Source organism: Pyrus communis, chromosome 11 (genome assembly GCF_041283825.1).
Source record: "Pyrus communis isolate YQ-2024b chromosome 11, ASM4128382v1, whole genome shotgun sequence".
Taxonomy (NCBI): domain Eukaryota; kingdom Viridiplantae; phylum Streptophyta; class Magnoliopsida; order Rosales; family Rosaceae; genus Pyrus; species Pyrus communis.
In genome coordinates this window covers 14,164,125-14,236,213 of record NC_142575.1, presented here as the reverse complement: position 1 = coordinate 14,236,213, position 72,089 = coordinate 14,164,125, and the positions used below count along the sequence as shown (strand labels likewise).

At 37.2% G+C, this 72,089-nt stretch overlaps 3 protein-coding genes, 1 non-coding gene and 1 pseudogene across 5 annotated transcripts; 2 read left to right on the top strand and 3 right to left on the bottom strand.

The window, feature by feature from the left end:
• The first annotated feature begins 17,971 nt into the window (after window positions 1-17,971).
• LOC137742495 (bifunctional nitrilase/nitrile hydratase NIT4B-like) lies at window positions 17,972-23,260 on the top strand (annotated as a pseudogene). The gene is made up of 5 exons (XR_015953418.1): window positions 17,972-18,300; window positions 19,447-19,626; window positions 20,625-20,920; window positions 21,998-22,277; window positions 22,872-23,260. The product of XR_015953418.1 is annotated as a bifunctional nitrilase/nitrile hydratase NIT4B-like (transcript).
• Window positions 23,261-23,262: 2 nt separating this feature from the next.
• Window positions 23,263-27,942, bottom strand: LOC137742493 (uncharacterized). The gene is made up of 3 exons (XM_068482375.2): window positions 26,903-27,942; window positions 26,096-26,221; window positions 23,263-25,016 (listed from the first exon to the last, which is right to left on the bottom strand). Exons 1-3 carry the CDS (start codon window positions 27,398-27,400, stop codon window positions 23,673-23,675), a joined length of 1,968 nt encoding a protein of 655 aa, XP_068338476.2. The 5' UTR covers window positions 27,401-27,942; the 3' UTR covers window positions 23,263-23,672.
• A 6,322-nt stretch (window positions 27,943-34,264) lies between these two features.
• Window positions 34,265-37,722, bottom strand: LOC137741522 (photosystem I subunit O). Its single transcript, XM_068481224.2, has 4 exons — window positions 37,553-37,722; window positions 37,345-37,414; window positions 36,893-37,075; window positions 34,265-34,530 (listed from the first exon to the last, which is right to left on the bottom strand). The coding sequence occupies exons 1-4, from the start codon at window positions 37,635-37,637 to the stop codon at window positions 34,434-34,436; spliced, it is 435 nt and encodes a 144-aa protein (XP_068337325.2). The 5' UTR covers window positions 37,638-37,722; the 3' UTR covers window positions 34,265-34,433.
• TRNAQ-CUG (transfer RNA glutamine (anticodon CUG)) lies at window positions 35,086-35,157 on the top strand. The gene has a single exon. It is a non-coding gene; the product is annotated as a tRNA-Gln (tRNA).
• A 2,981-nt stretch (window positions 37,723-40,703) lies between the features above and the next one.
• LOC137743829 (F-box protein At2g27310) lies at window positions 40,704-41,978 on the bottom strand. Its single transcript, XM_068483763.2, has one exon. It carries the CDS (start codon window positions 41,928-41,930, stop codon window positions 40,917-40,919), a length of 1,014 nt encoding a protein of 337 aa, XP_068339864.1. The 5' UTR covers window positions 41,931-41,978; the 3' UTR covers window positions 40,704-40,916.
• Window positions 41,979-72,089: the final 30,111 nt, after the last annotated feature.

Here is a 72,089-nt window from a genome sequence, read left to right as displayed (position 1 = left end):
CAGATTCTGAGTTAGAACTAGGTAGATTAGGTTCTGGCTCCTTCTTCTTCCTTTTCAAAGTTCGTTCAAAATCGTCGTCAAAGTCCAAGATATTTGCATGAATAGGTTGAGAACTTTGAGTCATAAACTAGTACCTAAAAACAAGAAAACAAAGCAAAGTCAGAAACTAAGATTAAAAGACACGAAAAAGAAACAAAAAGAAACAACGGGGGATTAACAAAGTTGCTAATCCTCGGCAACGGCGCCAAAAATTTGATGTGTTATAAACTATAGCACTCAAATTAAACCATCTTGTTGACAATGTAGTATATGAATAAGTAGGGATCGTTCTAGGCCGGGGATTAGGAGGGATTGCTAATCTACTTAAAACTGACTTTAAAACATAAAACTAGATTTATATGACTCAAAACAAACTAAAAAGACTCAAAACAACACAAAACAATCAAATAGACTCAAAAAAGACTCTAGGACTTACTTTGGACGAAAATTGAATTGGTTTTGACTCAAAACACTTAAAAACACAAATTAGGACAGATTCTAAGTAGTTTGACACAATAAAGTAAAGGGCATTGGGTTTTTGACGAATTTGAAGTAAAAACAAGTAAACTGCATAAACAAAGTAAAGGAATACAAATTTGGGTGAATTGATGGGTGATTAGCTAGCTAGAGGGTCCTTCTCCACACATTACACACTTGCATACAAATTGATTTCCAATTGCTTTTCCAATAAACCATGAACCTCAATGCCCAAGATTAACGGTGACATCACTGATTAACCCTCAGATTTTCCTTAAGTCATTGAATTGGATAGAATACGCATCGGCAACCAAATTATTCTTCAAAAGTTCCTTACATGAACAACATAATAGAGATACAATCAAAGATCATTAAGTTTTGTGAAAATTATAAGCATTGACAAGGCATTCGTAACTATGACATCATGATACTTATGCCAGGAATTTAACTTAACATGATTGTGACAAGCAACCTTTACTACTTGTGAATATAAGTTTGTAATGATTATGTGAAATTTCCTTATATTCTAGCATCAAATTCAAGCATGCAAACTAAGTGTGCACCCTTAATCAACATACAAGAATAAGTTCTTAATCTAACAGTTAAGCAAATTGCATTCACGATTTATGAAATCACAACTGGAGTTAATCAATTCATATCGCAAATATAATCATGGTTTCAAAATCTCCTCTAGGTAAAGCGAGTTTAGCCTCTCATGGTCATAGCAAAACAAAGAAAATATAAATTAAACATTGAAAACAAATATTGAATACACCTAGAAACGCTCCAACAATCCAACAATCTTGAATGGCAAGCACGGCTCCAAGGGGCCTTCTCTCCTTCTTCTTTGCTGAGGCACAAGGGTGAATGGGTGTGAAATTGGGTATGGTGAATGGATGTTATGGTGCGGCTGTGTGTGGAGAGAGTGGAAGGGAAGAATGATGAATGATTTGGTGAATGATATATGGATGTGTAAATGGGTGCGGCACAAGGTTAATATTTTGGGGAAATGATCATGACTTTAATTAAATGTTCTTGGGAAAGAATTGGACCCCAAATCCACAAGGAAAAAGAAGAATTAAAATCAGAATCAAAGGGGAAAAGGGAATGTGTTTTGCAGCAAGGAAAATAGGAAAGGGAATGTGTTCCCTTGCACGGCAAGGAAGGATCCCTTGTAGATTTGGTGCGGCACCTTCTTTGACTGGGATTAAGGCTTCTAGAACTTATATTTAGGTATCCTAAATTGATTAGGAACCCCCCTTTGCAGCTGGAACATAAGTAGGAAAAGATTAGGATTGAGAAAGTCAAAACAAGGAAGTTTGACTCATGTTTCCTTCTTTGTAGTTGATTCCTTTTCTTTCAAATCTTGAATTGATTTCTTCCATCTCTTTAGCAGATTTCTAGCCTCCTTTGGTCTTCAATTTCATCCATCCACCTTGCTCCAAGCATGTGTTATCCATTCCAAGTGCAAAACTACTCCAAAATGCTCCAAATTGCACTTTCTTGCCACTTTAACCATTTGGACCTACAAACACACGAAAATAGGTTAAAATACTAAAATAACTATGAACTAACAACATAAATGTAAGAAAACAAGCTAACTAAGTCGCATAAATATGCTCTTATCAGCCGGATGAAAAAACCCAAGTGGGTTTGGGCGGTTCTGGACACGGCAAGAGAAAGAAGTGGGGAAGGAGACTACAGTGGAGAGGAAAAGGTGGTGGAGGACGAGTAGGAAGGGGTTCAGAGGGGGTCGGGTGGAAAGGGGTTTTGGGTCTTCTGGGATGCAAAGAAGAGAGAGAGGCAAGAAAGGGTAGAAGAGAGATGAGAGAGAGAGAGAGAGATTTAATATATATATATATATATTTTTTTTAATTTATGAATATTTAATTATTTTTTAATCTAGTTGGATTAGTGAGTGGGACACTTGTCGGGCCACGTCAGCATTTAACAGAGAAATTAACAGAAAAACTAACGGAGGTCTAACATTGGCACAAATTCGTAAGATGAGGTATCACATTGTCAATTTTAAAAGATGAGGTATGAAAATGTTGTGACATCAATAGTTGAGGTAATTTTTTGTACTTTACCCCTTAAATAATTTCTACCACGTAGGACTTAAAGATTGGTCCCCAATCTTCTAGAACTCTCCCCCTCAGCTTTCATCTCTCTCTTCTCCTTCTCCACCGTGCCACACCCATAACACATATCCTAAAATCATCATCAAATCACAATTGTGACATCACCATCGTCTTTATCTCGTCACTACGAACACAACCACAGTCTTGGCATCTTGGAAGTCGAACTATGAAGCCCCGTACACAAACTCGGACGTAGGCCGCGACTTTCCATACCATTCTCTTTGGCTCATCGAGAAGTATGATTTTTGTTTTGGAATCACCTAATTTCGTTGAGTATTGAAGAAGTTATATCCATTTGAACCTTACCTAGTTTTCGGTGACTTTCGAGGCTTTCGAGGCCTTTTCTGGCCAAACCATGGTGAGTTAGCCATCATGCAGGTACCATTCTCTTCATCTCGTCAAGAACTATGATTTTTGTTTTTGAATCACTCGATTTGGTGGAGTATTTAAGAAGTTATGAACGTTTAAATTTTGCCTAGAAATTCCAACGAGTAATCCAATTTTCGCGGACCAGTCACCCTTTAGGCCACCTTCAACCACCATTGGACTTCCAAGTAGGTATAATCTTGTTCTACACTTTCCTAGCTTCGTTTTGATATATTATGGGTTGAATTTGGTGAAGAAATGAAGAAATTACGAAGCTTTAAAAATTGCTCATATTTTCAGCGAAAATTCCCAAGTTCTAGTGTTCTCTTCCATTTGGTCCGGCGACCCGCCAACCCAATCAGGTCGGCCTAACTCGTGACCTATTAACCAAAGCCAAACCCAAATCTGAAATAAGGCCCAACCCATTATCCAAGCCCAGAATCCTTTAACCCAAAACCATTTGGCCCAAAGCACTAACCGGATCCAACCTAAACCCAAACCCAATAATCGGCCCAGATCCTACCCGTCACTGTTGACCAGACCCGTTGACCTGACTGTTGACTTTGACCATTGATAGTTGACCCGTAAATGTTGACTTTTGGTTTGACTTTTTTCGGGCTTCAGCCGAAACCCCTCCTAGGCTAGTTTTAATATCCTGATTCCAAATCCGCCGTCCATTTTTCCAAATTCGATTATATTGATAGAATTTTACTAAATGACCTCTATTTGTGCTTAGGTGCGTCGGTAGGAAGTGGCACATTCCTCACTAGTTTGGTCAGCTCTCGGGCAATAAAATATTAGCGAGTGGACCCTTTCTTAACTTATATATTTTTATAAAATATTAGCCTAGCATGCATTCATATTTCATGCTTTAAATATGTTTTATAATATGCTTTACGGATTTCTATAATTATGAATTATGAAATATTCATGATTTATCAAGATACATTTTTACTAAAGGTTATGAATTATGGGATTTTAGTATATGATTTTATATGGCTTTCAAGTATGATTTATATTATGGTTTATGAATGTGACATATCTTGGACTTATGAGATGAGACTTTGAGCTAGTGAGCTCCGGATTTGATACGAGTTTTGAGATATGTTTTTGGTACTTATATAGTAGGTTATCATACGACATAAGGAGGAGTGAGATATGATATATGATATAGCCCCAGCTTCACTACTAAAAGCAGTGTCGAACAGCTTCACTAGCCACGGCTAGTGTCGGAGTGGATATTATGCTATTTTATACAGCTTCACCTCAGGTGATGGACAGGTTATACAACTTCACCTTCGGGTGATTGACAGGTTATTCAGCTTCACCTTCGGGTGATGGATAATACTGCCTTCAGGTGACTGTGATACCCCTAGTTGAGTACATCACGGATACGATTTACAAATGTGTTACGAATGTTTTACATGGCATGCTAAGGTTTTCATAAAAGTTATATGTAGTATTATATATGTGTTTTCAAAAGAGGGGGTTATTATGTTAAAAAATATAAAATGTTTTCCTATTATTAGTTCTAATATCATAAACTATGGTCCACTCACCTTTTAGCTTTTGCACCCCCTCAGTAGTTAGGATCGAGGCACATGATCCTGGCGTCAAGACTCTACAGCATAGGTATCCTCGAGTCTTCTTAGTATAAGTATCATTCCCTTGTTCGTATATTTTCCTAGTAATTCTTCCATATTATTTTTAGTAGGTGTATGCTCTGAACACGTTCATGCTTTGGCACAATCGTTCTAATTATTTATTCTTTATTGCATGCATGTTTAAAATGGTTTCGTCACCCTCGGGTGTTGGCCAGCACGTGCCTACCGTAGTATGTGGGGATATCGGGGTTGGGGCGTGTCAATTTGGTATTAGAGCATGGTTTGTTTAGAGCATACTTAGAATATTCTCCTACTCTGGTAAGGTGTTGGCCTTGATGTCATTTGGATGTCATGGTTTCTGTTATTGTTGTAACTCAGCATGGTTGTGCAATTTTCATTATGCCTGAATAGTCACATCTTTTTGGAAAAAAATAAGAAATTTTTGTCAGGTTCGTGCCTCAAGTTTGACGTAACTGAGTGAATGAACAAGTTTCAGCACCAGACCGACACTCTACGACATGTGTTCCCTAGGAATGGCGGGAGAGTCAGTTCCACATAGAGGTGATATGAATAGGAGAAGTCTTATAGTTTTTTAGAGATAAGTTTTCATTTCATCCTGAGCGATCTAATAATTGTCCTTAACTCCTGCAAAACCACCAAAGCCATCAGAAACCCTAGATTACCTAATTCAATACCTACAGCCAAGAACAACCTCTCTCTCATGCCAAACTAGTGGGTTTTTAGCTTCCACACCATGCATCATTCATGCAAGTCATAATTTATTGTGATTACTTAATTGTTCATAGTATTTATTAGTTTAACAAATACTCCTCAAAGCAGCCAGGACCAGCGCACAAAGCACTTGTTAGCGTCCAGGGAAACACTTCGTCAGCGCCCAGGGAAACACCTCATCAGCACCTAAGGAAACACTCCATCAGCAGTGAGAGAAACATTCCATCAACAACGAGGGAAACATCTCTTCAACACTAGAAGCACTCAACATAACACCATAATAAGCATCCAAGAGCTGCTAGCATTCCCTAGGACTTGCTTTTCCTTTGGGATACTTTGGGCCTAGTCCTTGCTAACTTAGAAACGGGGGACATGAAGGTTCTGACTCATCTATTTACAGCAAAATCTCGTCAAAGCCCTTCAACACGAAAACCCCCAACAATGGTAGACTTGGTGGTGGACTTGGGATAAGGCTTGGAGTGTATTTGCTGAAGTCTTCCCTTATCGTATCAAAATCGAACCTTTCTTGCTCCATTTCTGCTTGCTTCTCAAAGGCCAAGTGCATTCGGACTGCTTACTTCTCTCAAGAGCTATGGTTTTCGGTCAATTTTGACAATTCGAAAGAAATAGTTACACTAATCGAATCTTGCATCTTCCCTTTTCTCTTTGCTTCCTTTTGCTTATTTCTTCCTAAGGGCCTTGCAAAAGAAGAAGTTGGGGTCACCAAATCGACAAATTCTTTGCCATCGATCATTTCTGCTTACGGCTTCACTGCCAAATAATTTTCCTCATTGTTGGTCAGCATCGGTTCCCTGCCTCGAACAATCCTTGAGGATGTCCTAAGTGTCACATCCCAGTCCACATAGTGAGATATTGTCTGCTTTGGGGCCACGCTCTCACAGATTTGTTCTTAGGCTTCCACCCAAAACGCGTCTCACTATAAAGAGGTGGGCATGTACATATAAGGCACATCACCTCACCTACCCCGGGCAATGTGGGATCATACAATCCACCCCCCTTAGGGGTCCAACGCCCTCATCGGCACACTTCCGCCCGGGGAGTCTCTCTAGTACCAAATTGTCACATCCCAGTCCGCATCATAAGATATTGTCCACTTTGGGCCACAACCTCATGGATTTGTTCTTATGCTTCCACCCAAAACGCGTCTCACTATAAGGAGGTGGGCATGTACATGTAAGGCACATCACCTCCCCTCTCCCGGGCGATGTGGGATCTTACACCAAGCATGATGCAACTTAAAATCTTCATTTTTTAGCATGGTTATTGTCTTGTAAATTTCCATTGCTTTGTCACCCTATGCATGGAATACATAAATACAATTAGTTGCAAAATAAGATTACGTACATGACAAATAAAGTATCAACAAAGAAATTCACCACTTCTATGACACTCCTTCCATTAGCCATATTAACAACGACTTTCTCCTAACTTCCCTTCCATAAGGTGCACGCTTTTTTGATAACCTTCCGCCGATCGTAAACACTACCAACTTCCCTTTGATTGATGTTGGAGTTTTCATTGAACTTATCAGCAATTTTAGCCCACAAAACTTTTCTATTTTGATTTGTGCTAACGGCACCATCTTCACCAATACAAACTCATACCAAGCACAAAGCAACATCTTCCTTATATGACCAATTACGACATCTAATATGATATTTTGTCATCTTGAAAAATTTGGAAATGAGAAGAAATGATTTTGGGAGATGGTAAAACAAAATTTGGAAGAATTGTAGGTGAAAGTGAGTTTTGTGTGGATGTTTGAACAAATACATTGGTAGAGTTTTTGGGTGAATTTTGAGTCAAATAATTTTGTTTAATTATTTTTGCCGTTGGATTTAAATTTGGATCGTTAGATATTTTTTACCGTTAGATTTGATCATATTTGATCTCATCCGTTAGATTCAATAAATTTATAAATATAAAACTAAAAGAAAATGAAATTTGAACCTAGACCATTGGATGATCCAACGGTTGAATTAATCATGGTCGTCGGACGACAAAAATAACCGTTGAGCTCACCTCGGTGGCCAACAAACACACGTGCGTGGGATTCGTCGGTTGTCTCTCTTCAGCGATTCCACCGCATGTGTGGCGTGTGTGGCGCTACGCTTGGGAAAAATCGGGGCGCGTCCACCCGCATTTGCGGGGGGCATCCAGTAACCCAGTCTGATGTTCTGGCCGGAATTTGGCCCAATTTCCAGTTCTAAGTGGCTAATCAAATGTTTTAGATATGAAGATCTTCTAGTCATCTTGTGCTTGTATGATAGTTGGGTTCTTCTAACTCTCGAATAAACTAAATATATGTCTGAGGATCTTTTTGCCCTCAATTAATTTTGACAATTTAAAAAAATGCTTCAGATTTCTAAGTCCTTATACTATGTGAAGGAAGTTGAGGTTTTATCATAAAATTAATTGGGGATATGGAGAGTAGTTAAATTTACTTGTAAGTCCATGCAAAGTCTCTCCTCCCATCAAAGTAAGATTTATTCTTAAGATGCCCCTCACGTGTGATAAATCTTCAAACTTACAGCAATAGATAGAAATGAGAAGTAGAAAGTAAAAAAATGAGAAATAGAAAGTAAAGAAAGACAATGAAAAATGTTCTCCAAAACTTTTATGTATTCATCTTGACTAGAAAACCTATTTAGAAGTTTACAATCATAGGCATGTAGCCCATAAATTGTAGGTTAAAAACCACTAGTTACAAACCATAAAGACATAGGTGACAAATGTTGTAACACAAGCAAGATAACTAAACCAAAACAATCACACAAAGATATGAACAATGAAAGCTCACTTTATTAATTAATAAAGGATTACAAAAGAACTCACATTAATCTTCACAATAGTTCTCTTGCCTCTTAAGTCTCTCAAATTCACACACCCTAACGTTAAGGTTTGCACATATTTATACTAGACAACCTAGCCACAAACCTAATCCTAAACTAAGTTAGAATCCAAACACCACCTGGAAACTTGCGTCCAAGTTTCCTATACTCATTACAACTAGGATTCCTACTTTAGTTAGGAATACAATTCCAATTTTATACCAAATCCAACAATGTCCACCTTGGTATGAAATTCCATCAGAGACTTCATCTGCTTCCGTCGCTCCACCATTGTCAAGTTTCAAACTTGTCTAACATGCACCAAATCCAAGCAATGCTTGAACTTTGATACACCAACTACCTTTGTTAACATATCAACAGGATTATCAGCCGTAGCAATCTTCTTGACACGAATCTCACCTTCAGCTATAATCTCTCGAACAAAATGATATCGCACATCTATATGTTTGGTCCTCGCATAATGTACTTGATACTTTGCCAAGTAAATGGAACTTTGACTATCACAATACACATCCAACTTGTGTTGATTTACACCCAAGTCTTCTATCAAACCAAGTGTCCAAATGGCCTCCTTAATAGCCTCAGCCATTGCCATATATTCAGCTTCTGTGGTTAATAAAGCAACGGTTGGTTGTAGTATTGATCTCCAACATATAGGACCTTTCGCCATAGTGAATATATACCCTGTGGTAGACCTTCTTTTGTCTAAATCACTAGCAAAATCAGAGTCCACATAACCAATGGAGAACTTATCAATTTCTCCGTCATTCTGTTCAAAACAAATTCCTGTATTCCTTGTTCCATGAAAATATCTCAGTATCTATTTAGCAGCATCCCAATGCATTTTTCCAGGATTATGCATAAACCTACTTACAATTCCCACTGCATGAGCAATATCGGGCCGAGTACATACCATAGCGTACATCAACCCTCCAACCAAACTGGAATAAGGAACATCTTTCATCCTAGCTTTTTCTTCATCACGCTTAGGGCATAGTTGAGTGCTCAACTTAAAATGAGGAGCAAGAGGTGTACTCACAGATTTGGTTTCCTCACTAATGCCAAACTTGTGTAGCAGTTTTTCCAAGTACTGTTTCTGAGATAAATACACCAATCCCTCCTGCCTGTTTCGAGTGATCTCCATCCCCAAAATCTTCCTTGCTTCACCAAGATCTTTCATCTCAAACTCTTTCTGCATCTGACCTTTGAGCTTTGTAATTTCGGTTATATCACTAGAGACAATAAGCATATCATCCACATAAATTAATAAGTAGACATATGTATCTTCACTTAATTTCTTGTGATACACGCAATGGTCGTAATGACTTCTAGTGTAGTCCTGATCCTTCATAAACTTATCAAACCTCAAATACCATTGCCTCGGTGATTGCTTTAAACCATATAATAACTTCTTGAGCTTGTAGACTAGACCCTTTTTTCCTTGTTCTTCATAACCTTCAGGTTGCCTTATGTAAATCTCTTCAGACAGATTTCCATGTAAAAGAGCAGTTTTTACATCTAACTGGACTAACTCAAGATCAAATTGTGCCACTAATGCAAGTAGAATTCGGATGGATGAGTGTTTCACTACAGGAGAAAAGATTTCGTTATAATCTACTTCTTCCTTCTGAGCATAACCTTTAGCCACTAGTCTGGCTTTGAACCTTACTGGACTTGCATGATCTATTCCATCTTTCTTTGCATATACCTACTTGCACCTAATGGCCTTCCTTCCTTTAGGCAACTCCACCAATTCCCAGGTTTTATTCTTCTTGAGTGACAACATCTCGTCATCCATAGCTTCATACCAATGCTTTGCTTCTCCACTACTCGCTGCTTCAGTAAAACTTGTAGGGATATCAACTTCGATTACTGGTAACGCGTATGCCATACATGCAACACAATCTTTGAATCTGGCAGGAAGCACAACATCTCTTTTTCCTCTCCTCTTGGCAATGCACTCTTCTTGAATATCGTCAACCACAACTTCTTCGTCTTGTCTTTCTTCTTGGCCATCCCTATTTTGTTCGTCATTCTCAATGTTTGATTTTTGAGAATTATCTGTTGATAGCTCCACCTCATGGACAACATTCCTGTCCTCTCTAAGTTTCATATGGGATTCATTAAATGTCACATCTCTACTCACTACTACCTTCTTGAGTTCTGTGCTCCATAACCTGAATCCCTGATGCCACTATTGAACCCTAAAAAGATAGCTTTCCTTGCTCTCGGATCCAGTTTGTTTTCTTTCACGTGGTAGTAAGCATCACACCCAAAAACCCTTAGTCTTTCATAGTCTTGAGCTATTTTTCCTGACCATAACTCCATTGGAGTCTTACCATTTAAAGTTGCAGAAGGTAGACGATTCAAAATATGGCATGCATAATTTAATGCTTCTGCCCAAAATCTCTTATGCAATTTTGCTTGTGAAAGCATACATCTCACCTTTTCCAGCAATGTTCGATTCAACCTCTCTGCAATGCCATTTTGTTGGGGAGTTTCTCTAACACTAAAGTGACGAGTAATACCTTCCTTTTTGCATATCTTGAAGAAGGGATCAGAAGTATATTCTCCACCATTATCACTTCTTAAGACTTTCAACTTCTTGCCAGTCTTCTTTTCAACCATGTTTTTCCATTCCAAAAATAATATTCAACACCTCATGTTTGTGCTTCATCGTATAAATCCATGATCTCCGTGAGTAATCATCGATAAAGGACACAAACCATCTCTTCCCTCCTAAAGATTCATTCTTTGCAGGTCCCCAGACATCTGAGTGTACATACTCCAAAATACCCTCAATTTGATGTATTGCAGTGCCAAATTTTACCCTTGTTTGTTTGCCAAGAATGCAGTGTTCACAAAAATCTATTTTTCCACTTTTGGCTCCCTTTAAAATCCTTTGTTTAATCAACCCTTGCAGTGCTTTGTTTCCCACATGCCCCAACCTCATATGCCATAGAGAAGATGTATCCTCTTGATCACTTTCTGCCACCATAGCCACCTGTTTTTCCATGGTTTTGCCCTCCAACAAGTAAAGCAAACCTCTTCTTGGAGCCTTCATTATCACTAACGCCCCTCTAGCTACCTTAAGTATATTATTCTCAGAATAAAATTTGCAACCTTGGGATTCAAGGGTGCCTAAGGAAATTAAATTCTTCTTGAGGTCTGGAACATATCTTACTCCTTGTAACTCTCGAACTACACCATCATGATGCTTAATCATAACACTGCCAATCCCTTGCGTTGAACATGGATTATCGTCACCCATATACACAGTTCCACTGATACTTTTGAAAGATGAGAACCAATGACGTTGGGAAGTCATATGATGAGTGCATCCAGTGTCAAGCACCCATTGATTTACATAGTCTATGCTTTCCGCTGCTGTTAGGGCACAAACAAAATCCTCATCATTAGCTTCAATAATGTTTGCCTCTGAATCCTCATATTTCCTTTCCTTGTTTTTAGCCTTGATTTTAGGACAATCCTTCTTCCAATGTCCCTTCTCATGGCAAAAAGCGCACTCATCTTTATCCAAGAATTTTCTGTTGCTTGAGTTACCTCTTGTGCGAGACTTGCTTTTCTTCCTATTTGCAGACTTTCTTTCTTCTGATATTCCTTTCACCATTAGTGCTTCAGAGTTGTTCCTCTCTTGTCTATCAAGATTTCGAACTTCATGATTCATCATAGCACTTGAGATCTCATCAAATTTAATAGTTTCTCTACCATAAATCCATGTCGTAACAAATGATTCATAGGATTCAAGCAAAGAATTCATCAAGATCAACGCTTTGTCTTCATCCTTGATCATCTCTTCTAAATTCAACAATTCAGCAATCATTTTGTTAAACTCTTCGAGATGATCAATCATCTTCGTTCCTTCCTTATATTGGAAACAATAAAGCTTACTCTTAAGATATGTCTATTTTCTGCACTCTTTTTCAAATATTTGGACTCCAGTGTATCCCATAGTTCTTTGGCCGATGAAATATTCATCACACCATACTTTTGTGCCTTGCCAAGACATAACCGAATTGTGGAACATGCATGTGCATTCAGCCGCTGCCATTCCTCCTTTTTCATCGACATAGGCATATCTTCAAGTACTACAAGTAGTCCTTATTGTATCAACACATCCTTAACTTTGCACTGCCACATAGCGAAGTTATTAGTCCTGACAAACTTCTCGATCTCGAACCTAGCACTTTGCACCGATGTTTTGGTAACCTCAGTGCCCCCATCATCTCTACTCTTGCTAGAGTCTTCAGGTTTTGTCATTGTTTTGGTTTAATCACTGAACCAAGCTCTTGATACCACTTGTTGTAACACAAGCAAGATGACTAAACCAAAACAATCACACAAAGATATGAACAACATAAGCTCACTTTATTAATTAATAAAAGGATTACAAAAGAACTCACATTAATCTTCACAATAGTTCTCTTGCCTCTTAAGTCTCTCAAATTTACACACCCTAACGTTAAGGTTTACACATATTTATACTAGACAATCTAGCCACAAACCTAATCCTAAACTAAGTTAGAATCCAAACACCACCTGGAAACTTGCGTCCAAGTTTCCTATACTCATTACAACTAGGATTCCTACTTTAGTTAGGAATACAATTCCAATTTTATACCAAATCCAACAACAAATACTTAAATGGTGGAGGTTATGGGTGTTATGGTGGTCATTCACTTCCATGAATTTATAACACAATCCATATTGTCTTTTTACTTCTTACTATTTCATTCACCATCTATTGTTATGTGGGCTATCCACAATATTACAACACTCCTCTTAGATGCCCACACATAAGTGATCAGTTGCCATACTACGGTGCTTATGATTGATTGATGCTTGTTTCTCAGGATACAACGACCTCCTTCTTGCGATAGTAGCACACCATATCGTAAGGCTTCATTGAACCATGATTATGTTGAACTCTCTCAAAGACTCACTTAATTAATCTCTCAGTATGATATGACTCACATGAACTTGTATATATGACTTAGGGATGGCAACGGTTCGGTTTGGGGACAAAAATGCTATATCCATCCCCATAACCACTAAAATTAACCATACCCATAACCGCAAAATAACCATCGGGGATTATCCATAACCATATCCACCGGGTAACGGATTTTCAATCGGTTATCAGTTATATCCATCTTCGTAAAAAAAATATATATATATATATTCATCCAATTGACGCACTATAAATTTTAGTAGATACTAATTTTGCCATTAAATAGTCACATCCAATTACAAAAAATATAACAATATATATTTGAAGTTGTTCATGATAAGCCAATATGATAAATTGGTCCAACGAAAAAGAAAAAGATGACCAAAACACATACGAATGGAAGACAAAACATGTAAACTAAATATATAACAACAAACAAAGACAATTATTGATTTAATTTTGTATAATTCTATGGGCTCATAACATATGCAATAAACTCAAAAACTGACGCTAATTTGCATGAATCAAATAACATGAAAAAGAATGAAAGATAACCTATTGAGCTGACAACATGCACCAATTTCTTGACAATGAGACTTTTGAAGAGAGATGAATTTGATAAACTTGGAATATTTGATAACTGATATATAAAATGATTAAATGAATTAATTTGGTTGAGTATAACAATAAGAATATTGAATTGATGAGGTTGTTGGTATGCCCCATGTATGATGTTTGGTGCATAATAAAAATAGTATAGGGTTTGATGCATGCACAATGAATTAGTACTATAGGGATAGGAATAATTGAATACGTTGTGAGCATAATTCCAAGACTTCCAAAGACCTAATTGAATAAAATATAATATATATATATATAATATTTGGATCGGATTCGGGTACGGATATGAATTGGGTACCCCTATAACCATATCCAAAACCATAACCAAATAAAGTTCACGGTTTTTCCCCATAACCAAACCATACCTGAATTTTCATATCCAAATCTAATCCATTCAGACGGTTATCCACGGTTATCGGGTTTAACGGTTAGAATTGTCATCCCTAATATGACTCTACTAAGTAATTGATTTATGATTCAATATGATAAGGTCTTTATATAGATGTAGAAGTGACTCTTCAAAATAGTTGTGTCTTTTCGTAAATAGTCAACAATTGCATTTATTCAATCAAAACGCATAGACTGCACCTTTTTTTTTTATTGAATAATCACAACTCGTCAAATATAATTTGTATTCAAATTAAATAGTTTAATTTATTTTGAATTAAATTTTCCAACATTCTATCACTACTACAAAATTACCTATAATTGGCGGTCTTAAAACTGACAAGAAAACATAATTTATGTTAGATATTAGGTACAAATCTGACATAAACTCATGCCATGTCGAATAACAGAACCGACACCATTGCTAGCATCACGAAAAGGCTTTTGATGTCGGTTAGTCTCCTTAATCCACCATGAAGAAGGAAAGCAATATCAATAAAAAAATGGATAGTAGTGTCAGATAAAAGTGACATTGAAACTCACGTCGGATACAGGCAATATTAAAAAAGGATAGTAGTGTCGGCCCTAACCGACACCACCTAACTATTTAATAAATAAAATAAACATCCATACGGTCAGCTCTAACTAACGCCACCTAACTATTTAATAAATAAAATAAACAACTATACTGTCTCCCATAACCAACACCACAAACCATTAATAAAAAATATATAAATGTCTGTCTCAGTTGTTGATTAATAATAATTAAAAAAAAATTACAAGAAAATAATTAACACCATATTTAATGTATAGGCCTAAACAAACATTAATAATAACTATTAAAATAATACCAAACACTAAGAATTATCCACCGTAACAAATATTTTATATCAACCATTACACATATCATATACAAAAAATCATCCGCCATAACAAACATTTTAATCTATTTCTATATTCTTTGTGCGCATGCTCTGTAATCTGAAGCGTCATGTAGCGGATCAGATGCATTTTCACTAAATCTTCTTCTTGAAAAATAACACTTCCCTAAATTCATAAAAAAATCCAAGCTAATTAATTATTATTGTGGTCATTGACTTATTCTACTCTTTTCAAGTAAACAAAAAATATATATATATATATATATATATATACCTTTAGTATATTCCACAACACTTTCTTGTCTTGTTCCTTAACCAAGCGCCAATCCCTTGTTAACGGAAGATTTCTAGGATCTTTAACCTCTGACGCTACATGTTTTGAGAAAGCACTAGAATTTGAACTAATGCATTTGGCGGACAAATCAAATGAACAAGGTTGTTGTCCTATCCATTTGGGAATTGCAGGTCCGTGAGTTCTCCGTTGAGATGTTCCTTATTAATACAAAACAAACAATTAAAAACCAAGAAACAAAAATCAATTTTCAAATTAAGCATAATATTAGTCAAAATACAAAACACAAACTAAAGATGATGATGATAATAATAATAATAATTTAAAAATGAACCAATTTCGAACTCTTCCTCTTCGAATTGGTGTTTCTCAGAATTTTGATCTTTGATATGTTCATCATGGCAAAAGCTACTGGAAGGAGAAGAGAAAGAGAGAACTGAAGAAAAATAAGCAGGGGAAGAAGGAATCAAACATGGAGGAAAAGGGGGGCATGAATGAAATGGGGGAAGAAAGGAGTTTTAATATGGGTGAAAACCTGGTGTCGGTTAACACTGCCAGTAAATGTACCTGACATCAAATTAAATGAACTTGATGTCGAATCAAATGAACCTGATGTCGGTAAACACGACATTTCACACACCTAACATCCCTTTTCCCAATCCACTATCACGTCAGCTACAACCGACACCACCTCTGACCCACTTGACATTCCTCTTCCCAATCCATTTCCGAGCGCAAAACAAGCGGGAAAATTCCTGCCAAAATATTTCAAATTATTCGACATAGATGACCAATGCCATCAATTAAAAGAGACAGGACACTAGCTTTAAAAATAAAAATAAAAAGTTTAACCCAAAAAAAAAAAATCACCAATTGTTTTTTATTTTTTGTTATCCCATCTAACGTTTTAATATTTTAATAAATAAAATTTAAAAATTAAGGAATTTAGTGATAGCAACCTCAATTATGGAAGAATTCCATCGTCAATCAATTATTTATGTACTCAACCAGCTCAAATAAAATTCCTACAAAATTAAATTGTAAACAAAAATTAAACATAAGAGGAGAAAATAAAAATACTAGAAGCAAGAAAAACATAGTGTGAAGAAGAAGGAATAAATGAAGATGAAGAAGAACAAATAAGAAAGACGCGAGAGAGGAAGAAGAAGACACGGTGGAGGGTATATAAAGAACACCAACCTGTTGGCTGCAACCGACAGGAAGTTTTAAAATATTTAAAAATAATTATTACTATCAGGTAGAAGCGACACAATTCTCTTTTTAATCAACATTAACTTTATGTCGGTTGAAAGTGACACAATTCTCCTTTTATACGACATCACCATTTAAAAAGATTAAAAACTATGTCGGTTATAAGCGACATAGACAGTTTATGTCGATTATAACCGACAGTAATTCCAACACCATGTAAAGAGGCTGTTGGAAATGTCTTATCCGTCAGTATATTTTGTAGTAATGTATAGGAAAGCGATCATTTTAGCAACTAAGATTTGGTTATGAATCAAATGTTCTTAAAAATATTGTGCCGAAATCATTTTTCCGACCATTTTGATCTTTATTTATTTTTAGGCTTAATTGTAGTAATGGTCCCTAAACTTTACACCAAGTTTAATTTTAGTTTCCGAACTCTCATATTAGTTTTTTTAGTTATCGAACTTACCAATGTGTTGAAACATTGGTGATTTTCACCAACGCCATCTTTTTTTTTATTTCCATTAAATCTAGGGTATATTAGGAACTTCAACTTAAAACTTCAAAAGACAATAGAAGAAGGTAAAAACAAATTAAAATTTGCAAATTAATATTCGAAACTTAAAACAAAATGAAATTTGAACTATAAAAATACAAAATGAAAAATCGTTAGACTTTATCAGCTTGTAAATATTAGGCAATGTGATTTCAAAGTTACTAGGGGATCGAATTGCAGCTGAACTTAAACAACTAACAAATCACATACTGAACTATGAAAAAAAAAAAAATTCTATTTTCTTGCACACAAAAATCTGATTTTTTAAAATTTTATTCTTCATTTAAAATTCATTTTTAGTGATGTGAGATGGAGTTTCTAGTATTACCCTTAAATTTAATGTAAAAATAGACTGCATTAGCAAAAAAAAAAAAAAACCCAATATACAACACTTGTTAAGTTCAATGATTAAAGAAACTAATATGAAAGTTCAAAGACTAAAATTAAACTAGAAATAAAGTTGAGAAACCATTACTACTGTTAAGCCTTATTTTTATATCACGTGCTAAAAACAATAGTTCCCACTGATGCCACCAATCATTGAATTGCGGCCTTTATTTTCAATGACTACATTAATCGAATTTCAATTTCAAAAACCATTTTGTCGATGGGAGTCAATTTCGGGACCGTTTGTAATATAAACCCTTAAAAAAACTAACATGAAAATTCAGAAACTGAAAATTGAGAAACCATTCCTACCGTTAAGCCCTATTTATTATTTTTATATCACGTGCCAAAAACAATAATTGCCGCCGACACCACCAATCATTGACACAGCGCGACAAAGACATAGCCGCTAGAAATGGAAAAAAAAATAAACAAACGATGAGTTTCTAGAGTTTCCAGTACCATCACTCTCACTCCCTCACTCCCTCACTCGACGCATATTTTATTACAGGCACTTCATCATGACAAATTGTCCGCATACAAAATTGATTGGTCCTTCTCCTTCTTCATCCAAACACTAAAAATCCAGAAGAACACACACAAGATTTAATTCGAATGGCTCTGGTACCGTCGTCTTCAGCGTTGAACCACACCCCTCTGATCGCGGAGGTCGACATGGGAGCCGACTACTCCGCCCCCACCATCCGCGCCACCGTCGTCCAAGCCTCCACCGTCTTCTACGACACCCCTGCCACTCTAGGTCCCCTTTCTCTCACACCCCCACCAACTCTTTTTATTTACTTCCTTCATTTTTCTTCTCACTGTTTGTGTTTATGTTGCTTTCCCAAATTCAATTCAGAGCTTCTAATTTCAATTTGGGTTTTGGGTTTTGGGATTTGGGATTTTTTTCAGTTCATTGTTTCAGCTTCTTACTAATTTCGAGTAAACTTTGACAATTGAAAGACTTTTTCTTAGTTTAATGACTATGCAAATTGGTGTGATCCAATGCTGCCTGCTCAAAATTGCTGTGGTTGTATATATTTTTACTACTTGTTTTGTGGAAATATTGTTTGCTAATTGATTTAGTGTAGGTTGTAAATTTGCTCCATACAGTTTGAGATTGATTCGTCTTGTTTGAACTCAGTTTGTAAAAGAAATGAGCTGAGCTCAAACAAAATGTTAGGCTCATAGGATCTTTAGCTTCACTATACTCGATCATAGAGCTCATTAAGATTTGGTGTATCACATGGAATGAGGCAGCTCAAGACGTTGATCATTTTTCTTCATTTCCAATTGCATTGACATTGTGGCAAAAAATTTATCCTTATGAGGATTCCCTCTTGACCATTCAGACTTTCAGAATGTGAGTGGGTTGATAGAGGAACAAGGAAATACTCAAGACTTTTATACTTTCCTTGTGTGATTAGCTCTTGAATCGCTCTATGTTATGGAGAAAACTTGGGGAGAAATAGTAGCGTAGTCACAACTCATGAGGAAGTACTTTTTTGGGAGTTTGCAGTAGATACTTGTTCAGGTGTGGGCACAGAATATGTTTTCGGTTTTTCCAGATTTGACTAATGGAAGAAACCGCAATGGCTAACAGACCACATGGAGGTTGCTTGTACATTCAACATATTTTTGTTTGAGAATCCTATACAAGACTAATGCAAATCCGGTGCTTGGTCAAGCTGACCTATTGAAAAGAATATGCATAAATTTTTAGCCATAAGTTCCGAAGTGTAATTATTAATTTCTTTTTATCTTTTTATTTCTGAATCTTGACTATGTTGGTAAATAAGCTTTCGAGATATCAGATATTTAGCCCAGTTTAGCAGCATTCGTGTTTCTTAGTTAGATTGAAGATGTTCTGTTTTTTGGTGGTTCTGATTTCTGAATGTGTGCATAGATAAGGCTGAGAGATTATTGGCTGAAGCGGCCAGGTACGGGGCCCAGCTGGTTGTGTTCCCCGAAACATTTGTGGGTGGTTATCCCCGTGGGTCGAATTTTGGCATTGTCATTGGGAACAGAACAGCTAAGGGTAAAGAAGAATTCAGAAAGTATCATGCTGCAGCCATTAATGTGCCTGGTAAAACTTCTTTGTTTTTTTCTTTCTTGATGATATCGTCCATTGGTTGTGCGTAAGAAACTGAAATAAATTGAATTCATTAGAATTCCCAGTGTGATTGAGTGGTGGATTGAAGTGAAGTCAGTGCAGTGAAATGTCAGTTGGTGGTTAAACTTCAAATTCATCTATTAGTTGCTATAAGTTCTTTGTTTATTTGAGTCAAGAAAATTTACGCTGTGCACCTGCAGTGCAATTAACTAGGGCTATGGCTGTGGTTAAGCATCAGTTTATTGTTAAACTTCAAATTCAATTGGTAGCTATAACTTATAAGTTCTTTGCTTTATTGTAGTGTAGAGAACTAACTGCTGCCCTATTTTTTCCGATGAAAGTTATATTCCAGAGAAAATTGATTCTATTGAATATTTATTTTTTGGTGAGAACTCCGATGAATGTTCGATGCAAAAACAACAAAAACGTGAAAAAAGGAAAAGACTTCAAGTTTTTCTTCTTATTTGTTGGTTAGACTATTATTTCTTCTTTTTCACCTGTCAACGAAGTTCAGAAAAGAACCTTAATTCATTGGAAAATGGTTTCTCAGTGCATTGACTCGCATCTTAACTATTTTTACTTGGCCAAAAGGATGCCAGTGGTTGACTTGAGATATGCAGGCCTATTTATACTGCTCTTCATGACTTAATTGTGGCCGCTAAAATGGGACACTAGTGGTTCATGTCAGGCTCACTCTCAGCAAAACATTCTACACCACTATTTTGCAAGTGGATGTTATCAACTAAATTTTGTTGGAAATATCTCAGTTTCCTTATTGTTTGATGCAATTCAAATCTTGTTACGCTAAGTGTTAGTAACTTTACTGAGGCATGCTATCATATTTTGATCTTAAATCAATATGCAGGTGGACAACGTATTCTAAAACTGTCATTGTTTGACCTAAGTGCATTCTACGAATAGAATTGTGAGCATACAATATGTAGTTTCACTTTTTTTATTAACTAATGCAGGTCCTGAAGTTGATCGATTGGCAACAATGGCTGGAAAGTACAAGGTATTCTTGGTAATGGGTGTGATAGAGAGAGAGATGGATATACACTCTATTGCACTATTCTGTTTTTTGATTCTCAAGGTTGCTATTTGGGAAAGCACCGAAAAGTGATGCCCACAGCACTGGAGCGGATCATTTGGGGATTTGGATACGGATCTACAAATCCGGTGTTTGAGACTCCAATCGGAAAAATAGGTGCTGCCATTTGTTGGGAAAATAAGATGCCACTTCTAAGGACAGCAATGTATGCTAAAGGTTTGTTATCTGAACCTGAAAATTTGAAATATCACACTTAATTAAATATTTTGGCTCACTTTTTTGAATACTTCAGTTTTCTTCGAAGCTATTTGTTCAATTTTTTTTTTCACTTCTTATTTTGGTGTTCATAATTACACTATTTAAGTTTAGTGTTGTATGAATGGAGGATGGCCTTTCATGGGCAGTGCAATACGATCTGGGTTTCTCATTTTACTTCTGGGCTATAGCCCTGTTTGAAACTGCTTTCTTCCAGTTTTAGTGCCTTGCCATGCAATTTTGAGTTCCATATGTGGTGTTAACTTGAATACAGACCGGTATCAGGTCAAAAAGATTATTTGGCTTGCTAGGTAGTTAAGCATACTATTCTGTGATCTTTGTGTAGGGTTGAGTCAGTTTCTAGATTCCTGGGCAATTGGTCGAGTATGTTGCTACTCAAACGACTCAAATTGAAATAAGACACATGGTTGATTTACACTTCTTTCTAAAGATTTAAGAATAGTCTGCCAATATTTGTGGCATAATCTGGTTTTCCTTACCAAATTGGCATTTTACCATCCATTCAATACATGGTTTTTCCTAGCTACCTTCTTTTCCAACACAATGACTCAAGAACATCTGTAAGTGTGTGCATATCATATTTGGGCCTCAATTAGCCCTCTTGAATATATGTAAAGAGGAGACTTGCCCTTATTCTATCCTATTCTATAGGGAAACCCCACCCTCACTTGAAAGAGGAAACTCATGGTAAACCCTAGACTCTCTACTCTCTCAAAAGATGACCTACATTTGCATAGTGAAACAGAACTACACCAGCATGAACGTAGCGCAACTTCGGGTGAACCATGATACATCTTTGTGTTCCTGTGCGTTTGTGTGGTTTTACGGTCAGATCTAAGTTGGTCCAAATTTATCAACTGTTTTTTTAGTTCAAAACTGTTTTTTACTCAATGTGAACATTAAAATTATGGTAGAAACAATGCATTTCTTGGTGGAGTATAAAGGTGTTCTTAGTACCGCTTTGATACTATTATCTTTAGTACTGTGATTTGATGCAGGATGCTTTGTTTTGTGCAGGCATAGAGATTTATTGTGCTCCTACAGCTGATTCCAGGGATTTATGGCAAGCATCAATGACTCATATTGCCTAGGAGGGTGGGTGTTTTGTCCTATCAGCCAATCAGTTCTGTCGAAGGAAAGACTACCCCCCTCCTCCAGAATATGTATTTGCAGGCACAGAAGAGGAACCTGCTCCATATTCTGTTGTCTGTGCCGGAGGCAATGTCATCATCTCACCGTCAGGGACTTCTCGCTGGACCCAATTATGATGGGGAGGCACTCATCTCAGCAGATCTCGGTATGTCATATGCTTATTCTCTCCTAACAGCAATTAAGTATCTATATTGCAAGCTGTGCTGACATAATTTTGAGTAACAACAATCTGGCTCCTGAGATATACTGGAAATTAGAAAAACTTCAACTTCAAACAAAATTGTAGGAACCTCCTTTCTATTTTCAGAGATTAAAGTACCCTCACAACCCATGATAGATTTCAGCACAACTTACTTAAATTTACTACATCTGCCTTTACAATATTTACTATATTTCGTCAGTTCGGATATATCTAAACAGAAAACGGACTCCAGATGCATCAATTGATATGCAACCTTAATTTAAGATTTCTAGTAAAACGAGAACCCTAGTATAGTATGATAAGAAATTTCTCTAAATTCCAGTATGGCGGGGAAGTGCAATAGGGGCTTTAAAAATAAGAGGGATTTGAATGTTGGTGTAATTTACTGATAACTTTCTGATCTAGGCTCTCTGTTGTTATGTGTATGGTGTGAGGCATTATGGTTTAATCGATAATATAGTTTGATCCTTTCTCACACACGCATGTAGATTACAGTGGGTATGGTTTCAAGCTTTATTAGAACTATTGTACTTCTAGCTCTTTTAAGCGAACTGAGCTCTGATTTTTTTTCTAAGCAAACCGAGCTTTATTAGAACTGATGATTCTTTTAAGCAACTCCAGTTGCATTCACATCAGCCTCAGCAAAGACCGATCGTGAAGTCTCCCATAAGTCATAATTGGATTTCATCAGTTCACCGACAGTGGTTTGCAAAATGCCGGCCTGTTCAATAATAATAAGAAGACCCTTTTGTAGATATCATTGTTGATGTATTTCCAACGTAACCAGGCCACCTTGATTTCGTAAATGGTTCTCGTTCATCAAATGTGAATCGTTTTAACTCATTTGTACTGTAAAGAAGTTGCTACAGTTGAAGTTTAATGTGGTTCTGTACTTTGTTCATGTGTATGGAGGTCAAGTTCATAAATATGTTTGCAAACATGTTGAATTTATTATCTTGATTCTGAATGCAACTGTCCGGTTCTACTCGAACCAGGCACGTTGCATCCGGCATATACTCTACAATCCATAAAAATGTAAACTATTGTGTTGTCGAAGTGCAGCTAATGTGAAAATCGCGAGCATCTAGCCTTGAACGTCGGAATTTTGGCAACCATGTCGCTGTCGACTTGTCGAGGCTCTTGACCGTGATCAGCGTTTAATGTCCGCTATCCCGAAAGATTGAATGACGTGGTCATGAAGAAAGCATGCTGCAAAACGATGTATAATTCTCAGAACTCAAAAGAAATAACATGAAAACATCTATATACTCTTGATCCTGGCATTGGCATTTTCTTCCTGCTAGTTGGAGCTCCGAATCATTCTCGTGGAGCATCCGTCTAACTTCCGCACACTCCGGTTCCAGGATCCTTCATCGGCAAGGCTTGAAACTGACAAGTTGTACCGGCTAAGCTGTGGATCGGAACTACTTTTGAATTGGATAACCTATGGTCTGTGAGACCCTTAGCAGAACCCTTTTTCTTTGTTTCGGTTTCATGTTCTGGCGTTTGAGTTTGCGGAACAAGCTCTGATATTTCCATAAGCCGCCCGTCTGACTGCCCTTGAGATTTTACGCCAAACTCCCAATCAATGCCGCTGGAATTTTTGTTCAAGCATATGCTTTCCCATTGTATTTTTTCGGAGAGAGATCTCCTCCCTTTGAATTGTTTATCAACTGAAGTCCGTTTTGAATCATCTTCGGTATCATCTCCGCAGGCATAACTCCATTTGTAGCTCTTGTTGTTATTGTCCATGCTTAACTCGATGGAATGAAGATCGCTATCAACTGAAGTCCTTTTTGAATCATCTTCACCTTCTTCTCTATATGCAGCAACTTCCATTCCATTCCCTTCCATCTTCGCGTTCTGAAATGATCCGAAATTGATCTTCTTTAAATAAGCCTCGAGTTCCTTGATTTTACTGAAGTCTGGAGAACCGCCACTACCTTCATGCGTTTTGGATATCAAGTGAGCCTCTAGTTCATTCTTCAGCTGTTCCACAATGGCATTTTTCTCCTCGAAATGATATTTGGCTTCGGAGAGCTTCATTTGGACTCTCTCCTCGCGCAACACATCAGCTAGCTGAAGCATTTCCCTCTCCTTCTCCACCTCTTCACGAACTTTTTCGGATTCTTTCTTTAGCTCTTCGACTTGTGCTCTGTCCTCCCCAAGACCAGTGGCTAACTCATTACAAACCTGCTCAAAGATCTCTTTTGCCCTCTTCTCCATCTCAAGCTCTTTCGTGGCCTTCGACAGAGCTGCCTCTTTATCTGCCAGTTCTTTCCCTAGCTTCTTGTTCAACCTTTCTGTTTGTCTTCTTAGCTTCTTCTCCACCTCGAGTTCTTCTGCTACGCACGCTATTGCAGCACATATCCTCTCTCGCTCCTTACTTTTCCATCCCGCCTTTTCTTCTGCGAATTTCTTCACAAGATACTCAATTTCGTTGCAGTTAGACCTCTGTTCTCGGATCATTTGATGAATCTGGACACGAGCTCGATCAAGCTCAACTCGTAGGGCCGAGAGTAAGGTTGTACTTAAAGAATGCTGCTCTTCAAGACCCGAAACGCGAGTAAGAACTTTTACAAGCTCTTTAGATGTAGAAAGGCCACTATTGACATCCTTCAAACAGGTCTTAAATCCGTGTATGCAATTTCGATCAGGTTTCACACAAGATTGATCTTTGAGCTGCACATTGTGAAATTCAATCAACAACATGTTTACTTATTCATCATCCTAGGTATCCATGCAGCCTAATGCAATCAATATGTTTACTCAAAGATTCAAAATAGCTGTGCTCAAAAGTTAAGTGACAAACGTTCTTTTTAATACAAGCGATATGAGAGAGTAAGAAAGCGAACTCGAAATCTCGGGGGTAGGGAGTGAGTGCTTTAAGCAATAAGAATTTTTATGGTGTTTCGGAGTATGAGATACTCTAGAACACCATAGAATTTATGTCAAGTAACAAGCATTCTTTTTCAAAAGAGATATTAGAGAAGTGAGGGAGGGAACTCGAGTGGAGAGAGTAAATGTTCTTAACTAACTTAGTTAAGAACTCATTCATTAAGGCAAACATTCTAGTTGACCATTTAAACAAATGCTTTAGATTAATTATATCAGGAGAAAGTCATTAAGTTGACCATATCGTCATTATATCATCGTTGTGTGGTCGTTACATCGTCATTGTGTTATCGATATATGATTAATATGTCGTCGTAATTGTTAAAAACTGGTCACTTCTACAATTAAATATAAAAAATAATAATTCTAGTTAATTGTCCAATTTTTAAACATGAGAGTGAAGAGCTAGATCAACTTTTTCAAACAAAAAATTTAAATTTTATTCATTGAAAATGACAAGGCAGAAAAGTACATTTGAAATTTATGATCCATGGGTTATTATTGGACAAATTTTATGGGGACCAATTTTTATTGAATCACTGTCAACATCTTATTGTCATTTTTTATAATTTTACGTGACACAAACGGTAAAAATAAAAATTCCAGAAACCTTGTTCCCCTGTTTATTTTTTCACCAATGAAATATATAATATATTAGAAATGAACTTTCTTAATGTAAGACTCTATGAACTCCCTGCCACTTTATATTTTTTGCTTAACCCTTTAAAATGTTAACACATAAATTGTGCAAAAAATATAAAATGGCAAAGAGTCCACTAAATATCTCATTTTTTAGATAATCTCCGTATTATTTCTCATAATATACATGTTGAAATGCAGTTGTTTTTTTTTTTTTTTTTTTTTACCTGAGTTAAACTGGCACTTGTAGTGTGAGTCTGGAAACCTCCCATTTGGTAATGATTCAAAGGAAGTTTCTGAGAAACGGCCGACAACCCTCTCTGGCGTCCAGCATTCCCAGATCCATTTCTTCTCTGCACAAAATTCCCAAAAACAAAATTTAATACTTTCAAAATTCAATTTAATAAATAAGAAATTTTCACTTCCATAATATAGTAGAAAAAACAAAGCCCAAACAGAAAAATAATCTAAATGTCTGAATAAAATAGGTAACAAGTAGGGTATTGTCTTAGTGGTTGGGGGTTTTATTTTTAACCTTGCTGTGTTGTGTTTAAACTCTTTCTTTTTGCTTTAACATAATTAGTACAGAATATAACTTATAGTAAAAAGAATAGGTAATTGATTTTTGCACATCTTCTACCCCGTCACCCATATGTGTATCTGACCTATGACATTTAGAATGAATTAAAAGTGCTCTTAAAATGACTGAAAGCACTTTTGAAGACAAATGTTTTTGAATTCTAAAGCACTTGAAGTGCTATTTCGCAAGAAGCACTAAAAAACACCAAGTGCTTTTCCATATTAACTTGCATTTTATTAATAATTAGTTCTAAAAATATTTTCATAAAAAACGCGTTCAGTTATTTAAAAACACTTCTAAACGAGACCTTAATCGAGAGAAAAATGTTTGCGAAACTCTTTTTGATTTCTTCTCCTGCATTTTCATTGAATACATCAATAAAAATTTCGATCACATGAAATGAGTGGTAAAAGAGAAAAGGGTAGTGTAAATTCACCCCTTAAATAATCCTTACCTCAGAAATAGGAGTAGAGGATGGATCTGATAACTTTGGAGGCAAGGAACCGGCTAAGGAAGGAACTTGAGCAACTTTGGAAGCCTTCTTTCTGAAAGCAGTTTGTTCTTGCTCGTTAATTTCCCACAAAGTCGCCGCCAGCTTTCTCGCCGAAACCGAAACCACTTCCTTCCCTTTTCCGCTGCTGCCGCCGCCGTGCTTCGAAGCCGGTCTCCGCTGCTGCTGCAGCGTTGCCATCTCATCATGCTCCTCACCCCCATTCGCCATCATCGTCGCCACACAAGGTGATCTCGCTGCTGCTGCCGCCGCGCTTACAGTCTTCGAGGTGGGGACTGGGGTGCTCGAGCCGCCTCGCTTTCCGACCAGGATTGCCCTCTTGAGTCTGTACCTACGGACCAAGGAAGACGAGGAGGAAGACGAGCCGCCGCCGCGCTTCCTGATCTTGCATTGCCTGTCGACGACCAAGCTGTGGCAATGCTGGTGGTTTTTCCAAGACATAGAAATTGGAACAGAAGACTGCAGAGTGCAGAGAAAATGGTGGATTAAATTTTAGGGAAATTGGGGTGTGGGTGAATCTTTTGGAGCAAATGATGGAGACCGAAATGGAAGATGTTGAAGATTTGGGGAGTGAATGGAGAGATTGGATTGGAGGAGGAAGAAAAATAATGAAAAATCAAGGGGCTGAAAAAAGTTGATGGAAGTACATTGATGATAAAATAATGATAGTGTCCAGATTTTCTTTTTAGGTAAATATTTTCAAACTGTCAGCCTTGAATTTATCAAAGAAGAAAAAGTGTCAAAGATTCTGAGCTTTGGTGGATTTTTGGGCAGTCTTAAAGAGAATGAAAGACGCTCAAAAAGGTGTCAAACTAATCAAAAAAGGTGTCAAACTAATCAAAAATGGAAGGTGAGGGGTGGGATTTTGGGAAGAATCAATGGAAGCTTTATTTTGTTTTAGAAATGTTGAGAGGGAAGTAAAGAAGACTAGGACAGGAGTATACTCATAACTCAAATATATGACAAATCAATATAAATTGCGTGAAAAAATAAGACATGTGAGTAGATATAATAATCTTTTTTTTTTTTTTTTTTTTTTTAATATTATTGTCAAGTAGTGTTATTATTATATTTGAATTATATCCATTATATGTATTTGTTTGTGTTATTATTTCACTTGAATTATATCGATTGCATATATTTGTTCGTGGTGTTATTATTTCAATTGAACTTAAGACATCTTACTTATAAATTAAGAATAGTACTATAATACTATCATATTGTAATAATAAGTAACAAATAAAATACAGTAACACGTATAATAATAACATTATGTGAAGTGTTTCAGTTACACAAAAAAATTGGTCAAGGGGAGATTGATTTATGGTTGGGAAATGAAATTTTGGGGTTTTATGTTCTTGGATTAGGAAAGGGATCCGCTCCGGATCCCTTCCACCTAATCCTCCTCATCAAACAATTTGGGTATTTGAAATTTGATCCAACAGCTAAAGTTATTATAATTTTTAAAGTGAGTCCATGTTTTTAGCCGTTAGATTAAATTTCAAGAATCCAAATTTTTTGATGAAAAGGATTAAATGAAAGAGATTTGGAGAGGATCACTTTCCCTTGGATTAAAGAAGAAGGGGTGATAACGTGACGGACATGTGAATCGAATTGCATTGAATCAGGGTCGTGCATGTGTATTATAAGCGGCCCACAATGTTGACTAGGTTCTCAGTATTTTACTTAATTAATTTGTCTCCTTCCTCACCCCCCCCCCCCCCCTCCTCCCTCCCTCCCTCCCTCCCTCCCTCCCTCCCTCCTCTTCTCTCTCTCTCTCTCTATGCTGGAATGTTCTCTTATCTTGCTTAATTATCCTCGGATCTTGCACCTTCTCTGCTTTTGTGTTCAAAATTATGATTCACCAAGTAAGAAATGGAAATGTGGTTGCTCATATTGTAGCCTCATATGTTGACTCACATAGATGTGATTTTCGTTGAATCTTGGTCTGAAGTTTTTATTTAATATTTTTTGCTGAAAATGTAAACGTTTTAATTAGAATTTAATAAAAGTTATCCTTTGACCCAAAACAAAAGTAAGGAACGAGATCAAAAGAAGAATGTGCTTATTTAATTATCTATTTAAAATTTGAAATTAGGTCAAAGGAAAGAAAAAGAAAAAGAAAAATGATAGCGAGATGTTGAGACTTTCTTTGTAAAAGTTTTTATTTCGATTGTCTGTTGCTTCATAGTTTTGGTTTAAAATATATATTAACTAGTATATTTAGACTTAATAAAATTGACTAAACAACGTACTCTCTCCTCTATATGCGAACTCAAATCCTCCTGACTTAAAATAAATTTAGTGTAAAATTGGTTGTGTCAATAAAAATGGATCACGTTAACTTGACTAAACATGAAGAAGCAACAAGACCACATAATGATTCATAAATAAAAGCATCGTTACAGGAAGAGTTAGTGAATCAATAGTTTGATCGATAACTAAATGCAATTAGGACATTTGGTTAACATGAGAATGGTCATGGTGATTTACAAAATAACGTTCTGAGGTAATCTCGTGTATTAAGAGAATGTTATATTAATTACATTAGATTGCTTGAGCTACTTTAGTGTCAAATTCATAAAGTAGTTTTACGAATCTTGGAACTAAATTATTCATTGACCAAGAAAAAGTTCACTTGTAACAAGCTAGTAATGGATTCAATAGATCAAATCTTTTTCATAGGGTTAAGGAAATTTTTAACTATGAAAATGATCCTCCATCACCTCTTTTTCACTTTTTGCACATCATTGCTGACTTTTATTCCTTGATTATGTTTTAATATATTCAAACTAAAAACAAAACAAAAAAAATAACAAAAATGTTCAATAAGAACAACAAAATGTGCTGAAATCACTTCTTTTTACCAAAATGGGATGATGAGGAGGAAATATCATAAATTGGGGTCAACAAAATTCTATTATATTCAGAAATATACTTATATCTACTAGTAAAAAAAATATCACCAAAATATAAAACTAAGCGATGATGTAAATCAAATTTTAAGTAGGATGACAATAATTGTGAACATCTTATCATAAAATGCTAGTCAAGCTCACAACATATCAATCAGTCAATCATACCCTAAAAAACCCTCTTAATAAGAAAAAATTATGATAGAGGCCAACCCAAGAGGAAGGAGGCCCCTACCAATGGCTCAAAATGTTTGGGGGACTGGTTGGAGTTTGTATTTGGAGCTTACACTCAAACATTTATTGCTAAAAAAAAGATCCACATATTTATAATTATGCATGCCGGCCCCCACACCTGCACCTTAAGCCACTACCCATGGTGTTCATGTCTTTTGCGGCTATTTCCAATTCAAATCCTTGAGGTTTATGGACTGTCACATTCACTACAAATTTGATAAATACCGAGAATGAGGATCTTAGAAATCAATTCAGTTTAGCCATTTATAGAATATTGTGTAGCTACTTTTTGCTAGGTATTGCTCGGGTTTAATTTTAAATAAAAAAATTCAAAATGATTTATGGCCGCAAAATGATTGATGAACAGATAAGATGAACTTATCATTAAGATACTCATTAAGAGGGTCCTATTCCAAATATTGATGTTGGTGGTTCATGTTCATGCTCCTTAATTTCTTTTTGTTTTGTTTTGTTTTTTTGTTTTTTTTAATTTCAAGTAACATTTTCCCACAAGTTGTGTTTATAAGTATTCGGGCAGTGGGAGCATGGATCTACAACCAAATAAACCATGTTCCTCAATTTCCTAGCACAACCAATGAAATGAAAATAAAAACTCGATAGCTAGCTAGGACTGTTTTGTTCACATGCGTATGTACAAATCGTGTGGTGTGGGAATGATATGAATAAAGAAAGGATTAGGATAAGGGAAGGGCAAATGATACTTTTTCCGTCTTGTTTTCAGTCTTTTCTTGAAAGAGAGTAAAAAAATCTGAATTATACTACAATCAATCAATCACACAAGCATACACGATTCCTAAACATTTAATATTGATGCAAGTCAGTCCACGACGCATGAACCAGTTGTTATTCATGCGCGATTGATTGTAATATTATTCGATACTCTGAGAAGCTCCAAATGAACAGAAGTAAAACTTAAAAAGCTAAGTGGTAGTTTAGCTAACAAGGTGAGGTATTCTTGTTAAATTGTGTGATTAGGACGAACACAACAAGTTCAGAAGGGGACGTTGAAAACGGGAAACATTTCATCTGCTTCAAATAATGAAGAAATTATTGTTAGGTTGTGTACACATAATAAGAGCTAAGATAATACTTGGAACTTGGAAGGCCTCCTTCTGACTTTTGAATATGAGGAGAACCCAATGTCTCATTGAACTGCATGTTTTCTTTTTGAATGGAAAATATTTTTGTAATATATTCTTATTTTTCCTTGAAAATTTGTTTGTAGGTCAAGGTTCTTTTGGTTTTGATCAAAATTGAATTTTCTTCAAACTACTTATAAATATAAGGGGATGCTAGCAACCTTCTCACTTGAACTTTCTTGTTTTACCTTCTCAACTTTCCTTATTTGACAATGTTACTTCATGATTGGAACCATCTAAATTCTAGATCACCCTTTAAAAATCAACTCTACAAAAAAGATATCATCCAAATCAACAATCATTTAACTGTTCGATTAACGTTGTCAAGATTTTAGTGTTTAAGTGAAAAATATGGTTCTTCTATTTATTGTATAATTGTTAGATGACTAAACGATTTTGGATTTAGCTAATTTTTTGAAGAGATATCTTTAAAGAGTAACCTATATAATAAATGGTTTGGGTTATCATTCTACATAGCAGGATGAGAAGGAGAGCCGAGAAGGTTGCTAGCATTCCCTCAAATATATATACTACTAATTATAAATGAATGGTTCCACAACAAACAATGCCTAGATTTTTTATGATAAAACTCAACACTTGTTGAGTAGTTAATTTAGGTGGTAATATTGGGACAATATTGGTGTTTTTCGTAGTGGGCTGCTAGTTTGACTTTAAAATCTTGATATGATATCAGAGTGCGTCCCCTAACCCAATCTGGCCTAACCATTCTAATTGTAAACAAACTCTAACCTGATTGTTACAATTGTGAACAAAACCCTGACCTGACCGTGGCCCGACTCATAAATCTTGATATTCTTAGCTATAGTTAAATGTTTGTTACTAATTAATTAACTAACTATGGTTCTATATAGTTCTTAGGAAGTCAGTGTGTATTATTGTGACATGTTCTCTTTCAGTAGAAGATAGTATACCTTTGCAATCAGGGCTGGCCAAGGTCGATTTACATCTTATCAGAACACAGACTGATTCATAAGGTGTATTCACAAAATCATGTAGCAGAGATATGAAATAATAGCATCTTAATTGCGAATGATATATATAAAGAGAATTAGGTTAAAAAAGGTTGATGGCTTTAGCAAATTATTGCCAAGTACTGTTTACATCATGCATAATTGATGAAGAAATGGTATCGAGATGACGACAAACTTATACAATGGAAAGAGAAACCCTAATCTAATTCCCATGGCGGGCCTGAGTCGCATGACTGTATGAACAGTTTGAAAGTAGGGGGAAGGTAGGTGATGACTGTCGGATAACAGTGTAGGACGGTTGGACCTTCAAAGTTTCAAACCATACCATTTTTTTTTTAGGTTTAATATAACCTTGAAAGATGAAAGTACATGTCAGTCAATCTTTCATAAATAAATCAAAACCACTAATGAATAGTTGGGGAAAATTCTCCCCATCATAGGGCTGGGATTTTTTTCCCAAAAATCCCAAACCAAACCAAAAAAATCTCGATCCCATATTGAAAAATTCCCAAACTGATAATGCTGAAATTTTCGAGATTCATATCAAACCGATCCCGAACCTTTTGGTATAGGAATCGAGATTACATATTCAATGGTTTGGGAATCCCGAACCGATCCGAAAAGTATATATATTTATTTTGGTTACATGCATGTTAAATGTTGAATTTAAGTAGTTTGATAGTAAACTATATTAGATATAGGAGTATAAAATTAAGTAGTTTGGAACTTTGGAACATCACTTTGACTTGGTATGAATGAATTGGCAAATTAAAATGAGGTAAAAACCTAAATTTTCATTTATATGAAATTGGAAAACAAAATTTTAGGCCGAAAATCCAAATTTTGGCCCACATCCAAAAAAATCTCAAATTTTAACCCAAAAACCCATAGGCCCAAAACCCAAAATCCAATCCCGAAATATCAAAAACTATTCGGGAATCTCGAAAATTGGGAATACCAAAATTTTGGTTCTGGATTGGTCTTCAAATTTCCGTTTTGAAAATTTTTGGTTTGGGATTTGGAATCCCATTTTTGGTTTGGGATCCCATACCGAACCACCCCTACTACATCATATACAACTGAAATATAACTATATATGCTATTTTCCATGCTCGAGACAATATTAAACGTAAGATTTTTAAATTCCAAAGAGATTCATGGTAAGTTATTAAAGAATGAACTATCTATAAAATGTTAGATAGAGAGGATAAGAAATGTCCTTCACGAGGATTAGAAACGTCTTTCATGATCATTGCAAAAGAATATATGAGAAATTTTGTAAATGACTCATTCAAAGTAGAAATTTGCAAACCCGTCTTAGAGGCCTTTGTAATGCTCATTTTCCGCATCCCCTCTATCTAACATTGTATTGACATGCTCACAGCCGTAAGGAACATAGACATATCCACGTGATAATCAAGACTTCATCTTCTATTAGCGAGGAGCCAAAAGTCTCCAAAATTCAACACTAAACCCCTAACCTTGGCATGTAATGCAAGTGGCCTTGTACCACAATGGTGAAGAGGAGTGTTGTTATTGCACCATGACATGGGTTCCAACCCCGTTTACTCTCTAATCTAACATCTAATCTAACAAATCTATCGTTTAACCCAAAAAAAAATAAAAAACCCCACATGTAACGACTTAATTCCGCCTTCCTTCTCCGATTTTTCATGGCAATCAGTTGTCTCAACTAAACTTGTACAAAACGTTGAGTTCGTCTATAAACCTGATACATCAAAACAGAAATCTTTTTGGGAATTGGTTGAACTTATCACACATGCAATTTTTTCAGATTTTTACTCGCTTTCACTGATAGTTTAGGCAAGAATTCTAATCCATTTCACTGATGTATAGAATGCATTATTTTCATGACTAGATTATGACCATTTTAATCCAATCGTACAAACATCGGTGCATCTAATGTATTGCAGTAGACCGTAATTTGGAATTTTGGATTCGTTTGGCAGTCATTAGAATTCTTTTTATCTAGTGGTCACTGTGTTTACTGTCAGTAGACTGACTTGAATACATATTTATTTACACAAAGGTACACAATAGTGATTCAGGAGGATTAAGTTGTGCAGTTACAGTACGAGAAGAAAGGAAAAGAAATTGAGATAACTGAACATTAAGCATATATATAGATTTTACATAACCTAATTAAAAGGGATCATTTTTCAAAGTAATCTTCAGTCCTCCCCTTGAAGCCAATCTGCCCAAAGGTAAGGGTGATGAAAAGCCCCAGGTGCCATGTTATCAGCCACAACCTGCTCAAAAAATTGTATATCCTCGTCATATTTGCTTGAAGCAAAATACATTAGAAAATTTACATTGAATGCCAGTTTTGCTCTATTTCTTATAAAAGAGTAATACTCTTTCTCTACACTTGCACGAGGGTTCAGCTCATTACTTTAGTTTATGTCATAAAAATTAGAGCCCGTTTGATAACTATAATGATGGAGGAAAAACACATATAGGGAAAATGAGGGATGAAGAAGAGTAGAGATGTAAAGAATAATTGTTTGTTGTATTTAGTATTTAGTATTTAATCTCAAGTTTCCCAATGGATTATTTTTGAACTATTAGGTTGTCATTACAAATTGATACCATTTTAAGACCTCAGGGTATAATACGAAAAGTTTGAAACCTCATGGCCCAATTAGAAAATCACCCTAAATTAAAGGATTTACAATGGAAAATGACCCAAACTTAAAGGATTTAGAATGTACTTAGCCTAATAATGTAATTAGTGTTTTTCTTTAGATAGCTTTATTGAAAGTGGCCTGATTAAATAAAAACAGAAATGCGGATTTGACAAGAACGGTCCCATGGTCTAGTGGTCAGGACATTGGACTCTGAATCCAGTAACCCGAGTTCAAATCTCGGTGGGACCTCTTTTTTTTTTTTTTTTTTTTTTTTTTCTTTTTCCCCCTTTTTTATTTCTACACTTATTGAGAATCAAATGCCAAACATGTAAAAACCAGCCTCCTAATTCCTTATCTCAAGGAGTGCTACGTTTCTTCATCACACGATTAAGTTTATCACACGACCTAAAATCGACTCCATTAACTAGTTGAGTTATGCCAAGATATTTTACTAATCAATCTTATATCTAATAGACAAGTTTATGTCGCTTTGAAATAGCTCAATACATTAGTAAACACGTAAAACTGATCGAGAATACACCACGTACAAGTTACTCTATAAAACGTAATCAGTGAGATAACCTACTTAACCACTCAAGTACATATAAAAGAACTAGTACAAGTATATTTTTGACCACTTAATCTTTTGTGTTGGGATTGTAGCTGCTTGTAGCTCATTTAGTTACAGCTTTACCCCCATATCACCTTAATTCAATTCACCTTCCCTAGTATCTGCTTGTATTAGAAAAACTTTTAATTTGGGAATTGGGGGTTGTTTGGGATTATTTTAAATTTTTAAGGGAGCTTTGCTGCATATATGTGGTAGGGGCCCTATAAAAGATTTTGGATTTTTATCACAAATGATCCTTAAGATTGACCCTCTATCAAGATTGTCTCTTAAGTTGAAAATTGATGAATGTCATCCTTGAATATGAGTGTTGCAAATCACTCTCATCATTCCGTCTTAATTCTGTTAGAGAGTTTGTTAGTGTGCTGACATGTCACATTGTGGTCTCCCACTCCAATATTCAATGGAATCTCAAGGAGTGCTACGTTTCTTCATCACACGATTAAGTTTATCACACGACCTAAAATCGACTCCATTAACTAGTTGAGTTATGCCAAGATATTTTACTAATCAATCTTATATCTAATAGACAAGTTTATGTCGCTTTGAAATAGCTCAATACATTAGTAAACACGTAAAACTGATCGAGAATACACCACGTACAAGTTACTCTATAAAACGTAATCAGTGAGATAACCTACTTAACCACTCAAGTACATATAAAAGAACTAGTACAAGTATATTTTTGACCACTTAATCTTTTGTGTTGGGATTGTAGCTGCTTGTAGCTCATTTAGTTACAGCTTTACCCCCATATCACCTTAATTCAATTCACCTTCCCTAGTATCTGCTTGTATTAGAAAAACTTTTAATTTGGGAATTGGGGGTTGTTTGGGATTATTTTAAATTTTTAAGGGAGCTTTGCTGCATATATGTGGTAGGGGCCCTATAAAAGATTTTGGATTTTTATCACAAATGATCCTTAAGATTGACCCTCTATCAAGATTGTCTCTTAAGTTGAAAATTGATGAATGTCATCCTTGAATATGAGTGTTGCAAATCACTCTCATCATTCCGTCTTAATTCTGTTAGAGAGTTTGTTAGTGTGCTGACATGTCACATTGTGGTCTCCCACTCCAATATTCAATGGAATGATGACATTGATTTGCAACACTTATATTCATAATTTTCAATTTCAGAGACTATTTTGATGGTGTGAGTCAATTTTAGAATTCATTTGTGATAAAAACCATTTTTTTTTTTTTGGCTGGGCTGGTTGTATTTGTCTTGGCCATTTGGGCCTAGATGCCGTAATTGTGCCCTTTGGAGTGAAAAAAAACAAAGAAAAAACCTTTGATATCAATCTAAACAAGATCAAACACTAAAGGAACAAAATTTAGAAGAAGGGTTACTAACCAAAATTGAGAAGTGAGAGCAGGAGGTGAGGGGAAGTGAGCGAGCTCAGCACCAATGCTCTCAAAGAAGAGCCCCGTCAAACTCTTACCGTCGATTAATGGTACGCTCGACGGAGCCAACCATCCGATCAACCCGAACCCAATCACATTCAGATCCCTGCGCAGCCAATCTCTCTGAAAGCTACTGTTTGTTCCCAACACATTCAACACAAAACCAAGCCATATATGCATCAGTGCATGGATTGCATGGATGTCTTACCATTAATTGTTGGCTTAATTTAGGCTAAACATTGATTATAATTAATTAACCAGGTATTGTCTTATATAAACCACGTATTTTACCCGTATTAACACGATCGACACATTGACACAACCGCATACAACAATTTCTACGTTGCAACAACAAAATCAACGGTCATGATCTTCTTGAAAAACGATAGCTAGGTAAATTACCATGTGAACCTTCCTCCAGAAGCCCTAACTTGCCTCAGAGGGTTGCCAACCACAATAGGCTTCACAAAGGCTGCAATTAAAGAGCATTGCAACATTAGTATATTGTACAGAGGCGCATTTTAGGGAGAGCGCGTGCGCGCGCATATATATATATTTTGTGCGCGCGCGTGTGTATGTATGCGCGCGTGTATGTATGTGAAGTATGAACCTGAAGAGAGGCATGTCCTGCTTGGTGAGAGGGAGGAACTGCGCAGCCCCATTACGGTTGATGCGGTCGCCATGGTTGCTGCCATTTTTTTTCGGTTCAGAGCTGTAAGTTTTGGAGTGAGTGAGTCAGAAATATTACCGGTGGAGGAGGTGGTCGAGATTAACTTGGAAGGGGTGGGGCTTTGTCAGCTGTTGATGGAGATTTTTTGGGAAGATAGAATGGATTTGCATGAATGGAGTTTGATCAATGATCATCTGCCACGTGGGACTTCATAGGATAAAGTGGGGTCTCACTCATCTAACACCACCAAAGGTGTTTCCATCTTCCTGAAGACATGTGCTAGCTCAGCAATGTCAGCATGTTGTGTGTGATCATGTAGTACGATATAATTTCACCAGAGCTTAAAGTAAAGATTGCGAATTTCGATCCATAATAGATTAGGGCAATTAAGATGGGCCTTTGCCTTTCGTAGCTAACAAAACCCAACTCAATTCAAGATTGCTAAAGATCAAAGGATGAGAAAAATAAGAAAAACGAATTAAAAACTCTGAATCTTGTTCCAAATATATAGAAAAAGAACAAAAACACTACAAATTGTCAAGACGGCTACATAATATGAAAATACTTTATTTCTACCCAAAATTACATTTTACCAACTTACAATAGGTGTTTTTTGTTTTTTGTTTTTTTGAACAAATGATATTATTTACACTAAAAGGGGAGGGGTGGGTTTAGCCTTAGAATAGGCTAGCAATAAAGTGATTCAAATTCATATTTGGCGAGAATCGAACCTAAGACCTCTCACTTACAAGTAATAATAAGTTACTTAAATCCCTTAATTAACTGAGAGTTTTATTATTACGGTATAGTGGTACTCCTCTTCACTTGTAAGTGAGGTTTTAGGTTCAATTTCACCAAAGGCAAATTTGAACCACATTATTGCTAGCCCATCATGAGGTTAAGCTTACCTCCTTCCCCTTAGACCTACTCTAACCCTTGGAGTAAAACTCAAATTTTAGGTTCTAAACCTTCCCCAACTTGCTCCAACCCTTGGGGCAAATATAAGTTTTAACCCAAAACTCATTCATGGGGCAAATTTAGCCTAGGATTTCCCTTGGGTTAGTGGGCTTGGCTCACCATATATGTGCATTTTTTTAGTTTTATATTTACAAATTTATTGAATCCAACGGTTAAGATCTAATATGATAAAATCCAACGGTAAAAAAAAAAAAAAGATCTAACGGTTCAAATTTAAATTCAACAGCTAAAGTAATTAAAAAAAAATCTTTCATGTGTTTCTTATTCTTTTATGGTGTTCGACGAGTTTCATGGTGTTGGTTTAGTGATTTTTCAATAATTATCGGAATTTAAATATTTTTAGGTTAAAATGTTCCTAAAATTAAATTAGGATAGGTCTAAGGGGGAGGGATGGGCTTAACCTCACAATGGGCTAACAATAATGTGGTTCAAATTCGCCTTCGGCAAGAATCGAACCTAAGACCTCTCACTTACAATAGGCTAGCAATAATGTGCTACGCTTGCTAGGTGCGTGGTGGATATATGGGTGCTTGTCTGTTGAACAAGTTCACTGAACATTGACCCCCCAAGACATTTAAACATATGGATACTTACCACATGTCAAACATTACAAAATTTTTTGTTGTAGTTTGCAAGTAGTTGTCAGACTTTAGGCATCATATGTATCTTATGCTTATAGATATGAATTTTAATTTCAGCTCAAAGCCTTCACTACTTTGCAGAGACCGGTAGTGTGATACTTGGGTTCATATGTATGGTGATACATGACTTCTCTGAGATGACTATTCTTATTTTGCAAGACACAGAAACCTAATCAGGCTGGGGATTAGACGATTTTTCTACACTCGAAGATTCTTACAAGAAGCATTTGTATTTGATAACAACCTTGGACATCCGTGGAAATAGCGAAATTTATAGGATTCCTAATGTGTTGTTTGCTTCATGGATCAACAATATAAGCATTAAAATGAATGTGGTTGAAGACTTGGATTGTAATGATATAATTGATGAGTTTTTCTTCAAAAAATTTCAAGAGGACAATTTCTTAAAGGTTAAATTTAAGGACTTTTGCTTGGAGTGGTTGTATGATTTTGCTTTTGATCGTCGGAGTTGAGGTACTCCTTCTCCCCCACACTTGTTGCAGCATTGTATGTTTGTTTTTCCTTCAAGTAATATAATGGAGGCATGAAGGTCTAGCCCTCCAACTTCGATTGGGTTATGACCAATTTTAAATATTTCTTTAATATATGTTTGTGTATTAAGAAAGACACATTTAAGCGGTCGCCCTGGACACCAAAAAAACTAAAGGCCGGCCCTGTTGTATCGCCACGTACAGTCCTCGTGCAGCTAGCTAGAGAACCTTCGTAGAATAAGCTTATTACTAATTATATGGACATCCATTGGAAAAAAAAAAAAAAAAAAATTATATGGACATACATCGTCATTCATGACTTTCGGGATATCTTTAATAAAATGAAAACGATTTGTTAATTTTCTCAAATTTTATTTTAATAAGACTAGAAAGAGAAAATTAGTACTAGTCTTTATAGAGTAGGATTTTGCATAACATTCAACCCAGCAGGCAGCAGGAAGCCTGCCTCCGGAAAAAGACCTCTCTAAAAGGGGAAGCATCCAAAGTGTGACCGGCCAAATTTAAAGTCAAAGATTAATCCCCATTGACCGTTTCTTATTTCTGACTTTCTCTACCAAACACATTCATACATTCCAACTTTTAATCAAACCCATTCATATATTTCAAACTTTAATCGTAGGAAAGGCGGAACTAGGAAAGTTTATAGGTTAAAGTAGGCTAATTTTATCAAAGAAGATTGGGCTCCTTTCTAGTAGATAACTTTGGCCATCTATGTTTTAAAATTCCGAAAATTTACTCTAGACTATTGCCCACCCTAGCCAGCCATAGTATACCTTCGTCCTTATTTACGACAAAAGTTTAACTCTTGTACTCATCGCTCACATTGCGTAACTAAACAAAGAAAAATTACATTTATTTGTGCAAAGTCATCAAAACTATGATGCACAAGAATAGGATAGTAAAAGGATCACTCACACATCTTTGGTTAAAGAAAAAGTTGTACGAACAGAAAGTGAGGAATTATTACGAAAAGAGGCTATATATATGTTGCTTCCATTTTACATGTGTAAAGAATGAAAATCAAATAAATAAACAAATGATTAATTGTAATCAATATCCACTTTGCTTCTCCTTTGTATGAACTTTTCTATACATTTTGGTTTAAAGAATTAATTAATCAAATTGTGTAATTAACTAAACCCAAACTGTTTCCGTTTCTGGGTTCATCATCGTCTATCTTAACAAGACAAATGACCAGAACGCCATGAAAATAGTAACCCCAGCAGCAATGCAGATCATGTCCAAAGCCTTCTCTCTCGCCTCCTTTCTCTTTCTCCTCTCTCTCTTCATCTCCAAGTACTCTTCATACCTCGCCTTCCCCTTTACCTCCTTCCTCCTCTTCCCTCCCTCGATCGCCCTCTGCAATATGACCAAACTCTCCCTCCCGTTCAAATGATTCCCCTCCATTCCCTCCATCTGCATGCTCACCTCCCTCACGTGCAGCTCCCTTCCTTCACTCCCACTCCCCTTGCACGTCACCACCATCCCGCACTGCACATACTCCCCCTTCTTCTCCCCCGCCAATATCGTCGCAAACCGCAGCTGTATCTCCCCTGTCAGCCAGTGACGCTGCACCGTCACTGCCGTCCGGCTCGACAAATTTGCCGCCCTTTTCCGGGTAGGGTCGATCACGATCCAGCTCAGGCTCAGGTTGTCCTCCAAGTGCTTCAACGACTTCTGGTCTTCCCCGACATGTTGGATTGGTGTCGGGACGGTTTCTTTCCGGTCAAGTAAGTCGACCCGGAAAGGTGAGCAGAGGAACCACCCGGATTCGGTCTCGGACTCCTGAACCTTAGAGAAAATGAGCTGGTCTTTGTAGAAAATATCGACGGCTGAGACTAACTCCGCGGTGGGGGACGAAGGGCTGAAATTGAATTGGGAGGGGGAGTGGTCGAGGAGCGGGAAAGAGTCGGAGAAGAAAGAGCGGTGACCGGCAGGGAAAGTGGAAATGATATCGTTAACTCGTGGATCCGTTATGGAAGGCCATGTGGCGATGCTGGCGTCCCGCCAGAGTTTTTCTTTGGCGGAGAAGCCGTGTAATTCGGACGAAGCGCAGGCGGCTGCAGCCAAGGTCTGGCCGTCGAGGCGGGTGAGGATGTGAGCCGTGATAATGTCGGGATGGATGACGGAGATTGAAGGCCCATCGCCCTGATCGACGGCCAATGTTGTTACAGCTGAAAAGCTCATTGTGATCGCAGCAGAAGCTTTTGAGGTTGTTTTAAGAGTTGTGTGTTGAGTGGTGACAAGGAAGGTGTGAAGGGTTGGGTTTTATAGTGAGGAGACTGACGGGAGTATACCAAAGCTGAATGGCCAACTAACGGTTTCAAAGCTTTGAACCTTAACTAATTAATTAGTTAAATAATAATTAAACTAGTTGCAATGAACGTGCAGGCAAACCTTCTCTTTGATTAATTTGTATAATTTAATATTTTGGAGTCGGAACACAAGCGTTCGATATTTTTTTTTTTTCCCTTTATTTTAGTACTGAAAATTATATAACTTCTTTAAGATTTAAATATTTTGTGTTCACATCTCAAAATATAATGTGTTCTCTTTGGTTTGGGTTTTTTTTTATTTTTTTTATTTTTTTTATTTTTTAAATTTAGCATTTGGTGGATTATAATATTGATTTAAAGAAAGTTGAAGTTCTATCATAAAATTAATTAGTAATATGAAGTGGCCTAATTCTTATAAGTACATATAAGGTTTTTTTTTTTTTTTTTTTAATATTTATTTATTTTTTTAATCTGATGTGGGAATCGGGATTCATACACTACTACGTTTAACTATTTGCGCGACGAATAAAAGTTGGTCGCGCAAAGTGTATTTCTATTGCACAAACGTCTGCATGACGGAAACTTCACCATGCAAAGATCGTAAAGAAAGACTTTGCGCAACGAACAATAGCATTGGTCGCAAGAACGCGGCGCGACGGTTTAGCCTTCGTCCCACAAAATTTTAAGGAACGAATGTGTTCGTCGCACAAAATACCAGGATACAAACGTAGGATGACTAATATTATTCTCTCGAAACTTTGTGCGATGACAATTTATTCTTGCACGACGAAACCTTGTTAGTCGCTAGAATTTTGTGAGAAGAAGTTATTCGTCGCACATAAAGAAAAATATATGTATTTTTTAATTTAATTATTTGTTCTTTTTTTTTTTAATTTCGTAATAAAATAATAAAATTAAATTGCAATTAAGAAATGTAATGAAGAGAAAAATAATTTATTTAAATAAATACAAAATGTATGTACAAGGAAAATGTTTAAAAAGTAAGGGAGTAAAAAACTAAGAAAATAATGCGGTGTAATCTATGGGGTTGTCATTCGGAGGCGGCTGGAATGTCTTGAGGTTGGGGCCGGGCTAAGAGGTCGAAAGGGCAGAGTTTAGGGCATGCTCAGGTTGGAGGTGCTCGGATGTCGACGGGGGACGAAGATCCAGGAGACAAATGCCAGACTGACTGAGGGCCTGTACAATCAGTGACATCTGGCTCTTATACGAGGCGAGCTCAGCCCTAAGGTCGGTCACCTCTGATGTCGAAGCTGTCACCTCACTCTTTGACTGCAATGATGAAGAGGCTCTAGGTTCCTGTCGTCGGGCATTCCCCATCCCCCTACAATAAGTCCCCCGCCTCTGCCAGAGAGTCTGATCCAAGGTCTCTGTAAGGATCTGAAACCCCGCATCCTTTGGGGGATCCACAGACTCGAGCGGGGTCCTTTATTGACAGAAACAGATAATGTACTAAATTAACTTCAAATCTCATAGATGTTGTAGCAAATTAGCAATGCATTCTTAATCTCTCACTTTCGACTTGAATCACAAACTTCCTCGTTCAAGGACGAAGCCATATATGGCACGCCATTGCAAATTATTACAAAAAATTACCTTATGAAGCTTCACTAAATTCATACAACATGTCACATTATCAACAAAATGCAACAAATCAAGAAGCCAACTTTTCGACAAAAAAAAAAAAAAAAAAAAAACTTTTAAAAAATCCAACCCCCAGTTCCTAAACCCCAATCCCTTAAAACCGATCCCTTAATTCTCTAATCTAATGCTCTATAAACTGGAACCCCAAATTCCCCAAATGAAAATCGAAATAAATTAAAGAAATTTGAAATCTTTACCTTGTTAGTAGTGAAGATGGGTGGACCGGATTGTGGGCATGGGTATGGGACTGTGAAGCACCGGAGATGGGTGTGCGGCGGTGAAGGTGTATCAGAGGAGGAAGAGAGAGTGTGAGGGGGCGAGAGTTTACAGACATTTAGTGAGAGAGAGGGAGGGTGTGTCGGAGGGAGTGGGTTTAGAGAGACAAAGAGGTGAGGGGAAAAGTGTTTGCGATTTCAGTTTAATTATTTTTGTGCCAGCCAGAAAGTCAAAATTTTCATCTCCTTGCGTGATGAAAAGGAAATTAATCATCGTGCAAATAATATTTGCACGACAAATAGTTCTTGTTCATCGCGCAAGAAGCTGAAAATTTAATTTCCCCGGCTCAAATTTTGTTTGAATTTATATTTATTAAAATAAAAACAATTTATTTATAACATAAGATACAAAAAAATTCATTTAATATGTTTTACATAGCAAGTCACAAATAAATTGAATTATTCACCACCCGAACTATAATAACTTTCGCTATCGTTGCTATCATCATTTTCGGTCTCCCAATCCTCTTCCTCGATAGGTACCTCACCATCGTTGTTTGGACCCACTACACCATCGTATCATGGAAGATTACTGAGGTCAATTGTAATTGACTGAATCGATATTTCGATTGAAGCCGCTCCTTGTATTTGAAACGGTTTTTGGATAAGATTTGTATTTCGAAGTGTTTCCGCATCATTTTCCATTGAAGATTCTAAGCGTTGGTTAGCGACGTTGTTGATGTCGTCATCAGTAGGGTCTTGTTCTGGTATAGCATACACGTTCCTCTGATCCATCTTCTGAACAACTTTCCAACCTTTCCCGACTTTAGGGTTTTCTAGATACACAATCTGTTTTGCCATGTGTTGCCAAAATGTAAAGGTCGTCATCGTACCAAGTTCTGTTAGTGTTCACAGATAGTAAGCCATGGTTGATTTTAACACTTCCCTGCCTATTTGGGTTTGTATCAAACCATCAACACTTAAAATGATCACTTGGTATCGGTCTTTATAAAGCAATTACACAGCAGTTGTTAGTTTGCCATAGAAATCAATGTCCGTACTTTTGCCCCCACCTGGGACATGGACACCGCTGTTTTGCATACACAACTTGTCATCTCGTGCAGTCCCTGAAAACTTGACGCCGTTAACATGGCAACCCGAGAACAATTCAACGCGAATTAGGCCGAACGCCAAGCTATATAACTCTTCACTGTAAGTGGGGGAATTTGATACTTTCAATTTATTCACCTAATATTATACAAAAACATACACTTGTTAGTTTGAGAAAATTAAATACTACAATATTATCACAAATACAAAACACTTATAACTTGCATATTCGAGAAACCACTATGGAAACAATTCTCGGTGTTTCTTGGCATACAAATGTGATGGGTGTTCTCACTTCATCATCTCTTCATGCTCATCTAGGTATGCCATTATCTTGTCACAATTGTACAATACGAACTAATACGCTACCTCCATGTCATTTTTGGAAAACGACTTGCCTTGTACAGGATCTCCTAAGGGTCGTGCGCATCAGGTAAAAACAGAAAGTTTCTCCTTTCTCACACCCCCGTCATTATTGCGCTGAGGACGATTGAAAGTCATCTATGTATCTTTTAAATATATTCCACAAAAGGTAAGCGACTCATATTAAGCCTAAGCCTCTATAATTAATCCTTCGGGCTTCGCCCTGCTGCGTGCACTTTTTTTCAGTTCCTTGAGAAGCCTGCCAAAATAAAATGATGATACAAATTAGTAAGTGTGGGTTAATGATGCATAAACAAATGATGAGGATTATATACCTTTCTATGGGATACATCCAGCAATAGTTGATAGGACCAGCAAGCAATGCCTCTTCGGGCAAGTGAACCATCACGTGGATCATACTTGTGAAGAAAGCTAGAGGGAATATCATCTCAAACTTGCATAGGACTTAGACAATGTCATGGTGCAACTGATTAACGTCCGTCTTTTGCAATGTTCTTGCAGTCAGTTGGGAAAAAAAATTGGGACAACAACATGATTGGCTTCACAACATCTTCCGGTAATAGGTGTCGAATGCCCACAGGAAGTAGGCGTTGCACAGTCATGTCTCTTTAGTCCATAAAATTTACCCTCGTCAACATTCACATAACGCGCAATATAAAAGCATACCCATCGGGAAAGTTTACAAACGATACAAACTTTAAAAACTCCTTTTGGTCATTCAGTTTCATGAAAAAAAAAATATGCAAGATCCCTTATGGCTTTATCATTGTCCCTATTCATCCATAAAACCCTCCGTATGCCCATTCTTTCCAAATCAAGATGAGCTTTGATCATGTCCTTTGTCTTACCCTCGATATCTAGAATGGTGCCCACCAATGTGTCAAATACATTTTTCTCAACACGCATAACGTCAAGGTTGTGTCTCAATTTTAGTTTTGACCAATACGGGAGCTCAAAAAACATAGGCTTGTGCGTCCAGTTCATATGTGTAGAAGGTCTGGTCTTACTCACTGTTTTCCCGAACAGAGCAAAATCCAAATGGTTAAGCTGTTCCAAAATTTGGTCACCGGACCATTCTCTAGTATGAGGCGATGCTCTATTTTCCCATCGAACTCTTTATCCTTTTCCCGCCACTAGTGGTCCCATGGCAACCATCTTTGATGACCAAGGTAACAAACTTTTCCGGCATGCCATCCAGATGTTACATCATCCTTGCATACAGGGCATGCCATATAACCCTTAGTGCTCCACCCAGAAACCATTGCATATGCGGGAAAATCATTCACAGTCCACATAACTACTGCCCCCAAAGTGAACATCTTCATAAATCCTTTAGCTCATCAACCAACGGCTTTAAGCAAACATCAATTGACTTACCAGGATCCTCAGTTATCAACATAAGTTCAACATAATTTAATTAATATTTTTTTTAATAAAACGAAGAAAATACCTTCTCAATCGTTCTCCACTAATCGCTAATCACACACATTATCCCTATAAACAACGAAATTCATGACGTTAGTATGAATTTACATTAATACTTTTACCCTAACCAAAAAAAAAAAAAAAAAAAAAAAAAAAAAAAAAAAAAAAAAAACATTTACCAGACACACCGAGACAACTCGATTAACCTAGAGAAGAAGATGGAGAGAGTATTAGATGATGAAATTGAGAGAAAATGAAAATGACGGATTGAAGAAAAACGAAGAGGATGAGTGCAGAGGCTAAATGTAACATCCCACATCGAACAGGGGAGTGGATCCTGTAAGCCATATATGTATATTCCCATCTCTACCTAGCACGAGGCCTATTGGGAGCTCACTGGCTTCGGGTTTTGTAGGAACTCCGAAGTTAAGTGAGTTCGTGCGAGAGCAATCCTAAGATGGGTGACCCACTGGGAAGTTCTCGTGTAAGTTCCCAGAAACAAAATCGTGAGGGTGTGCTCGGGGTCCAAAGCGGACAATATCGTGCTATGGCGGAGTCGAGCCCAAGATGTGGTGGGGGCCCGGGTCGGGATGTGACAATTTGGTATCAGAGCCAATACCTGGCCGGAAGTGTGCCGACGAGGACGTCGGACCCCTAAGGAGGGTGGATTGTAACATCCCACATCGCCTAGGGGAGTGGATCTGGTAAGCCTTATATGTATATTCCCATCTTTACCCAGCATGAAGCCTTTTGGGAGCACACTGGCTTCGGGTTCCGTAGGAACTCCGAAGTTAAGCGAGTTCGCGCGAGAGCAATCCCAAGAGGGGTGACCCACTAGGAAGTTCTCGTGTGAGTTCCCAAAAACAAAATCGTGAGGGTGTGCACGGGGCCCAAAGCGAATAATATCGTGCTATGGCAGAGTCGAGCCCGGGATGTGGTGGGGGCTCGGGTTGGGATGTGACACTAAATTTGTAGTTTTACTGCAATTTGCCTCTACACTGCTGAATCCAGATTATAAAGTTAACTTTTGGACAAATGATTTTACGTGACAAACATGTTTTTAGTTGCGCAAAGGTTACAATTTTTTTTCATTTACTTTATAATTTATTATTTTAAACAAATTGCGCGACGAAGCCAAATTTTGTCGTGCAAAATATTATGTTTTTTTGTTTTATTTTTATGTAATGTAAATTTTTATTTTAATATAAATAAAAAACTCAAACCTAATTAAACATTAAATTAATTAACAAAACTAATTTATTATCCCAAATACAAATTATAATTAATGTAAATATTAATACTCATCCACATAACATAAATTTATTAATTAAAATAAATATAAAGTCCACAAAATCTTATTTCAAAAAAAAATTACCATTCAACTTCAATCCTCCGCCGCCCGCAACACATCAAACTTCCACTGCCAGAAACTTTGCTTGAAAAGCTCATCCACATACTTCCGCTGCTTCTCATCAGTTTCATCAACATTCCAATGAACCTACATTAATGCCAATAACAATAAATTAGTAATTTAAAAAATATTACGTTTTAACAAAAATAATTATTCATTATTCACTACAAACTCCCCCAACATGGATTTCTTCAACTACTCAGGGACCTTTTTCCAAGGCTCAAACTCAGTGGAACATTCCCTCCGCACCAAACTCCCTATGTCATACCTAAATTTGGCGTACACATCAGCCATACTTTTTGTCTTCAAAGTACGGCACTTTCCTTCGTCGATACCTTTCTGATCGCACTACAAGTTTCTTTTTGCCAGAACCTTCTCCAGAATCGGCCATTCTTTTGAAACAAATTTTTTATTTTTATTTCCTTTTTTAAACAATGGTTCTGAAACTGTGTTTATATAACAATAGGATCCCTTTGCACGACAAAGCCATTCGTCGTGCAAATACCTATTTTCGTAGCGCAAAGCGCATCATAAATGCGCAATAAATGGGAAGGTTTGAATGCAACTTTGCGCGACGACATCTGTTGTTTGTCGTGCAAAGTTGTCTTGAGCGACAAAAATAGCGTCGCGCAATATGTGTAGCGACGAACGGAATGATTGTAATTATAAAGTTTATGTAAACATAGATACGTAAACTTTATAATTACAAACAAATATTCAGTTAAATATTTATTATAAAAATAATTACCACCTTAAATATTTATTCTAAAAATAATTAATACCTTAAATATTTATTCTAAAAATAATTAATACCTTAATCCATTCATTTATTTTAAAAAGCAAACATGAATTAAAGCCTAATTAAGTCCAAATACATAACTTATAAAAAAAACCTTCAATTTAAATATTGTCTTCAAAAACTACTATTTCGATGGTCTCCCATTCCGCTCGACTTCATAACGCCACTGATTGTAATCTCCCTCCAACGCATCCTCCATCAATTTCATCAACTGTTCATTCGTATCATCATCAAGAGTATACTTACACTGTTACACATATATGCAAATAATTAGTTCCAACATAAATGAATTATTGATCCATCAACATTATACTTACTAATATTTCACCCATCACTACCGTCTTTGCATTCTCCGGCACATATTTCTAAGAACGCCCCTCAGTAGTAGTACAATTATTCCACATGGCTACAACAATCACATGCACGAACTCAAAATGTTGCCTCAAATCATTCGGGTTGGCGGTTGACACGCTTTGATCCTTATTTTTATCCTCCATCCCAGCACGAACATAATTGTGAAGAATAAGGAGAACAAATTTGTGAAGAATAAGAGCAACAAAAGTGCATATTTATAGGAAGCTTAGGACCTTTGCGCGACGAAGGCTTTGTCGCCCAAACATTTGTAATAAATCCAGTATTGATTCCTCTGATTCACCTGCAGTGAATGGTTTGAGTGAAAACTGACAACAACTTGCACGACGAAACATTTGCCGCGCAAAGATCCCGTTGTCGTCGTGCAAGGTTTTCGTGCCAAAAAAAATTTCACCGCGTTTTCTTGATGACTTTGTGCGACGACAACTATTGTTCGTCACGGGAAGTATTCTTGCGGGATGAAGAATTTTGTTGTGCAATTTTTTTCTTTCCCCTTTCTTGTCTTTTTTGTGCGACGACACTATTTTTTTCGTCGCGTAAGTACCTCTTGTGCGACGAAATATGGTTCGTCGTGCAAAATCTCGTTGCGCAAGTTGTTTTTTCTACTAGTGATACTCGCAGCATAATTTTGGTGGGAGTTGGGAGAGTGTTTGGTTTCACGTATTATTTTTGAGTTCTTTTGCAATATTTGTATATTTATTTGATTATTATCTACAAAGCATGTTATTATTGTCTTAACGAAAGCTAAAGCTTACCAGACCGACTCAATAGGTTTGGGTATGTTCTAGTTTTGTGTTTGGTATTAAGTGCAAAAAGTTATGCACGGAAATTTGTTCTCAGCTTAGAGAAATTAATAGATGTGTTTTTAAAAGTTTCAAATCTAAATATGAGCAACCACATGCACTCTTTGCAAGAAAATAAATTACTCTAAGTGTGTAAAAATTTAGATTACACTAAATGATAAGTTAGTAATTTGGTTTACTTTTATGTTGCTTTTTTTTTTTTAAAAATTTAATTTAATTTTTATTTTGTTTTGGGTACGTCTTAAGGTTTTCTAGTAGATAAATATTATAATTGATTTCAAATTATTTACTAGGTTTATGATTGCTAAACCTCAATATAAATGAATGCCCGATAAATTAATAACCTCGGTTAGATTAAAAAAAATTTGGTCCTTAGGCGGGGCAATGTACTAAAATAATAATCTCACTAAATGCATAAAATAATTTTTTTTATTAAAATCCTTTAACGTTCATGGAATATATAAATTAATACTTGATGAAATACATAAAAGAAATAACATTATAAAAATTTGAAATACATATTTAGGAATAACTTCTATTTTCTCAATTCAGCTCTTTCTCAAAATATGACAAACCCCGATCCGGAATGTCCACAAGGACTCCGAATCGAGCTGTGTTGGCTGACACTTGGAAGGTGACGAATCCATAAAGTGTGATGATGTGGAAAAATATGAATAAATTTGAACACAAGAGTGCCTAATTACCAGAGTGCGTTGGTGAGTGGGAACGAACCCATTTCACACGTGACGTTAGAGCATAAGTAAGTACAGTAGAGTGGTTAAGAATCATACACTCGAAAGAAATCTCCAATACTAAGATTTGCCACGACCCCTCGTTGAAAAGAAAACTCAGCTAATAAAACCTGGAGGGTGAAAACAAAACAAGGGTGAGTGGCCCTGGAAATAAAATTTTAATATAAGCCTTCTAAAACGTTATAACCCCTCGATGCAATACCTGTATAGTTTCCAGAAAATCATATCACGTATCAATGTGAAATAAAAAATATATCAACAGTAATTCCATAAATATACCATGACACAGCATCTCATTAGTAATATAAATAATCATGTGCTCAATAATCTATATTAGCACGCAAGTCGGAGTCACCTAATGTGACCTATACAACTGCACCCATATCTCATCAATCAATACTAGCACATAAGTCGGAGTCACTTATAGTGACCTGTACGACTTGTCCATATCTCATCAATCAATGCTAGCACATAAGTCGGAGTCACCTATAGTGACCTGTACGACTCATTTATCTCATTAATCAATGCTAGCTCATAAGTCGGAGTCACCTATAGTGACCTGTACGACTCATTCATATCTCATCAATCAATATCCAAGTAATATGTCAGCCAGAACCACTTTTTGTGGCCTATACGGCTGAACCCATAGCTCATCACATATCCTGCACACGAGTCGGAACCACCTCTAGTGGTCTGTACGACAGGACTGGGTGTAAATAAGTACGCTCAAGTGCTACGATCACGTGAAGACTGTGTGAATAATCGTGGGTCACCTACGAGTTGGAACCACATGTAGTGGTTTGTACGACAGGAATGTGCACCTATCTTGGATCCAAGGTGAGCGTAAGGTGCGGGAGGTGAACATCACGTGAAGGACTGTGCCCTGGCCACGGGTGGGAGCACTAACACCGAGGTGCAGGCTTATGAGCTCTAACTGCATCTATTATAACATGTACGACTCATGGGCAACCTGTACGACAGTGTCGGAGTTGCCTAAAGTATAAATATAGTCATGCCATAACTCGATCATTTCAAGTAACACCATAAACTTACCTGAACTTACATGTGCGTCTTGCATGCCTCTTCGCACTTCAAAGCATTCACAGTAATTCCTTACAGGTAGTATACATATGGATATGTCATGATGCAATCTAATACTCAACCATGTCATAGCATTTACCAGTATATACATATACATATATATATATATATATATATATATAACATGACGAAATATGCATAATCTGTAATACCCCACTCCCGAATTATTTATTTCGGGAATAATTATCGGGAACAAGTCCAACTAAATATTAGTTTAATTAACCATCATTATTTACGATTCTTTACTTCAATCTCTCAATTCCTCACACATTGATTTATGACCAACATTTAACCACCAAAATCATAAGGTTAAATCTCACCTTTTCACCAACTTCCTTTACATTGCTCAATTCCCAAACAAGGCTTTTGTCTCGATTATTTAATCTCATTTATTGTATGGCTGCATCTAACGTCTTGTTAGACTGCCTACGTACCCTAAATAGGGATCAAGCCAATCGTAGTTCACATCAATTATTGTAGGTAACATGCATAAATCAACTTAAACACGTTTGTGGAATTATCAATCATATGTATATATACGATAGAAAGGAAATGACCCACTCACCTGAGGTCTACACTACGACTCCCTAGCACGCATATCGAGACATCACGAACCAATGTCGCCTAGAACAATTATCAATTCACGTCTCATAATTCTTACCGATAGAATACATAATTTACAAAAAAAAACACATCTCTACGTAATTCACTCCGGAAGATCTGCATCACGGATTTCCGATCCGTTACTTCCAAAGATTCACATTATGTTCCTAGAACCACGTCCTAATATTTCATTATGATCCAACGGTCGGATCTCCGCCGATTGCTAAAACCAAGTGGCGGTCAACACTTTATTTTATGAACTAACAATTCCAACTCAGGAAGATCCGTATATCGGATTCCCGATTCGTAAGTTCCTATGGGCCAAAAATATTACGTACTATAATGCATTAAAGTTTGGTGACAATCCAACGGTCGGATCGTCGATTCACACTTTTACCAAATAACGTGACGTAGAGAATTTAGGTTCCAACCATCAACCTAAGACATACAATTACCAAGACTGAACTCAAGGCATCTAATTTAGCCTAAGAATGACATCAACGGCCCTTTGGCCACGCACCGCTGCACGCGCCGCCATGGGTTGTGGTTGGCCGCTCCGACTTGTCGGAAAATCCAACTATTTCTAAAAATTCTCAAAATTTACAGAAATGAAGATCTCAGTGAGTGGAGAAACTTTCATACTTGCGACCAAGGCCAATTTTGCCGGGAAAAGCCCCAATTTAATATGAACCCGCCGAAACGCTATAATTTGGGTGTCCTCAATTCGGCTCTATAGCAACTCCGACGTCCCTAAAATTGTTTGGGCTTTGTTCCTGAGCTTCAGATGAGTATTTTGGTAGTGGTAATTTAGGTATCGTTTGGTATGTAGACGGGACGGGACGGGACAGGACGGAACGGAACGGAGCGGGAGCAAAGATGCCCTCGGATGGAAACAAGGAGGAAGAAGAAGGAGACGGAGAGGTTATAATTTTTTGTTCCACGGATGTGGAACGAGTCGTTCCAGGGGGTGAGGTGGAACGAAAATTCATCCAAAACTCGTCCCGTGGAGCAGCTCGTTCCACCCGTTTTAGGCGCACCAAACGTGGGACGGAATGCCTTGTCTCACTATGTTCTGTCCCGTCTCATGTACCAAATGGTACCTTAAGGGTTTTGTTTCAGAATTTGAGGAATGGCCACCACGAACCCTTACCCCCCCTCGCGGTCGGCCCTTTGAAGAATTTACACCCAAATTCCTTCAAATTTTAGGTGGATATGGAAGAGGGGAAGGCTAGATGGTGACTGGGAGTAGTAAATCGGTCCAAATCATCGAACAATGGTAGAAAGGCTACGGAAATTGCCAGAATACGGATCAGGTCCGTAGGTTTCGCAGGTCAAGGGGAACAGATCTGGTTCCCCTCCTTCTTCTCCTCCCTCCTTTTTCCTCCTTTCTCTCTTCCCTCACTGGGCCATCCTCTCTCCCGGTCCCTCTTGTGCTCTCTTCCTCCCCTCTCTTTCGCTGCCATCAGGCAGCCCCTCCTTTTTTTTTTTTTTTTTTTTTTTTTTTTCTCTCCTTTCTTTTTCTCTTAAAATTTATTGGCTACCACTCCTACATGGTGGGATTTTGAATTAATTTATAACTAAACTTTAAATAACCAATTTCAAATGTCTGTAACTATACCGATATAATTCGGACTCGCAAACGGCTGTCGCCTATGCGTTCGTACGAACGAGTGCTACGAGGATATGCTAAAAGAATAAATCATACGTCTCTCTAACCGATGGTCAACGGAAGTCAAAGTCTTTACCTCTAGGGCATTTTCGTAAATTCATTCTTTTAAAATTTATAAAATCGTAGAACTAGGGACGGGTTGTCACAAAATATGCTTATAAAGTCGGTTGCCTTTTCTTAGTAGCCAAACCGAACTAAACCTCATCCTTAATTTTTTGCAATGCATACACCATATTTGGTATACTTACCAGCTCATTTGAGGGCGTTTGATGTTGTTGATTGGATGACGGATAGCTGAAGCTTTTATTGTAAAAGTCAAATGTATAATGCACTCATTGAAAATGAAGGGTGGGTTAGGATATCAAGGAAATGTCTTTTATTTAATTTTTAGGCTATTTTATTGATTTGTCCCCTGAAAATGTCTTTTAGTCTCATATTAACTTCTAAAATTGAATTTTGTTTCACTTGGCTCTCTAAAACTGACAAATTCGAGCCCTTCCACTCCATTTTTGTCAATTCTGTGACATGGACAAAATGAAAAGACATTCTGGATCTTTCATATCATGCTGACATAGATAAGCCATGTGGTTGGCAAGGTATGAAATTTCAGATTGTCGTAAACCTCTAAAATTGTCAAATCTCTACCATGTGTGGCATAAGAGCATCTCCAACAACCTCGCCAAAGAAGGTCAACAACCTCACTAAAGGAGGTTGTTTGGCTATTTTAATGTGAAACTCACAAAATTACAACCCAACAGACTAGTTATCCCGCTAGCTATTTGAACATTTTGAATAGTAACTAGCTAAATCTATTGAGTTTCAAGAGAGAAATTAACATTTAACTAAACATAAAGAATAGGCTTTTTAGCCAAAATGGTTCTTGAGATTGGCACAACTTTTCACTTTGGTATCTGAGATTTGAAATCGATAGAAGTGGTCTCTGAGTCTGTCCACCATCAATCATTTTAGTTCTTTCGTGAAAAATCTCTATTAAATAAAGATATAAAATGACACAAATACACTCCATTTTTGTCAAATCATTTTAACGCATTGTTTATTAAATTAAGAGTATTTTTGTCATTTACAAGATAAAGTAAGAAAAATCCAATTTCAAAGAGTAAATTGGAATTAAATAGCAATTTCAAAAGACAAATAAATAAATAAGCCTAATTATTATTATCAACACTACCTCTTATCTATTGATTTGAACCTCTTTTTGAGAAAATGGAAATTGAAAGTGCCAATAGGCCAAATGGTGATAAGCCATCAAGAAAACGTTACCATTCACAATTTTGATGGGATAATTAAGTGGTGACCACGGCTAGCTGATCGCTCTATTTTGGTTGTCTTTAGTTGACTTGACTATTAAATTTAAATAGTCAAAGCATACTGAATTAATTAACACTGTTTTGGGCATATACACACTATGATTAGCGATAAGAGAGTACGCAAATGGACGGCAGTGATTGCATTGTAAAAGCTTTGTTGTTCAAGGCCGTTTAAGTTGCAATAATTTATCAATCCGTCTGTGTCATTCACAACTTAAAACCGATGGTATTTATCCGGCTTAGGCCGGTAATCAACAGTATTCGAAACATATCGAAAGTCACAAGTAAATTAGTCCAAATTAATAGCAAAAATTTAAATGCTATTGGCCCTCATAGGATTAGGGACTGATTGAATACGATGCAATAACCTTAGTGGTTTACGCCACCCAATTTGATGCATGCATGTATTAATTCCAAAGAAATTACTTTAACAATTTGTTGTTTCGACTGTGCCAAGAAGTTAAGACCATTTGAAATATTTTAAGTTGAATAATTTAATTAAGAGATGTGTAACTTTTTTTGTTTGAGAAACTTTTCAGAATATAGCTCGTTTACATAACTGTAACCAAAATATGGGGAATTGAATTGATGAGAAGTTATTAAAATGAGGAGTCGGAATCAGGTTCATGTTGAACCTTTTCACTTAAATGTTCTAAGATCAAAATAGGAATGAAACTTGTTGATGCAAACTTCCGCCGTTTTCAGTTTTGACGAAAATGCACCTACAAAACAATTAACACATTTGATCAAAGACCTAAGCCTCACCTAGGGTTGGCCATAGTGTTAGGCTTTATGGAGAAATATTCTCAAGATATTAAATAGGAAATAATATCTTGAGATAATGGAGTAATTGTCCCTAATTGATTTAATTTGGGATTACTTACTTGATTGGAGTCAATCTTCAATTGGAAATATATTAAAGATAGGATTTGGGTACTTAATCCTCATCTTTAATACTTTGACTTTGACTTTTCCTTGCCGTGGGCAAGTGAGCTATGGGCAGTCGTATTCAACTATTGGGACCTTCAAGGGTGTGAGCTGCACGTGGGAGCATCCGAGAAGCCTGTCCATTTATTGAGGGTAATCTTGTCTTTCTTATGCAAAAGTCCACATGTCGCCTCTAGAATTTTTGAGATTATTTTAGGCTCCACAAAACTGAATTCATATAAACCATCTACTAATTCACTTGAATCGGAATAGAAATCAATACGATTATCAAAATGCTCTTGTTCTTTTTTGTTCTATTTCATCTAGGGGTGGGTAAACGAGCCCTGGGCCCGCGGGTAGGGCGGGTCGAGTCCAAGTAAACAGTGGGGCAGGGCAGATCCAATATTTTGAAACCACGGGCCCCCGACCTGAACCATATCCAATAAACAGGCCCAGCCCAGTGCCGTGCCACTCTAATCTCACACACACTCTCAAATTTGACCCTGTCACTTTCTCGAAGACTCTCCTAGACTCTCTTCAGTCCTCCCTCTCGATCTCTCTCTCCTATTCTCAGTCTCTCAATCTCTCTCTTCGTCGAACTTTTATCCCTCTCGATTCTTAGTCTCTCAATCTCTCTCTCCGTCGAACTCGAGAGGATGAACAACGAAGTCGAACAACTTGAAACAACAAATCAGTCATCTCCTCCGTCTGATTTAGATTTGCATGGAAGCCGAGCTCTGCTGATGGTCACATGGTAAAGATGATCAAGAAGGAATAGGACAACACTGCCTCATTCGATAGCCTCATAGAGAAGGAGATCAGCGTCTTCCATTGGTGCTATCTCTCTGGTTTGTTTCTTGATTTCAAGCTGTTTGTGGGGGATTCTAAGTAATTAAAAAAAGGGATCCAAAGAAGGAATTTGTTATTTCTTCTGATGCATGCAATCACTGCTTGGAGCTAAAGCTGTGGTAAATTGTTAAATTTTGGATTTTGATCAATTGTGTTATATTGTGATGCAATCTTAGGAAATTAGTCATTTGGGATTCTGGGTTTTCTAAAATTCAAACTTTTTTTTTAATTAAAGTTTGTTGCTTTGAAGGTTTTTCCTGAGAAGATTAACTGGGTATGTAAACTATGATTGAATTTTGAGATTTTTGGTGAATGGTTGTACTGGGAAACTTGATAGGGAAGGAATTGGAAATGTACCCGTGAGGCCCCGAGGAACCAGGCCGTTTCAAACAGGTTGGATTAGATCTGGTTCCTATTTCAATTTTTGCAGGATCTGCCTCGCCCCGCCCAGTTGTTTTTTCAAGCGGATCCGGTCTGGTCCCTCCAATTTTGGGCTCGGCCCAACCTGTGCCCACCCCTAATTTCATCCCTATATATGTTTTTAACATGTTAAAGTTATTTTTATTTGTTTGGTTAAAGTGAAAAATTAAAGGTCATTATTTAAATAAATTAGTTTATAAATTAACAGACAAAGGTAAAATCCCTAGCCAAATTCATCTTCCCACCCACAGACCAAACAAGAAAATAACCCACCCATCCCACTGTAACACTCTCTCTCTCGATCTCAAATTCTTTATTTGATTGGAAGCCCTATAATATCCTTTCTCTCTCTCCATTGATTTCTTGTACAATGAATTATTGGTTGCTAGTGTGGAGAATGAGCTAAGTCTCACAATAGACTAGCAATAATATGGTTCAAAATCACTATTAGGACTGCAACACCCCATTGAATGTGTAAATACTTAAACAAAATGTTGCATTAGATATTCAGCGATGAAGTAAGTTCAGTTGGTGAAGTTGTCGACACAATTGATGCGTGAATTATACGCGCACAAATTAAACCCTCTTTTTGTCAATTGTAGTATAAGTATAAGTAGGGATCGTTCTGGACCGGGGATTAGGAGGGATTGTTAATCTCTTAGAAACTGACTTAAAAACGTAAAAACAATATAAAACACTAAACTAGACTCAAAGAATTCAAAAATACTTTAAAACATAAACTAAACAGATTCTAACAAGTTCAAAAGACTCAAAACTCTTAAAAACACAAACTAAATTGATTTCTAACTAATTTGACATTAAAGTAAAGGGGGATTTAGGTTTTGACAAAATTAAACTAAATGAACAAATTGCAATTAAAACAGAATGTAAATATGAATGTGAATAAAATATGGATGATGGAATAGCCAAGGGGTTCTTCTCCACACATGTTACACTTGCATTCAAGATTGATTCTCAGTTGGTCTTTCGATAAATTATGAAACTCAACACTCCGGGTTAATTAGGTCCGCTTAAATTAACCGTCAAGTTTTCCTTAAGTTAATGAATTGGATGGGTTAGCGCAACGCAACTCACAACATTCTCCAAAAGTCCTTTACGTGAACAGCACAATAAAGATACAATCAAAGATCATTAAGCAACATGAAAACTATAAGTGTTGACGAGGCATTCGTTACTATGGAATACGCATGAAACTTATGCCAAGAATTCGTTTAACGCGATTGTTTATAAGCAACCTCCACTACTTGTGAATATAAGTTCATAACGATTAGGTGAAATTCACTTATATTCTAGCGTCATATTCATGCATGAAAATTAAGCGCGCATTCTTAATAAACATACATAAATAAGTTATCAATCAAACGGTTAAACAAATTGAATCAACAACTTATGAAATTCCAACGAAAGTTAATCAATTCATATTGCAAATATAAACATAGTTTCGAATCACCCCCTAGCTAAAGGGGGTTTTATTTCCTCATAACTTTGAAATTAAAGAAACACCTAAACATTCCAACAACTCAAACTTGAATTGTATGAACGTTTAGGCACTCTTCTCTTCCATTCCTCATACGTACAAAACAAAGAGAATTGAATTTAAACTTTGAAATCAAAGAAACACCTAAACATTCCAACAACTCAAACTTGAATTGTATGAACATTTAGGCCCTCTTATCTTCCTCGTTATTGTAGCACAAGGTCTAAGGTGAGGTTTGGGGGATTATGGAAATGGATGAGGAATGGTGGAAGGGGACTCACGGTTTGGATTCTAAGGGGAAGATGGGAAGCTCACGGCTAGGGAATAATGGAAGTGTTTGAGGGGTGTTGTGTTGTGAATGAGATATGAGATGGATTCGGTAGTGAATGAATGCTAGGGTATTTATAAGGGTAGTGGAGGGAACATATGGCTGTTTGTTTAAGCATTTGTGTGGAGGAATGATGGAAAAACATGGTGGAAAGCTGGAATGTAGAATGGTGCCCACGACAAAGTGTTTTGGGGATGGTTCTTTGTGGTTGTGATGCATGTGATTGCATGTGTTGATTGCTAAGGTGTGTGATGATGAGTGTAAGTGGAATAAAGAATGAATGAAGGCATGTGAATTAGGTGGAATGCTGGAATGATGAAGGGGATACACGGCAAAGGTGTCAATGGTGTTGAAAATGCATGTGAATGCATGCTGGAATTGCATAAGCAAGCTGGAAATGGGAGTGAATGCCACGGGTTAGGGTGTGGGATGAGTGTTTTGTGGTGCAATGATGAAGGATGCATGAGGAATGGATGCAATGATGAAGGAATAATCTGAAAATGCATGTGAATGCATGCTGGAAATGGGAGTGAATGCCACGGGTTAGGGTTGTTTGTTTGATGATAATGCATGTGATGGGTGGGAACAAAGGGGGAAACATGGCACAAGGGTGCTTGAGTGAATGATTGAATGTGCATGTGGAATTAGAGAATGATTGAATGTGCATGTGGAATTAGAGAATGAGTGGTGTGTAATGATGAAGTGAATGTATGTGGAAATGCAAGGTGGAAAGCTGGAAATGTGAGTGAAGGCCACGGCAAGGGTGAATGGTGCTGTTTTGTGTGTGAATGATTGTTGTTTTGCATGTGACATTGTTTGTGGAATGTAAGATGGATAGGGTGAATGATTATGTGTGAATGCATGTGACTTGTGGCTGCAAAGAGAAGGAGAAAAGTTGGAATGTGTTGATGTGTATTGCACGGCAAAAGGGGGGGGGGTGAGAAATGATGGCATGAAAGTGAAGGGATTAGTGGTGCATGTGCATGTGTTTTAGGTTGTTGTTGTGATAAGTGATAAATGAATGATATGTTAAGTGATAAATGAATGATATGTGGTGAGTGATAAGTGAATGGAAGTGATAAGTGAATGGTTTGATAATTTATAAATGAATGATATGCTAAGTGATAAATGAATGATATGTTAAGTGATAAATGAATGATATGTGGTGAGTGATAAGTGAATGGAAGTGATAAGTGATAAGTGAATGGAAGTGATAAGTGAATGGTTTGATAAGTGAATGCTTATAATAAGTGAATGATATGATAAATGAATGCTTTAAGTGTTTAAAATAGGGAACAAAGCCCTTCCTTGCATGGCAAGGAAGGGGGACACAAGGAAACACACGACAATGTCCTAAGGTTGCAAGGAATGTTGTTTTTGTGTTCTAAAATGCGTAGGAGTCTTCAATGATGCTTAAACATGAGGTCTTTTAGGATTTAACTTTCCTACTTCAAGTCTTTAATTTAGTCCATCCTCTTGGCTCCAAGCATATGATATCCATTCCAATCTCTAATTTGCTCCAAAAGGCTCCAAAAGGCATCCTTTTGCATACCTTGCCCTTAGAACCTGAAAACACACAAAAGAAGCATAAAGGACTAAAATAACTAGAGAAACATAACGTAAATGCACGAGAACAAGCCATTTAAGTCGCATGAATATGCTCCTATCAACAATGAACGAATGCAAGTCTGAAATTAAACAGAAGAAAGCATGGTAGTAAATTCACAAAAACCTCGCTATGCTAAAACCAATGTCAATAGTCTAAGGTGAAACATGAGAAGTTGCATTAAGTAAAAAATAAACTCCTTTCATGATGCAAGTAAAATGCACATAAGGGTATAACCAGCTAAAGATGGGTGCCTTGTTAAAACCTCATTAAGTAGCAAAAACCTAAAGGGAAAAATGCTCCTAATCATAGGGAAAAAGAGCGCAGTAAGTTCAAGTGAATATATTTCTGGATACTCCCCCTGAGTTTGATCAGACTTCCAAATGAGAACTACAAGTAATTCAAATTAGACAATTTACACATCAAAATTCCTTAAACAAGCTTCTAAAAAGTATACTTTGGCAATGACTTGGTAAAGAGGTAAGCTAAGTTGTCCTAGGAACGGATTTGCTTGACTTCAATCCTCTGATGCTTTTATTGTTGATGTGAAAAGAAGAATTTTGGCGCAAAGTTCTTGATGTTGTCTGCTTTGGCGTATCCCTTCTTGATCTGTTGATACTGAAATTGATACCAAGTGGATTAACCTATAATTAAAACTTTTATGTGTGCTTGTCTGACTAGTCAGCAACACCAGTCAACTAAGATCAAATGATTAGCTTAACAATAGCAGAAGCAATTAATTTAAAACCTTGAAATACCGAAGAAATCCCAGCTAACTTAGATCTACTTCAGTACAGATTCAAATGTTGATTATCTTAGTTGCAGGGACAAGTTATGATGATCACATATCATATCGAAATAATGAAGTATAAAAGCCAATAAACACAGTAATTAACACAAGATTTTTTTTGCCTGAAAAATCCATATCTGGGTTAAAAAACCAGAGATTCACCACTGAGTCCAATCCACTAGTGTAAACAAAGGTTTATACGAAGACCACACAAGCTCAATTCCTAGATCCCTATCTATGGAGTAGCTTTACCTTTGTGCAAGCTTGTCTTACACAAGATGAATTCTCATGGTCTTCACGAAGTGGCAACTCCTCCTGAGCCCATCACCTTATGGCACCAATAACCAACACGATTAATGTAAATGATATGATGATGATGGATTTTAACATCAGTCAGATTCTCTAATCAAACATTTAAAGGAAGAACCGGCTATAATCTTAACTTGATCTAATTGAGAAATCAATTCACAAACTAAATTAAGAACACAACACAAAACTGAAATGACTAATGTAACCTAGATGCACAATGATCTTGAGGTTAAATGTAGAAGAATAGTTTTGTGGCTAGGTAACTAGACGAGAAGGCACAAAGGTCAATTTCAATTTTTGAAGATAGTAAAATGTTCTAGCCAAAGAAACAAGGAAGGCAACTAGAGTTTTAACCTGGGAGCTGCCAGATTTGTTGTCTAAACAAGGACAAAAGACATTTGTCAATTCAGAGATGAATCTGAGCAAATCTAAGGCTGAGATTACAACCTAGAACAAAACTGTCAGAAAGCCCATGTAGGTTGACTTAGAAAGCGTGTACAGATAGCTGGACTGCATTGACTTTCTGACTAGACAACAAGCCTAGGCTAAAGGAACACAGGTTTATGCATGAAATGTATATGAATGATCAAACCTTTTGTGATGATACATTGTCTTTGATCAAAGCTTTTGGACATAATATCCAACAAGATGAACTCATACTAGAGTTGTAAAAGTCAGAGAGAATATAAGAACATGTGTGGTAACATATAAAAATTTTGACAAAGAAAGCCAAATAACTAAAGCTGGACATCACAATCTCCCCCTTTGACTTTCCTTGATAAAATATTCCCAAAAACCTATAACTAAAATCACACAATCCCACACCCAAAAGAACATTAATCAACAGGTGAAGGCCAAGTAACAACTCCTGCAAAATAATAGTTCTTGGCAAGAAACAAGTGAAATTTTATCATGGGTTAGGAAATAGAATATGCGGGATTACCACATTTTACACAAGGTTTTTGCTTGTTTTTCTCCCCCATTTTTTCATGGCAAGACAAAGTGTGAATGGCAAGATAAAGTGTGAATGAAAACAATGCAGCAGTGTTAAGGCACATGATGACTAAGATCACAAAACATAGCACAATAAGGAAATATTATACTTAGTAAAGAAGGTACAATTCTCGGTACTAAAGCATTCCACAACATAAGTCAAGGTAAAAATGGATGTCTAGCGGCCTTGTTTGGCAGTGTCAAAAGGAAACAAAACAACAACATAACACGGAGTTTCAAGAAACAAAAATATTACAAAATGTTCAAAGACGAGAAAATTGAACTCCCCCAAAATATGTGCTCCCCAGATAAAGTATACTCCCCTAGAATACTAAAATTCCTCTGATTGAGATGAGCCAGTTGAAGGGAGAGGTGAACCCATAGTAGCAAACTCCTCACTAGGATCCTCTTCAGGGTCTTATTCTTCTTCAGGCTTTTCTACTTCTTCAGTGCAGTTGACAACGTCATCCTCATCATTAGAATAAGTAAACCAGATGTGCTTGGCCATGGGAATAGGAGAAGAAAGATTAGCACTAGCATTTAAAGGTGTTGGTAGCATAAACGACTGCCATTTGTGTAGCAACTTCCTTAGAGCGTGCAAGGAATATGGCAGAGAAGTAGGATGGAGACTGGGGAGGTGCATGCATAGAACAAATAAGAACAAGCTTAGGAAGACGTACTGAGGGTCCAGGCACGAAGGAAGACGGATTCAAAGACGATAGACTAGTAGGAGGAACAGGGGAATGACTGACATGAGTTGATGAGACATAATGACTCATCGAAGACTTGAACGCTACTAACTGTTGCCTAAGTGACTAAAGCTCAGACTCTAAAAAGGCAATTTTCCTATCCTGAGAGGCAGAGGGTGGTGGTGGAGGACAAGGTTCACCACAAGCAAAGGCCCACATCATTGCTTAGGTTCATAATACCCTTATCAAGGGCTTTGGGGGATTTAGGGTAAGATCATTAGGATGAAAGGGAACACCAGCACGTTCACATAATTAGGTTATTAAATAGTTGAACCCTTATGCTGCTTACCAGGACGATCAACTTTACACAAAATGGACTTGAATATAATATACCCAAAAAGGACAACTGACTCAAGAGTTGGATTACCATTGTTTGATGAACCTAAAACATTCCTACGGATAAAATCCAACCAAGTCCTATAAAATGGTTTCAGACGAGACTTCGATGCTTAACCTTTAACCAAAGGAATAGATGAATATAAATATGGTTCACGATAATATGCAATCATATCATAATGACATGTGACAGTATTAAAAATAGATATATCAGAAGCAGTAGATACATCAAGACCAAAATTAGAGCAAATGACAGATAGGTTGAAAAAAAACCCTAATACCTTTGACATAGACAGACCCACCAGACTCAGAAAACTTAGATGACACATTGGAGTAAAACTCCTGAACCACTGAAAGATTGAAATTACCCTTTCCAATTTATATTTCTCCACTAGATTCTCAGAACGAATGACATCAGTCACAAGCAGGTCATCCTAGAGAATTCTCCATTCAGGGACCACCTTACAAGCAACCACAACCTTGAAGAAATTCTTGTCACGATTTCAAGGGAATGTATGGGGATATTCCATAGAAGAGGCATTAGATGAAAACCTTGCAAACTAAGAACAAGTCGTGCAACGAGGAATGGGTGACTGAGAATGGGAACGGTGGGCAGAAGATGAGTTTCATGGCATGGTTGGCTGGCTTTTCGGTGAACGAGAAATGAAAAGAAAGCGAGAAATGGAAATTTTTGAAATAAAACTAAGCTTCAACGGCAGTTTGAAGAAAACTAGCAAAAATCTAGATAGGTTAAAAGGAAATGCACCCTAGGATATTGTGAAACAATCTAGGCCATTCAACAGCAGCCAACGGATAAGATTAAGTAATTAAAAACTGAAGTGTTAAGACCAAAAAACTCTTTTTAACTCTCAAGGTACTGATAGACCAAACAACTGGACAGAACAAACAAGTGGATGATTTATAGGGTGTTTGGGACCCGATACATACTTTAGAAGATGACCAAACTAGCCCTAACAAAGACAATACATAGCCAGGAAGTGATCTTGACACCAAACAAAAAACAACTAAGCAGATATTTCTCATAAAGAGCAACTAGTGAACAACATGGATAACTAAGCTTCCTAACGTAAGAAATTTTTGGATGCAAATTTCTCCCTTCTTATTCTTGGATGAAAATGCACCTACAAAAACAATTAACACCTTAGGTCAAGGCCAAGAGTCTCACGCGCCCACGATGAATGGGGGGCTTTAGCCAATAAACCTCCGATGCCGAAGTTAGTATTTTGAGGGAAAAGTGTTTGGAGAATTTAGAGAATTTTGCAAGAGGATTCAACTTAGGCTTTTAGAGAAAATGGGGTGGTATTTATAAGGGTGTGGCCGGCCCCTTTGGAAGAGAAGGGAACTGGCCACATTTAGGGGTTTTTTGGGTGTAATTTACAATTAATTAGCTAATTAATAAATTAATTGAGTAATAAATCAATTAATTAGCCAATTAATATAATTTGAAAGAAATAATTTGGGAATTATCTTGTGGGCAGGATTTGATGAGGATGGATGAAATAAGTTTTGAATAATTACCTATTATGATCACTTTTGACCTTGATTGAATTGTGATTGCCCGCTTCTTGAGCGTAGGAATTCTAGTGTGCCATAAGGGTATTTTTGTCTTTTTTTACCCAAGAATCCATGTGTCGCCTCCATATTTTTCTTGGTTATTTTTGGCTCCACAAATGCCCCCACACCTGGTTGGTTGCTCATAAACAAGGGCAGTAGGTGTAGAGATCTTCTTGCTTTAGGAAACATGGGATTGTTTCCAATATTGATGTAGATTCCCTTTTTAATTGGAAATTAGATACTTCTAGGAAAGGAAAATAAATTTCTCCCAAAGCTAATTTTTGTCCACCTTAAGTGCATTATTAAATCAACTTTGGAGAGCGATTTATTCTACCCTACAAGAGAGAGAGAGAGATAGAGAGCTTAGAAGATATTTGTTCCCCCTCCTCTAGCAATCATCTACATCTTGCCCGCACAAAGGATCGTCTTTCGTTGCTTGCTTCGTCTTCACGCCGCTTCAAGTTAAGAAAAATTAATTTTTCTTGTCTTAATTTTTTGGGAGCCTTGGGCCTTGAAATTGGCTCGACAGGGGTCGAGGAGGCATGAAAAAGTGGCTGCCGTGGGGTTGGCGTGATGATGGCTTGGCTTGGGCCGAGGTTTGGTGGGGTGGCTAGCTGGTGCTGCGGTATGGGTTGTGAAGCTTGATGTTCCCTTTCCTTTTTTATTTTTTACTGGGTCGGCCCGTGTATGAGAGGAGAGATGAAATGTAGCGGGCTGTTGGGGCTTGGCTTGCTTGATTGGACCAAAGGCTGTTTTTTTTTTTTTTTTTTTTTGAAAGCTGGGCTCTGGCCCATGCCTGGGGAAGAAGAGAGAAAGAGGCCGGAAGCCCTTTTGGGCCGAGGGGCCTGCTATGCTGTGGAACGAATTTTCTTCATGTCTTTGTAGAACTTCCTCAAGCCACAAGAATGATGATGAGGTGCTGCCATTGTATTGTTAAGGCGGGTCTTTGAGCAAGGTTGGCTACTTCAAGGCTGTAGCAATGTTATTCCATCGGGAGTGCATGTGAAGTGTGTCAAGGATGGCAGCAGGCGTGAACCATGTGGTGGGGCTTAGAGAGCCATCAAGTCCTACCTCCACTATTTTGTGTTAAGGTTTACTTTTCCTATGCTCTGTTTCTTCCAAGAAGTGCTCTGCTCTATGAAATGTGCCCTCGCTCAATGTTCTCCGAATGCAGTCCTTGTGATGGTGGGATTCTTCAATCTAAGCCAATTCTTTGACTTAGATCTAACCGTCAATGGATTTTGGTACTTCTTTGACATAGGCCACATCAAGGGAGTTGGGCAGCTGTGATCCCACCATAGGCTCTTTGATCATTCGAGCAACGGTTTTCATATCCTCGGTAAGTAGGCTGCTTAATCTCTCGGCTGCTTTGTATTTGTGCTAAACTGCTATCTAATTTTCTGATTGTCTTCTGCTGCTTTTGTAGATTCGAAGTTTGGCTGAACTCCTAAGACTTCTCTGGACATGAAGAAAGTGCATGTTGCTATGGGTATCTCTTCTTAGTATTGTGAGTGGCGTTGGCTGCTTAGTCCTCTCTGTCGGGAGAAAGGTGGCTTGCCCCCAAGAGAGGAGATAAAGTGGATCAAGGCAGAGACATTAGCTCATTCGATCGCTATCGTGGAGCCTGCTGTAAGTGAAGGTGGGAAAAGGAAACCTTCGCCCTGCTCAAGAGATGCTGGCTAGGAAAAAGCCAAAAACTTCTTCCACTGCTCGCGAGGGTTCACCGGCTGCCCCCCAAGCTTGTGATTGACTTGACTTCTCCCAAGGGTGAGAATGACGGGGCTGCTAGATCCGTGCCTGTGATGCCTGCCATTCCAAAGGTGACTAGTTTAATTGCTGATAGGATTGCTCAACGTAGAAGTTCCTCCATGCCTCCAATGCCGAAATTTATGTCAAAACGTCTGTCTAGGGCTAAGTTTGGTTCACCTTTGGAGAGGCTTGCTATTATGAAGAGTGACAAGGTACTTTGCCTACTAAAATGAGGCCAAAACCTGTTCCCTCTATTACTGAGACCAATTCGTCTGCTGAGAAGAAAGAGATAGCTCGTGCAGGCAGTTGTGAGAAATCCACCAAGCTTGTTTCTGGGGAAGTTGCTGAGGTTTGTGCACTTTTGAGACCAGATCTACTCGAGGAAAGAAATGTGTGTGCCAAGTTTATTAATGACGTCAAGGGGATTGTTGGCCCAAGTATCTTTGAGAAGCATACGATGAAGTATAGAAAGACTGCTCTATTAGCTATGATGCAGAAAACAGCGGTCCTAGCAGCCGAATCTATGTTCATTGACTAAAAGGATACCAAGGTTGCCAAGGAAGTGGCAAGAATTATGGCAGCTGAAGCTTACTCCTCGGTCGAGAAAGTTGAGAAGTTGGAATCTAAGTTCGCTGCTTTGAATGGGTCTAATATCTCTGCCCCTACTTGTCTGCATCTTAAGACAGGCCCTCTTCTCTTCCTCTTCTTTGTAGCATAAGGTCTAAGGATAGTTGGTTTGGGGGAATGGAAGTGTGGAATGAAGTGAGGAGTGATGGAAGTGGAAGAGGATTGGTGTTTGGATTAGTAGGGAGGGGGGACTCACGGCTAAGGAAAGAATGGAAGTGTTTGAGGGGTGTTGTGTTGTGAATGAGATGATTTGAATGATGGGAATGCAAGGGTATTTATAGGAGGAGTGGAGATGTATATGGCTATTTGTTTAAGGTGTTTGTGTGGAGGAATGATGGAGAATTGCATGTGGAATGGCTGCAATGATGAAGAATGAAAGCTGGAAAATAAAAGGGAAAGCTGGAAATCTGAAAATGCAAATGGGAATCCTGAAATGCAAAGGTGGCCACGGTTTTGAGTGTGTTTTGTGTTGGAAATGCATGTGAATGCATGTGAATGTTGTTTGTGTGAAGTGTGTGTGGGTTAAAGAGTGAATGGTGGTGTAATGATGAAGTGTGATGGCTGAAAATGTCAAGGGAAATGCATGTGATTGCATGGCAAAGAATTTCAGGATGCATGTGTGTTGGTGTGTTGTGTGATTGTTTTGTGGTTTAAGTGGCTTAATTAAAGAATGGGAGTGCATGTGGCTTAGGTGGTGTAATGATGAAGTGGGAATTGAAAGAATGTGGTTGGAAAGTGGAAGGGAAGGCACGGCACAAAGGGGGAAGTGTTGGAAATGCATGTGATGCATGCCAATGTTGTCTTTTGGTGCATGTGTGTGTTGAATGGTGTCCTTTAATTATGCACGGTTTAGGGCTGTTAAGGGGAGAGAAATGGGAGTGAATGTGGCTTAATGATGAAGGGGGAAAGCTTGGAAAGCATGTGGCAAGGTTGGTTGCATGATGATGATGCATGTGAGTTGAAATGCATATGTTTAAATGGTTGAAATGTGTAGATGATTATGAGTATGATAAGTGATAAGTGAATGATGTATTAAGTGATAAATGAATGATATGTTAAGTGATAAATGAATGATATGTGGTGAGTGATAAGTGAATGGAAGTGATAAGTGATAAGTGAATGGAAGTGATAAGTGAATGGTTTGATAAGTGAATGATATGATAAGTGAATGCTTATAATAAGTGAATGATATGATAAGTGAATGATTTAAGTGTTTAAAATAGGGAACAAAGCCCTTCCTTGCATGGCAAGGAAGGGAGACACAAGGAAACACACGACAATGTCCTAAGGCTGCAAGGAATGTTGTTTTTGTGTTCTAAAATGCGTAGGAGTCTTCAATGATGCTTAAACATGAGGTCTTTTAGGATTTAACTTTCCTACTTCAAGTCTTTAATTTCGTCCATCCTCTTGGCTCCAAGCATATGATATCCATTCCAATCTCTAATTTGCTCCAAAAGGCTCCAAAAGGCATCCTTTTGCATACCTTGCCCTTAGAACCTGAAAACACACAAAAGAAGCATAAAGGACTAAAATAACTAGAGAAACATAAAGTAAATGCACGAGAACAAGCCATTTAAGTCGCATGAATATGCTCCTATCAAGATGCACTCCACATCACAATGTGAGGTAATATAGCAATTTGACCTTTATTTGTCAAAAATCTATCTGAAAACCCAGCATCAACAGATATATATCATAATTTGCTTGTAGCAACACTCAATTCAGAGGAAAGTTTCAAGTTGAGTTCATGATACATATCATTATTGTTTATTAAAAACTTGATTTGTCTAAGATGGCTTTCCTAAGATAGCATTAAATCATGAACATGAGCTTCAAGAGATGCAATCAAACCTTCTCTTTCATCTTCACTTTCACACAAGGACCCTCTTTCGTACATAGCATGTAGCTCAGTTTTAAGGAAAGTAACCTTGTTGTTAAGTTTAGATTTGACCAGTCCAAAAGACTCAACTTCATCTTGCAGTTCAGACACCTTTTAAGTGATCTCAGCCTTTTCCAACAAGGCAACACAGGTATCAAACAGTGGCAATAAACGAAACAGCATTGTCTTCATCATCTGATGATTTGTCAGACAAGAGAGATTCTTGATCATCACTATCACTCCAAGTAGCCATCATTACTTTCTCATGATTTTGACCAAGAGACTTTGTGTTAGCATAGTCAGCGGCTCAATGTCTGTTTCCTTCACATGCAAAGCAAGGTCCATATATCTTTAACAAACCCCTATCACCTTTTTCAGTATACCGTTTGCAGTTCTCTATTGTATACTGGTTCTTACGTTTAGTTGAAGACGAGCCAAACCACTTGCCAACCTTTTCTTTGTTCCTAAAGGCTCTTTTGAATTGTTTAACAAACAGTGCAAGATCATCATTAGAACTCTGTTCACAGGGACCTTTTACCCACTCACACTTATCAACATAATGAAGAGCCACTTCCTTTGTCATTTTAGAGTCACATTCATCCATGTCAAGCTCCATCTCATAGATGATGAGTTTCCCAACCAGCTTCCTTAGCTTGATTTCATTTAGATCCTAGAACTCTTGAATGACAACCTTCTTAGCTTGAAATCGCTTAAGCAAGGATCTCAAAATTTTCTAAACAACTGTCGTTTCTTCAATAGGCTTCCCTAGTCCTAGAGCCTTATTTGTCAACATCTAAACTTTTTCATAAAAATATGAAAGGTCCCAGACTTGAGCATCCTCAAGTCCTCAAAATTTGATAGTGTCATTTGGAGTTTTAGATATCTCTCTTGTTTATCACCTTCATGAAGGATCTAGAGTTTATTCCAAGCTTGCTTAGTAGTCGTGCAATAGCGTACATGAGCAAATTGTTTAGATGAAATGGTAGAAACAATAACATTCCTTGCTTTCCTATTAGCCATAGCTAACAAAATTTCTCCTTGGTTCCATTCACCCTTTGGCTTGATCACATAATCTTCATCGACAAGTCACGAATGAGCCTTCTACTCAAATGTAAGAGAATCAACAACAGTTAGTAGATCTTGAGCCTTAAGGAAAATCTGAAACTTTTTGCTCCATACAACATAATCTGAACCAAGAAAAAAAGGTGGTGTATTACATGATCCACCAATACAATCACGATCCATGTTGATATTCCACCCAATATTAGCAAATCCCATAGATCACTCTAAGTATATGTATAGTGAGGCTCTGATACCAATTGAAATACCTTGAAATACCGAAGAGATCCCAGCTAACTTAGATCTATTTTAGTACAAATTCAAATGCCAATTATCTTAGTTGAATGGACAGGTTATGATGATCACATATATGAATTCCCATGGTCATCACGAAGTGCCAGCTCTTCCTGAGCCCATCACCTTGTGGCACCAATAACTAACACGATCAATGCAAATGATATGATGATGATGGATTTAAACACCAGTTAGATTCTCCAACATTTGAAAGAAGAATCGACTATAATCTTAACTTGATCTAATTAAGAAATCAATTCACAAACTAGATCAAGAACACAACACAAAACTGAAACGACTAATGTCACCTAGATGCACAATGCTCTTGAGGTTAAATGCAGCAGAAAAGTTTTCTGGCTGAGAAACTAGACGAGAAGGCATAAAGCTCAAACTTAGTTTTTGAAGATAATAAAATGTTCTAGCCAAAGAAACAAGGAAGGCAGCCAGG

Excerpts from the sequence above, each read along its gene's own strand:
- LOC137742493 (XM_068482375.2), bottom strand. The coding sequence starts at position 27,400 with ATGTCTTGGAAAAACCACCAGCATTGCCACAGCTTGGTCGTCGACAGG. Across the intron at positions 26,222-26,902 it reads CCTCTACTCCTATTTCTGAG|AGAAGAAATGGATCTGGGAA; the intron begins GTAAGGATTATT and ends AATTTTGTGCAG. Across the intron at positions 25,017-26,095 it reads CAAGTGCCAGTTTAACTCAG|CTCAAAGATCAATCTTGTGT; the intron begins GTAAAAAAAAAA and ends CACAATGTGCAG.
- LOC137743829 (XM_068483763.2), bottom strand. The coding sequence starts at position 41,930 with ATGAGCTTTTCAGCTGTAACAACATTGGCCGTCGATCAGGGCGATGGG.
- LOC137741522 (XM_068481224.2), bottom strand. The coding sequence starts at position 37,637 with ATGGCAGCAACCATGGCGACCGCATCAACCGTAATGGGGCTGCGCAGT. Across the intron at positions 37,415-37,552 it reads CAGGACATGCCTCTCTTCAG|CCTTTGTGAAGCCTATTGTG; the intron begins GTTCATACTTCA and ends CTTTAATTGCAG. Across the intron at positions 34,531-36,892 it reads GCTCTCACTTCTCAATTTTG|GTTGTGGCTGATAACATGGC; the intron begins GTTAGTAACCCT and ends TTTTTTGAGCAG.